Here is a 72,089-nt window from a genome sequence, read left to right as displayed (position 1 = left end):
CAAAAAATAAATATTTATCCATTTCACACTAACATATGGTGCTAACCGTAAGCTCTGTTTTTTTTACTGTATATATTTTCTGTTTCTCTTTAAAGATATAAACCAGCGAATAGTGCCTCTCCACAAGCTGTTAGATGCCCATTTAAGCGCTAACCGACGAGTATTTCTAGCCATGGTCTTCGAATGACACAACTGATCGTAAGTGTCTACTCCTCCTTTTGTAGAGTTATAAAATAATACAATTTTGGGCTTGCCAGTATCTTCATCATGTACACCATAAGTATAAAATGTTGACAGCCACAGAACACCTTTTTACGGTTTTGGAAAAACTGGTACTAACATCTTATTATTACCAACTTTTTTTGTAAAAGCTTTTTTGCAAGACCTTAGGACGAAAAAGAATTACCTATGGTAACATTTTTATTGGTGCCATAGAGATTTATGCATAGGCGAAGAACATATTGGGTGGGCAAAGATTCTGATGCATCTCTTCTTCCTTTTCCCACATATGGTATTACAGAACGCATATATAAAAACAACAATTCTTCACATAATGGGTCGCACAACAAAACGATTTTTATTTCATATTTGTTCGGTTTATTTGGAAAACAAACTGTAAAAGGACATCTGCGCTGGAAACTGAGTAACTGTTCATCAATTGTCACATTTGCACTAGGAGTGTAATTAACTTCACAGTTTTCAATACATTCATTCCAAAGAAATCTTATAGGTGCAAATTTAATTTATCATTACGTTTCCTTTCGTCTCCAATTGTTTTGTCATTAAAACGAAGACAATTAATCAAAAACTCAAAACATTTTTGAGACATTGTTGCTTTAAAAATGATCATTCAAAATTGTTTTGACCATAAATCCGAGATACCCAGGTAGCTAATTTTTAGAACACTATTCATATATAAAAGACCGAATCATGACAAAATCTCTTCTCTGCTTGTAGCAGTTGTAAAACTTGGAGTTCGACTAAATTTACTAGATTGTTTATAGATTTCTTGGTTTGTATATTGAATAATGTAGTCTATCATTGAGTTACTGAAAAAGAGTTTTCAAGCCAAAATCTCTTCTGATCTATTTGAAGCGTGAATCTTTGAACGTAGTAGACGAAGCAATATGTTTTTTTGAACTGTGTGAGTATTCTTTGAGAAAAACCGAGTTTTATACCACTTATAATAGCTTTTTTTCATATATTCCTTTTCTTTGATCTCTATCTTTCTGCGAATCTTCACTCTCTTCTTCACTAACCTTTGGTTCTGCTAAATAGTATCAAAATGTTCACTGTCACTAAGCTTTTTGTCTTCATCCTCACTCCAACACTTAGATTCTGTCACTCAAATACTCAAGCATTCAAACACTTCTTAAAAGACATCATGATGACTCTTACCAGCCTCATAAGCAGTCACAATTTCTTCTAACCCAGCCTCAGTCAACGTTTTGCTTGTTAAAGTGTAGTAATTTCAATAAAAATTTTACTCCTAATTTAAATTTAAAAATTTTAACATACTTTTTATATTAATTACATATTTATATCTAGGTCGTGTAGATCATTTTATAAGAACCAATTTTTTAACATGTGTTTGGGAAAGTATGTGGTATTTATTTTCATATTTTACATTCAATATTTTTCTTTTATTGTACTATAATATGATCTAATTCAATGGCATATTCTTACTTATTTGCTTTAAAACATATTGTTTCCTTCTTCTTCTTTAAGTACCGTCTCCCGATCGGAGGTTGGATATCATCATCACTATCTTTACTCTATCTAATGCTGCTATGAACAGTTGTATAGAACTGCATTTAAACCAGTCCCTTAAATTCTTCAACCACGACACTCTTCTTCTTCCTATACTCCTTCCTCCTCATATCTTTCCCTGTATTATCAGCTTTAGCAGTTCATATCGCTGTCCCCTCATTACATGTCCCAGATAGTGTAACTTTATTATTATTATTGTGTTTATTATTTCGCCTCCTTTGCCCATTTCTCGCAATACTTCCGTGTTAGTTTTCTTCTGTGTCCATGCTATTCTTAGTATCCTTGTGTAACACCACATTTCAAAGGACTGTAACTTATTTATGTGTTCTTGCTTTAATGTCCAGCTTTCAAGTCCATATTGCAGTATCGAAAACACGTAGCATCTCAGTGCTCTTACTCTCAGTTCTAATCTAAGGTCTTTGTTGCAGAGAATTGTTTTCATTTTTACAAACGCATTTCTTGCTATTTCTATCCTTGCTCTTATTTCGGTTGTTTGATCATTATTATCTGAAATCCAGGTTCTTAGGTATTTGTATTTATCAACCCTTTCTATCGGTACATTTCCCAAATGTATGTTTGTTGGTATATTTGTTTTCTTTGTTATTATCATGTATTGGGTCTTTTTTATATTCATCTTTAGTCCATATTTTTCACAAAAACTGTTTGTTTTCTTTAACAGTAATTAAAGTTGTTCAGCAGAGCTTTCCATAATCACGGTGTCATCTGCATATCTTATGTTGTTAATAGATCTTCCGTTAATTATTATTCCTTCATTTTGAGATAGTAATGCTTCTTCAAAAATGGCTTCACTATATACATTAAATAGTAATGGGGACATAATACATCCCTGCCTAACTCCTCTCCTGATTTCAATTTCTGGACTGGGTTCGTTATCTATTACGATTTGTGCTCTTTGATTCCATTAAGGCGGGGTCCCACCAGTCACGCTGCGCTGCGCCGCGCTGTTTGTTTTGGTTCATTTGTGCGCGGAGCGAGCTTAAGCGACTAGTGGGAACGACAAGTAGCGCTGCGCCGTGCAAGTTCAAACAAGAACGAACATTATCCATTGGTTGTCGGTAAAGTAGTGTAGATCAAAGAAAAGTGCTCGTTTAGTTGGAACGGTGTTTGTGATTGAAGACCATTTTTACAGATTATTGTGTTTCTTTACTATCTTCGCGATGAGTTTTGAGCGGAATCATGAAGAAGTTGAAAAACTTATTTAGGCATACAGATACAAACCGGAATTGTGGAATCCGAAAAGCAATAATTATCATATAAAAAGTAAGAAATATGATGCATAGGTATTTATTGCAGACAATATCGGTTGTTCCGTCGCTGAAGCTAAAACAAAGATGACGTCTTTGTTGTCTTCATATAGAAGCGAAAAGGTGAAAATGAAAAAGTCAATGGGCACAGGCAAAGCTAATTTTACATTTTAATTTCAGTAGACATTGATAAATGCTTTGTTTCATCTCTTTCTTAGTACTGGTTCAATCATTGTTAACAGGTACTCGAAATCGTGTAACGACATACGACAAAAATTTTGAAACTGTCCTGCAACTAAATCACTTAAAAGATTATTTCCATTATAAACTTGTCTACTTTTAAATACTGGTGTAACCCAATAACGACGTTTCCTCCGGGTCTTTCGTTTTTCTTGTAAAAAATGGTTAATTAAAATGGTTAGTTAGCAGCACTAGCTATTGCTAATTTTGTTTTCATCGTGCGCGCGTAAATAAAAACTGGAACTTATTTGCTCCTCTAGAATCACATGCGCAAAGTTGCGCCGCTCTGTGTAGTTCTGCTCCGCGCTGCTTGAATCCCCGCCTTTAGAGGTTTGTTATTATTCGTAAGTCCCTATGGTCTATGTTTTTTGTCTTTAGAATTTGGACTAATTTATATTTTAATATTGTTTCCGGTTATTTCATAAAATCTCGTAAAATTGTTAAACTGGCTATCTCATTTATTATGGTTTAAGTACGGAGAATTTGACTTCTTTTGTTATTTTTGTGTCGATAATACACACAAAACGTGTAAAGTATCGTGTTACACTGTGACCATTGAATTGGATTGTCGCTATTCAGAAGCGTCGTATAATAGTGTTGATTTATGAGATGCACTTGTCCATAAACCACCCAACGGTTAGAGGTTCTTTCTGGCCGTCTCAAGTCTCAACACTTACACTTCACCGAGACAGCGAACAGTAAGCACCAGTCCTTCCTTCTATGCCTCGAATGGCGTCGTGACGAGCCGCGACCAATTCTTCTGCCTGCTATGAATACATCAATATTTCAAAAGGTGAGTCTACATTCTTTGTACAGACAACAGTATGAGTTCATCATCATCATCATCATCATGCAACCTCTTCTGTCCACTGCTGGACATAGGTCTCTTCCATTTTTCGCCACTCTTCACTGTGCTTCTTGTTGCCATTTCTTGGATATTCGTCTAATATCGTCCATCCGGGACGTATGCAGCCGGGACATAAATATAAACTTAAGAACGAGAATGTTAAGGTGCTATGTTTTCTCCGTTCTGCTGTACGGCATGGAAGCCTGGACACTGAAAAAGATACACATCAAAAACATTGAGGCATTCGAGATGTGGTGTTACACGTGAATGTGGAAATTACCATGGACAGAAAGAGTAACAAATCAAGATGTTCTGCTGAAGATGGGGAAGGAATGCGAAGTCATAAAAACCATACAAACGAAAAAACTGGAATATCTGGGCCACATAATGAGAGGAGAAAAGTACTCTCTGCTTAGACTCATAATCCAAGGAAAAATCTCGGGAAAGAGAAATGTGGGACGTATGAGGATTTCCTGGTTGCGAAATTTAAGGGAGTGGTATGGGTGCAGTTCAATACAGTTGTTCAGAGCTGCAGCCAACAAACTAAAGATTGCTGTGATGGTAGCCAACCTCCGATAGGAGACGGTACTGCAAGAAGAAGATCGTCCATCCAGCGTATTGGTGGTCGTCCTCTGCTGCGTTTGTCTTCTCGTGGGCGCCAGTCAATTAGTTTTCTGGTCCATCTTGTGTCTTTCAGTCGCGCTATGTGACCTGCCCAATTCCATTTTAGCTTGGCTATACGTTCGACGACATCACTGATACCTGTTCTTTTCCTTAAGTCTTGATTCCTTATTTTGTCTTTTTTTGTCACGCTGAGAATTGATCTTTCCATGCGCCTTTATGCCACTCGCATTTTTAGTGCTGTTGTTTTTGTGAGCGTGAGAGTTTCTGCTCCGTATGTCATAATAGGAAGAACGCATTGGTCAAATGTCTTCCGTTTCATAGCTATCGGAAGGTTGCTCTTAAAGATGTCACAAGCCAGTGTTATTCGTCGTTGAAATTCGCAGGTCTGGTTGTCCTTGCCTATTTGCAGTAAGAGTTAAGACCAGTTAATTTCGTAATTTATTTACAATTATTGATAGTTGCTATTTTTCGCTATTTTATTTACAGTCAAAATATTGCATTTTTCTTCATTATTATATCCTAAATTCATTTAAACAGCGACATCTAAGTTTTGTACAAAACAACATGTAATACAAGTTTTATCTTTTTTTCTTCTAATCTTCTTGAAATACACTGTAGCCTCATTTAACTATCTAATAAAATTAAAGCAATTAATTAATAAAACATATATAAACTAGTACTGTATTTATTATATCTCTTATATTTATTATGTCACGTATGATAAATGTTTTGAATGTTGTTTGTTGTTTTGTATTTAGTCAATGCACTATAAAAGTTTTATGTAGGTAGTATATGAGATAATTAAATATATGTCTATTTGATGTATATTAATAATTTTGAAATAAACGTTAAATAAATATAGTAGTCATATAAATCAAACATTTTAAAGATACTAAAAAGGATACTTAATTTGATGGAAACGAAGTTTCAACACGCTAAGTGCCAGGTGTGACCAAAGTGGTATCACTTTTTTGTTTGTTTACATGACAGGGTAAAACCACATTAGTCTTACCACAAATATAATAAAATCTTGCTGGTATACTGCCTTTACATCATTTATGTAAACAAAAATAATATGAAATAATATATGGTTAAGTGCTCGAATATATGAATTTTAGAAATAAAAGGCAGATATCGAGCACAGTTTTTATTAAATTATACCCCACGTGCAAAGATATGGCAATAATTTAATTTTTACATGAAAGCCTGTACCTTAATTTACTTTTCTACATAATTTCCGTGAATATTAAGGCACTTGTTATAACGTGGCGCCAATTTTTGAATACCCTCCTGATAAAATTCTGCTGCCTGACTTGTTAACCACTGCATCACAAATGTTTTGACTTCGTTATCGTCTTGAAGATGCTGACCGCCCAGGTGTTTCTTCAAGAGCTGGAACAAATGGTAGTCGCTGGGCGCCAGATCAGGGCTGTATGGAGGATGATCTAGAGTTTCCCATTTAAATGATTTAATGAGATCTTTGGTCTGATTAGCCACATGTGGACGGGCATTGTCATGCAGCAAAACGATACCCTTACTCAACTTGCCACGTCTTTTGTTCTGGATTGCACGACGCAGATTTTTCAATGTCTCACAATAAGACGCTGCATTGATTGTCTCATTACGAGGCAGAAACTCCACTAGCAATAGTCCTTTTCTGTCCCAAAAAACTGTGCACATGATTTTCCGGGCAGAAATTGTTTGCTTAAACTTCACTCTTTTGGGTGATGATGAATGTCGCCATTCCATGGATTGTTGTTTCGATTCTGGTATGACGTAGGCCACCCACGTTTCGTCACCAGTAACAATTTGGTCTAAAAAATCTTCACCTTCACTGTGGTACCGCTCAAAGAAAGTCAATGCACTGCCTAAACTTTGGGTTTTGTGCAAATCCGTCAACATTTTTGGAACCCAACGTGAACACAATTTCCGGTAATTCAAGTTCTCGGTAACAATGCGATACAAAACACTACGAGAATACTGAGGAAAGCAGTCGGACAATGATGAAATTGTAAAGCGTCTGTTTTCTCTCACCTTTTCGTCCACTTTCTGCACCAAATTTTCATTAACGACCGAAGGACGCCCACTCCTTTCTCCATCATGCACATTTGTGCGGCCATCTTTAAATGCTCTCACCCATTTCCTTACCATTCCATCACTCATAATGTTTTGTCCGTAAACTTCAAAGATCTCACGATGAATATCGATCGGTTTTACGCCTTTAGCACTAAGAAATCGTATAACAGCCCGTACTTCACAATCAGCGTGACTCACGATTGTTGGAGGCATCTTAAACACTGGAGTAAACAAGTATATAATGAAGAATCAGACTGTAATGGCGTCAGTGTGTAGACAAGAGATGTAGGTAACCAGCGCTCATGCGCGGAACGCTGACCGTAGCGCTGCGGCGGCGGAATCGCAAAACGGTACTTACTTAAAAAACATGCCTCGTAAATATGGTTACTAGGTGGTGCGAAAGGGAAATACTCTCTGTCAATCGTAGTAAAACACACGATACACACACAAGTAAGTATGTAAGTGTAAGTGTGTAAGTGTATTGTGGTAAAACAGTAGTAGTCAATTTCACAAGGAGATGGAACTCTTGAGCACTTGAGAAAGGCACTCTGCTGAAACAGCTGTAGTGATAAAATATTATAATAAATTTTGTGGAATTTCAGTGTTTTATTGTTAGATAAAATGAATTTCCATCAAGTAACGGTCGAATCCATCACTTATACGACAAATAGTTTAAAAATTGAAAATGCATGGGTTCAGTGGCGTATCTTTAACCCATTAGTGCCCAGGTTATCTTTTCGCAGTTTTTAATGTGATGCTACATTTTTTTTGGGAGCAGTTTAATTAAAAAACATAAAAATAAATTAATTTACTCATTCGGATTTATAAATCACTCAGTATTTGATGTTACAAATATGTAACGCTAGGAGCTAACTGGTGCAAAAATTACAAAATATATCTGTAAACAGTTCTATTTCTTTAAAAACTGAAAATAATAAAAAAGGAATTTAAACATTTTGGTTTGTGTGATAGGTAACGAAATAATTAATACAGAGACCTAAGTTACATTTTTACACATCGTGCGTGTTAAACTTTTGCAAAATCTTCCAGAACAACGTCTTCTTTTGTCGTTTGTAATTTTATCCACTAGGTGTTCCCTCCTATCATATCTAATTTCTTCGGCTACTCTTTGCGCATTAGAAGATGGAGATGGAGTCCTGCCAGTGCCTTTAGAGGGCTTTCAGACGAGGATACTGTATGCGAGATACTGTATCCGAGATACAGAATTTGCGATGGCTGCTATATCGTATTCACAGGCATGCTCGTCAGAATGAAAACAGTAGCAGTGCAGTGCCGTTATAGATTTAAATTATGGATGTAGAGGAGTGTATTATGCTGTGGTATATATTAAATAAAAAGAAAAAGAAACTGAAAAGACGACGTAATTTGTGGGTTCATCCTATTGTAGAATTAAGAGAAACCAAGGGAACGTATAATTTGCTGCATCAAGATTTATTGCAAGATCCATCGAAGTTTTTTAATTATTGTTGAATGTCTGTGGAGTCGTTTGAAGAACTACATAAAATTTTTGAAATTCAATTGAGTAAAAAAGACACAACTATGCGTAAAAGTATTTCATCAAAAGAACGGATTTCTATGACTTTAAGTTAAAGTTAAAGTCTATGACTTAAATTTAAAATAAATCTGTTACTTATCTCCAATTTGTAAATTGTTTACCTCCCCCTAAATAAAAAATGACCATATTCCTTTCACAATAATGTAGTTTTATATTCGATAAATAATCAAAATTCCAATTAGCAAACTTCTAAAACTAAACTGTATACGTATGAAACAAAATACCTATGTATTTATAATAAAAACATGTTTATTTCTTACCGTATTCATTTTGCTTTACTGCAGTCATGGCCTTAAAATTGTCGCACATTTGCTTAGAAATTTCGACCCAGCACTGCTGCTTTTTATTTCTATTGCAGTAATCTGGCGATGCTGTATCCCATAGACAGGGATTTGATTGTACCAAACAAATAAATTTGTCATTATCAAATACAGCACGCTCCATTATTTAACTATATTCAGAAAACACCTTCTTTCTTTCGTTGCTCATTCACAATTATTCGACAGAAAATCGCGCGTCTATGGAATGTGGTGCAAAAGTATTCGTGTCTGAAAGCGTTCATTTAACGTAATGTTTCTTCTGTATCTGGCATACGCATTCAGTCGTCGGCGACAGGAATAGGAGTTACAGATTTTCCTTGATATATCTCGAAATCAATGAAATAGCCCATTATACTGTATTTAGACTGTATTAATCATATGGGTTTGGCTCTTGTAGTCTTTGACCATACTTTCGTCGAAAGCCAGATCTTTTTCAGGAACAAAATACTTTCTGAATCTGTCCTTGACTTTATTTTTAAATGGCCGTATTTTCCACAGCACATCACCCTTATCAATATTTGCGTTAAAATTCAAGCGAATAAGCCTCAAAATTTACTCAAATCTGTTGCATCTCATACCATTATATACAAGTTCATTTCTAGTGTCAAAACTTTGCTCCTAATACATACGCTTGCTGGGAAGATTATTATAATCACTAATAATCAATATAGCAATGAAACATTTTATTTCCTCTGATGAGACTCCTGGGTCGGGTAGGTTCTTGAAAGTAATATATTGTTTTGTTTCCTATACCAGGAATAAAATGATTTCTTCATCTATGAACATTTCTAATATATCAACAACTAATTTGTTTTCAAACAGTGAATAATCTGACTCAGGAAATTGTTTCTCGTTATATGTGAAATCTCCCGAAAACCAATTCCGGCATTCAGAAACGTTTGGATATACCATATGAGCAGGTTTATTATCAGTAGTAATATCCCTAGGACATTGATAACAGACGAGATAATTTCATGACAATCGAAAGCTCGTTCCTTGGTAACAGCACGAAGCCGAAGGCTGAGTGCTGTTACCAAGCAACGAGCTTGAGAAATTTGTCATGAAATTATGAGGCATTCATCAATGTCCGAGGGATATTCGGCGGATAATTTTTCGAAAAAAAAATCATAACTCAACATAACGAAACATTTATTTATTAAAAGTACAGTTAGTGAAAGTAAAATTATTGTTAACATTTATACTTTGAACATTCTCATTGCCGAAACGTGACATTTTGAAATTTATTTTTATGAAGTTGTCAAACTGGATCGTGTTGTCATAGGGATTGAAAATTGCACTGAATGCAATTATCAGTCTAATGTTGACATAATTGGGTGAAATTGTTTCACATGACACAAAATGACGAAATTTGAATGGTTGTTAGAACAGTCGAAAAATTATCGATATTATTTGTCAAAGAAATGTTACCTTCTGTCGATTCTGACTGTTGAATAGGAATTTCTTTTCCTAGTATAAGTCCATCAGCAGTTCCAACTTCTGCATCGGCTAGTAGTTGACGTTTGCTCTAATTGTCAAAATCTCTGCTCACGTCCTCATCTCCGGAATCCTCATCCGTCAGAGTAGCCGGATTAGGTGGCTCTATATAAATTGCCTCTATAGAGTCATCTATCTCGTCGTATTCTCCAAAAACTATATCAATAGCTTCTTGAACAGTCAGATTTACCATACCATACAATGGAAACAAAACATATCATATATTGGTACGAAATAACTGGAGAATATGCTTACATTACAACCTAGCGTTACAAATATGTACCAGTTAATTTCCTAACCGAACAACTGTTTTATTTGAAAAAATATCAAAGCTTTTTACACAAAAAATATGTATTTATATTTTTTTATACTATTTGTTTTCTAATATTAACTTTATTATACAAAATAAGTTACTTACTCTTTCTTTATCAACGAAGTCCATTATTTGAAGCTTTATTTCTTTCGTTAAAATTCGTGTACATCGCACATTTACAACGATGTAAACACTACACTTTGTCTCAAAGTGACTAGTCTGTACAGGATAAGATATGCAATTCTAACCTTATGGGAATTTCACCAAGACGTTGCCAGTTTTATGCAGTGAGCGATGGCGTTCTCTATTGCCTATCTTTCAAAATAAACGGAATAAACCAGGAGTTCTCAACGTATAATTTTATGTAATTTACAAATATCATTTGCTAATAATTTTACATACTACTATACATTATTTGTTTCTAGTAGTAAATTATCAACTTTTATCTATTAGTAGCAGTACTATAATAAAATGTGCATTAAATAAACATTTGTTTCAAAGTTTAAAATAATTCCGATAATTTCTACTAACTGCCAAATTTAAAATGTTATTTATGTCCCTGCTGTGCTAATTACTGCCATAATGTGTATGGAATTTGTAATTTTGGTTGATATCAACTGCAAATACTTTCTTCTAAGTAAGTTACTCAGTAATTAAGAAGCAATTAGAGTAATTCTTGTACATGTTTAAAAGCTTGATACATCCAGGGCCTTAATTAGTCTTTATTTGTTCTTCGAAGCGCGTAAACATATTCGAGTTACGATTATTTGTACCATCTTGGATGTACTGTTACTGTTTTGTTATTGTTATTATTTGTTGGTGGCTGTTGTTGTAATTTGCTGTTGGCAATTATTGTTATTTTCTGTTGTTGACTATTGTTATATTTGACGCCGAATTTTTACAGCAAAATGGAGGAAATTTTTCAATGGAAAAGCTCTGAAACTTTCAGACAAGCAGGCACTAATGAATATTATTAATTATTATCTTAATCAGGATAACAACGATTCTGTGTCAAGTGTAATTAGAAAAGTGTCAGAAATGAATGGTGTTTGCGAAAAGACTCTGTTTCACATACGACAGGAATATTCATCACCTGCTGGATTACAATATCCAAAGAGCAGGCCCAAGAAGCGAAAGGTTGGTAATTCTCGTGACAACAAGTACGATGAAGGTGTCAGGGGCCAAATTCGTAGAACGGTTCATCAATTTTTTCGTGGCAACATACCACCAACAAGAAACACCATATTATCTGTTGTAAATGTCGAAAAAACTTTACCCAACTTTTCACGGGCCACGCTACATCGCTTGCTGAGTGATATGGATTTTGTGTTTATAAAACGTGGCAGAAATTCAATTTTGATTGAAAAACAGAAATCATCTCGTGGCGTCATCGTTATTTACGCGCAATTCGTAAATATCGTTCAAAAGGATACAACATAGTGTATTTGGATGAATCATGGGCAAATATCGGGCACAGTGTGAAAAAAGAATGGGTTGATAAAACAATTACATCTCATCGCGATGGTTTTGTTTGTGGTCAGACAACAGGATTAAATGTTCCAACAGCTCGTGGTGCACGGTTCGTTTTATTGCACGCAGGATCTATCAGTGGATTTGTTGATGGAGCAGAGCTCACGTCTTTGGCAAAGAAAAATACTCAGGACTACCACGATGAAATGGATGGACCGACTTTCGAAGATTGGTTCGAAAATAACTTCTGCCAGAAAAAACTGTTGTGGTAATGGACAATGCCTCCTATTACAGCAGAAGGTCAGAACAAATTCCCAACAGTTCAACACTAAAAAAAGATATTTAAGAATGGCTTTTGTCAAAGGACCTATTTTTTGAAGAAGACTACCTAAAATGCTAGTTACTTGATGTAGTCAAGGCCTTCAAAGCAAAATATGACAGGTACATAATAGAAGATATTCGAACCATCGAAATGGTTTGGGGTGAAGTGAAACCGTATATAGCTGGACGCAACGCGAATTTTAAAGAAGCTGAAATGCGAAATTTAATTACAGCAGCGTACCAGATCATTACGCCAGAGAAATGGAAAAACTACGTAAACCACGTAATAGCAACAGAAAAAAAATGTGGGAAATTGACAATTTGTTGGATGCTATCGAACCAATTATTATAAATATAAATAACGGACATAGTGATGACGGTGACGATAATAATGATGATGATGATGATAGTGAAGCAGAAACTAAATTTGACAGCGATTGACAGAAAAAGGAACTAAAAATAATAGTGTACAATTACGATTACTTACACACGAAATTAAATACAATGACTTCTTTTATTTTCAACTTATTTATTAGTTTTATTTTCGGATATTTCTAAGTTTTGTTACTGCCAACATATACAGTGCGGTTTTTAAAAGTCCTTCCTCCTTTAACTTTTGAACGGAACAATACATAAATAAAATTTTTCTTTATATTTTAGTTTTATTTTATTCGATTTTATTTAAATCTATAAACAAATGGTTTGTATCGCTAGCACATACTGTAGAATTAAAAACAAACTGCTTGTGTGACATAAATAAAAGGCACTTCTTAATTTCTATTTTATTTTAATTTAACCCAAGTATGTTGTAGCAAATATTATTTATGTTTGAGAACCACTGACAAAAGGAAGCCAGGCAAGGTCGTTAGTGGGCATTAATACCAAAGAATATAGACGCTTAAGCGTCTATATTCTTTGTTAGTACTTAAGCCACCCTCAACACAAAAGATGGATTAGGCTAAGTAGTAAGAAGTGACGTTTATTTTAATACAAGTTTGCAAAGAAGTATGGCATCGATGTTATGCATTTACCCTGTACAGACTAGTCACTTTGAGACAATCTATAGCACCTTCTAACCTGTATTCAACTGAAAATTTGCGACGTAGGCGATAAAGGATCTATTTAGATGGCACCACTCTGCCGTTACATAATCGTAACGCTAGGAACTAATGTGTTAATATATTAGAGGTATTATTATAAAAAAAAATCGGTTGCCTGTAAAGTCGGTTTTACGGGCGAAGATTTTACGTGACAACGTCTTTTTCTCGGTAGAATATTTATTGATATGAATATTATTAAATTGCACAATAGTTGTTTGCAGTTGAAACGCGCTGTTTCTTCTCAATCGACTGAATTACGATTGATTGCAGAGTGATTTAAACTAATAATTTACTTAACACTATCAACATTTGTCAATAGTATGACATAACCTATAAACTCAGTTTCTCAACTTTTGTGTCAATCTAACAATTAATCAATCAATCATAGTTTACGATAATGAAATATTAGTGTACAATTATTTACCTTTATTGTTGTAGTTGTTGTAAATGACGAATCTAAGCACTCCACATTTTCACTACAGACACAGCTGACGATACTTTAACCACACGTGTGAACTTGTATTATGACGCTTTCTCGGTTTTCCAACGCCAAGAACGCTCGAGAAAGACAGAGACACAAGCACGCACCGATTCAACGCGCCTAATTCTCTAGTGCTGCGCGCGCAGCGGACCGATCATGTTTGAGTGAGAGAGAGACGCAAGGCATTCGCCGGTCCGGCGGGTCTCTCTCTCGTTCGGTGACTCATCGTAACAGACGTGAGCGGGCGTTACACTTTTTCATGAGTGACTCCGAGCCACAACCTAATTTAAGACGTTGTCACGTTAAAAACTAAAAGAAAGAATTACAATTTAATTGTTACATATGCATAATATAGCCATATCATTCAGCGAAACATGAAAATGAATAAAACTTATTCTTATTCTATAGCGGTAGAAAATAATCTTCATACGTAAATGTACACTAAAAACAAAGAAATCCCCAACTATTGTATTGTATATTGTATTGAATGTATACTAATTAATTTAGGTAATGTGATGGTAATTGTATTTATCGATTAAAACAATAAATATTGTTGTGTCCACCTGTTCAATCATTAAAAGCTAAACTTCTATCAGGTATTTAGTTACTGTCTTCAAAGAAATAATGTTTAAATTTCCAAAAATAAGTGATGTTAAATTGTTAAAAGCAGTACATAAAATTGGAGGTTATTGTGCAGTTTGTCCATTAGAAACACACACTTGGACTTCAAAATGTTACTCAGTGGCAGTTATCGTGCTTTTACTGTTGGGAATCAAGTATATGATCTTTCTAACTGATTCACAAAAAGACGCTCTTAACATTCAAACGACAGATTTGGTAATGACTTTTGGGTTACTTCTATCATTTTACTTATCAGTGCTGGTGTTTACTTATAGCATTCTGAAGGATGGAAAGAAATGGCAATTATTTTTTAAATTAATTGATAAATTGAATAAAAAAATATCTCGAATAGAAGAAAGATATTTTTTGTTTAAAATAATATTTTTTTGTATACTGAATTTATTTGTTCTGATTTTCAATATTTTGACTAATGGCGACTTTGATAGGGATATGGCCTCTTGGATAATTTCCATTATATTTTCTTTTTTGCCGATGACTCAAATTTTGGGAACTGTTATTTTAATTTTGACAACTACAAGAGTAGTATCGACGAGATATAGTTTGCTAGACAAATTTCTAAAAGACCAGCTATTCAGAACACTTAATCAGAAGCAAACTCTCCGAGACTTTAAAAAGCATCTTAGAGATCTGCATATGACCGTAGATACTTTTAATAAAATTACAGGGAAGAGTGTGTTAGCGTTATTTATCTTAGCCTTTATGGGTGTGATAACGGTTTTAGATTATGCTATATTATATTTTACTTCACCTTCACTAGATACGATAAGATTGGGTCAATTTGCAGGAGGTATGGGACAGATCATTATAGTAGTCGTAAGTGCCTAAATTTATGCAAATTTTTGTAAGCCGTATTGTATGTTACTGTTTTTTCAAAACTGTATATATTATAGTTTACCTGTAGTATACAGTATGATGCAAATGTGTGGAATAAATTAATTATTTCAGACACAGACGACTTTTCGACTTTAAAAAAAAATCTTAAAACACGTCAATTTTAATTTTTGAATGGCCATCAACTGCTATATATGTGTTGGACAGTACGTCATCAGTGTCGGCGTAATGACGTAATCGACGATTTTTTTAAATACAAACCGAGGTCACGCGACAGCTCATTTGAAAGGTCTCTTTATCGCCTTTGCAACGATATAATAATTTGAATATTTATTTCTACAGAGTTAACCAAAACTGTTGGTTTATTAATACAATTAACTTACAATAAATGTTTACTTAAATACAATTAAATTACAGCAAATGTTTACATTGAAGACCTTCAGCAATAATATAATGTAAAAGATGGGCAATCAATTCTTTCCTAACGTTTTCGATGATTTCAGGTGCTATTTGTGCAATTTCCGTTCTGATGCGCTCCTTCAACCCTTCTACATTATTCGGTCGATTTTGATACACTCTGCTTAAATATCTTCACAAAAAAAGTCTAACGGAGTCAAATCTGGAGACCTTGGTGGCCATTCGATGGGCCCCCTTCTACCTATCCACCTGCCTGGGAAAACGTTATTAAAGTAATTTCGTACCTCAACGCCGTAGTGTGGGGGTGCCCCATCATGTTGGTACCACAAATCATTTCTATTTGGTAATAGCTGATTCAGCTGTGGCAACAATAATCCTGAAGAAATTCGAGATAACGAGAAGCAGTTTTTTCTCAAACAAATATGGCCCTACAATTTGATTGTTTATAATGCCGGCCCAAAACATTTACCTTCTCTGGAATATTGTGTCCTATACTCTTTCATCCAATGTGGATTTTCACTTGCCTAGTATCGATATGTCTGGCGATTTACGTGACTGTCCAGCATAAAAGACGTTTCGTCAGAAAAAAGTACCTTTTGTATGAAACTCTGATCTCTGTTACATTTTTCTATAACGGTTTCGCAGAATTCGATTTTTCTATATAAGTCATCTTTTAATAGCTCCTAAACCAGATGTACTTTGTATAAATGCCACTTCTCCTTTTTAAGCACATTTAGTTGATTGGTAGACATTATTATCTAGTGCGACCTGCCTGGACACCATACCCAGAACTGGTATGGTGATTTTCTTGAAACGCCAGTACAACGTCCAGTTGATTGGATTCGGATTTTGATTTTCTACCACTTCTGGGAAGATCTTTAACATGGCCCGTTTTGCTAATTTTTTTTTAAATTTAACTTACTTTAAATAAATTACGAACTTCTGCTCGAGTCCTCGCTCTATCTCCATAACCAATCATGAAAATATCGAGTCGTTCTGATTCTATTAGTTTCGTTTTTGTAAATGCTGGTATTAATGTCGACAAAAAACTCGAAGAGTAAAAATTCGACGCCTATTATTTGACTGACTCACAGATCATTGACAAACAAAGACGAGTCAATGACAATATTAATTTAAATATTTTTAAAAAATTACTTGGAATATCACCATAATTAATTTCAGATTATAATGTAGCATTGTTTATTATCAATGTATTGTTTTTTCGGAACCTGCAAAAAACATTATTTTGTTTTATTCCCAGTGGCGTTCCTTAGTGTATTTTAGTTCAGTAAATGAATATTTTATTGTAATATATATATATATATATATATATATATATATATATATATATATATATATATATATATATATATATAAAATAAAGTTTTATTTTGAGGTTGCAGTCATTAATAGGGCAGGAAAGTAAAACTCTTTGTTCTTTAATCAAGCTTTCGCAAAATTTATTTGCTTCTTCAGGATATGCTAAAATATGGTATCAGTAAATACAACGAAATTAGAACTAAATAGCATTGTATAAAACTAGTAAAAAAACTTACAACATGAGGTTAATCCATTAAATTTTCAAATTTGCAAAACATTAAAACTTAACTTATTTTAAAAATTATACAGTTATGTAAGTACAATATTCCAATTTAATTCAATTTTGTAAATTGAATTAAATTGGAAATTAAAAATTCAATATTGTACTTACATTACATAACTGTATAATTTTTAAAATAAGTTAAGTTTTAATGTTTTGCAAATTTGAAAATTTATTGACTTAACCTCATGTTGTAAGTTTTTTTACTAGTTTTATACAATGCTATTTAGTTCTAATTTCGTTGTATTTACTGATACCATATTTTAGCATATCCTGAAGAAGCAGAGTTTTACTTTCCTGCTCTATTAATGACTGCAACCTCAAAATAAAACACTTTATTTTACATAACGTGTCAGTCAATAATACCTAACTACTTTATATATATATATATATATATATATATATATATATATATATATATATATATATATATATATAATCAAAATCAATATTATAAAAGAGTTTGGTTGAGATTACATCACAGTATAATATGTTCCTTTTCAGTAGTCTGATTTCTAGCTCTCAATAGCAATGTCACGTGCCACTGGATCAGATTAGTTTGGGAATCAAATTTTCTTACAGCATACTCGAACCCGAAGTTATTATCAGTAATGCATTCTGCTTAACACATTAGTTCATATTCTCTGGATTAGTGTTGCCCAAAATCGGTCTTGGTCTTGCAGTCTTGGTCTTGTTCTTGCGTTTTCGCAAGACCAAGACCAAGACCAAGACCGCCTAATTTTAGCAAGACCAAGACCAAGACTGACCGTGCAAGACTTACGCAAGAACAAGACTAAGCCTGCGAGACTCTTGCGTCTTGCAGTTAGGACGAAGTGTCGTTTTAGCGAGTATTGTAGTTCGGGTATATGCTTAAAGACTCTATGAGACGCAAAAAAATATGTAATAAAAATTTGAAAAACTGGACTTATGCGCATTACGAACAATACCATAAACATACATCAAAATCATCAATCAAAATATTCATTAAAAACAACACATTTGACACGTGCTCAGAGGTCATAATTACAATGTAAAAATAAAATATTTGATACATTCTTTTCCAGCATACGACTTCTTCGCTCTGAAATTAATTGTCCAGATTTTGAGAATAGCCGCCCTCTAATCATAAAATAATCTTGCATTGCTACACCGAGAGTATAATCGTAAATTTGAAGAGTTTTTGCAATAGTCTAATGGGTAACTGCAAGACTTGCAAGACTCTTGCTGCAAGACCAAGACCAAGACCAAGACCGGCAGTGCAATACCAAGACCAAGACCAAGACCAGGTGTATTGCCGCAAGACCAAGACCAAGACTGTCTAAGTCTCGTCTTGTTCTTGCATTTGGGCAACACTACTCTGGATATTTTAAGAGGTAGAAATATGTAAATGTTAGTAAGTAATCTTTTTGTAACACTAGCATCAGCGCAAAGAACGAATATGGCACATCTGAAAAAGTATTTATTCGCCGTTTTCCCTGTTAAGCTAGATAATTGAAAACAAGCGATTCCTTCGAAGATTTTGAATGCCTTAACCTAATCAGATGCCAAAGCAGCTCCTTCTGCGATTTGTTCCAAACATTTATTTGACACCCAATATCTTTTGATTATCCAATTGATAAAAGTGTGCCTCTTGTTCAAGATACTTTTCGGCTTCTTGGTTATTATAGTCCTTTTGCAATCATTCTGACGTTGCTTCACAATTTTTAGGCCTTCTTTTTACACCTTTATAGCCATTCCAGTTTCACAATTTTTATAACAATTTGCCGCTTCGATGTATTCCAGAGCAGCTTCAGTAAATTTTTTAGCTTTGTAACGAAGATTAGCAGTATCCATAAATGCCGAACCACATTGTTTTCATTTTTTAACCATTTTGTATAAACGTAAACTCATCACCGATTAGGATAAATACCCTCTTACATAATACAAACTCATCACCGCCATAAAAGTAGGGATTTTAAAATAGACCCCGAGAGATTGGTAAACTCATCACTGGCCTACCTGCACCCCGTGGCAGGTATAGACCATAAACCCCTTGCAAACCGCTAAGATTTGGTAATTTGACAGAATAAATGTAAAGCTATTTTCTTGTGGCATGTTAGAGTAATTACTATTTAAATGGGAATAAGCCACAATTAAGGGTTCAAATACGATTATTGACGTTTTATTTTCCACTTCAGAAATCGTTCTCAAAATACAAACATTAGTAAATTGTAAACAAAAATTAGTAAACATAAACAATTTAATAATGTTTGTATTTTGAGAACGATTTCCGAAGTGAAAATTAAAACGTCAATAAACGTACTTGAACCTTTAATTGTGGCTTATTCCCATTTAAAAAGTAATTGGAATAAATCTAAAATAGATGTATTAAATGCAAATGCAATTCATTGGTTTTTATTTGGGAATTCCACAAAACTATTGATAGCTATCTAAAACTATACGAAAATAAAAATTTCTCTTTATTTGCCCTTGTTTCTTTAACATGGATAAAGTTCATTCGTTCAGCAAATTCCCATCTGACAACAAACGCACGTGTTGATATTCGCTGTCTCATTCGTCAAGAGGCTATTAAATATAATTTATTGCCTTAAGCCAGACAGATTCTCATGTTACAGATCCAAACTTGCCAGCATGTTTAAATTCAAATTGTATCGTGTTGATTTTTAAGTTAATATATTGTGTTATATTTATGTTATAGTTATTGTTAAGTCATTTACTGGTCGTGTTATTTTTTAGAGTTTAATTTAATTTAATTTAATTGTGATTTAATGATTAAATTTCAAGAAATTCTTACACTAATAGTTTCAAAAGTAAATATTTTTAAAAATCATAGAATACACATCAGTACGACCCTATTTGGCTTTCACGTGCTTCTGTTGGCAATTGGGAATATGTAAAATGAATGTAGTTTAGTGAACTGCCCATTGATTATGTTTTGAACCACAATTTCTACGTTTCGTGAACGATGGTAGAGTGAAATTCCTTGTATATTTAGAAGTTTATATCTAAACACAAATGTATATCAATATTGTTCTTTAAAGTTTGTTAAGAAAAATTTATTTCTCTTGCTAGATATTTGGATGAAAATTGATTAAAAATTGAAAAATTTGATAAAAAAAAGTACCAGGATTTGAAAATAATTATATATGTAAAACCATTGAATTTATTGGCAATATCAGGTAAATAGGTAAGGTCTCATTTAGTACAAATAAATTAATGAACATTGCACTCTTTTAATAAGTTTTGCAATACCAGCTGAAGATCCAAATATTTTTTTGACTTAACCATAAATGAATCATTTTTATAATTCAATAAAGTAATTTTTAACATAAAACGTAAAAATATGCAAAGAACTTTTGAGAAATTTTAAAACTAAGAAGACTTTGTTTTATGGAATAAAGTCCAGTTGTCTGAAAATGACCAGTATGTGTTTGTATTTCTAATTATTTTAGTTGCGGAAAATATTTTGCACTTCAACTTGAGACACAATCACGTAAGCGACTTTCGAAAACTAAGCCATCAAGTCATCAGCATTTCCTGCAAGATGAAAACTCAAGATAACTTATCGAAGAAGCCATAAAAATCATTCACCAAAAGATTGTAACTTCTTCTTTCAAAGAACACTTGACAATAAAGGACATCTTTTGTATTCGGAGGAATATGAGCAACGATCGTTTGCCTTTTAATGCCACGTGTACCAGAGACAATGGGGACGCGCATCAATCAGTCCGACAGATGAAACTAAAGACGGACCGTGATAAATGTTTTGTGTTGCATAACGACTCGCAACAAAATATTATTATTTTTGACATTTTTGAAGATTTACATTACTTGGCGAAAGCAGAGGCATATTACATGAATACATTTCAATATGCTCCAAAATTTTTCTTGCAATTATTTACCATCCATAGCTTATTACGGATAGACACCTACGTCACCATCTTTACTTAATTAATTCGTTGCTCCGAAGAAGTGTGTGTGTCGTTTCAAATCCATAAAGACTTGTGGCTGATTTTGAAATTTCGATTCACAAATCACAAGGCCGTAATTGCCGTTCGGCCAACTGCTAAGCGAATTGGCTGTTTATTTCACTTGTCTCGTGAATATGATTGTTATTTGGCTTGCATAAGCATTTGGATTCATTCTCTCATAAGAAATAGATTTCTAATTAGTTAGTAAGTTAGGGAATATTTTCGATATAAGCGGAAACGGCACATGCTCATAGATATTTTCATTATAAAGCTCACCATCGACAACCTATGCAATTTTCAGGTCTCGAAACCGTTTAGATTGGCAGGACATCTAATAGGCCACACCGTAAGAAACCCGATATTAATATCTATTTTAAAGCAATTTGGTTAAAATAAGTTCTGAATTTAATAAATTACCACATAAACGAGAAGTGTAACAGATAACAGACAATCTTCCGCATTAGAAACCAGCGCCTTGGGTCAAAAATGCTGGTGATGAGTTCACCTATCTCCAAAGGATGCCGGTGATCAGTTTACTATATCTCGGAGGGTCTAAAAATTTCATGAGGGACTATATAGTGATCAGTTCGTACACGTCTACTATTTTAAACAGATTCTCGGCTCTTTTGTAATATTCCATTGACTCTTCCGTTCTATTTGTAGACCGCGAAAACAAATTTTGTAAGAAATCTGCTGATTTTACCCTTCTCTGAGCTTCTTCTCGAAGTTGTAATGCTTTGAATTCGATGTCTATCATTTTTATCACACAAATTTATTTTAATAAAAAAGTATATTAAAATTAGTCCTACATTTCCTTTTCATCCAACTAGAGAAGACTTTCGACTATCATCATTTTGCCTATTATAAAAAACATCGTTCAACCATTTGACAATATTTTTTTACTACAGTCTTTAAAGTCTTTACTAGTTATTTACAGAAAGATTTCAGTGATCATTTCTTGAATAGATATTACTTTTCTGCAAAAAAATTTTAAAAGAATATCAAGTCATTTACATTGTCAGGAGTGACAAATGTAATGGTACAGTTGCAATGAGTTCGTCTACAATCCATAACGTTTCTTGTTGTTTTGTGCATTTGCAATGGTCATGAATTTCGTCTTTTTGATATTTAAAGTAAGTGCGGCTTCTTAGCTACTACCTATAATCTTATTTATCAAGATCTGCAATTATTCAAACGACTATGAGATTACTAACGTATCATCGGCATATCTGATGTTATTTATATGTTCTCCGTTGACTTTAATTAATTCCACTTGATGTTTACTTTAGTGATATCTGAACTATTTCTTCTAAATATAGGTTAGAGAACAGTGGAGAAGGTATGCATATCTGTCTTACCTCTCGTTGTATTTTCATTCCTTCAGATAGTTCGTTGCCAACCTTTACGGATACTTCTTGATTAAAGTAAAAGTTTGATATATATTTCTAATATCTTCCATATCCAGATTTTTATCTGGAAGTAGCTGTAAGATGATGAAAATTAACGGAGATGATGATGAAAATTAACGGAGAAGAAACAGATCACATAAAAATACTACGTGGAGTTAGACAGGGATGTATCCTATCACCATTGATATTTAATATGTACTCAGAGGCTCTTTACGGAATAGACGAAGGCATCCTTCTAAATGGTGAAAGAGTAAACAGTGTTAGATATGCCGACGACACCATGGTGATAGCAGATAGTTTAGAGGGACTTCAGAGGCTAATGGACAGAATAAACGAGTACAGTTAACAGTACGGACTAAACATTAATACCCACAAAACGAAACAAATGATTATCAGCAAGTAGAATATAAATAGGGCTCATCTATACATTAATGGGACGCAGATAGAGCGAGTAAAACAGTATTGCTACCTGGGAACTATTATAAACGAACAGTGGAGCAATGTACAGGAAATAAAGTGCCGCATAGGAAAGGCAAGAACGGTCTTTAACAAAATGAGTGCCATCTTCAAAAGTCACAACATATCCCTAGATACAAAAATGAGACATTTGAGATGCTATGTTTTCTCTGTGTTGTTGTACGGGGCGGAGGCATGAACGCTCACAGACACCACTATTAAAAAACTTGAAGCATTTGAGATGTGGCTTTATAGAAGAATGCTGAGAATATCATGGACAGCAAGGATCACGAACAAGGAAGTTCTGGAAAAAATGAAGAAGGAACCAGAGATTGTGTTTACGATCAAACGCATAAAATTGCAATATCTGGGACACGTTATGAGAAATCAGCACCGTTACTCCCTGCTGCAGTCTATATTGCAAGGTAAAGTCAAAGGTAAGCGCGGACCCGGTAGAAGGAGAATATCATGGCTGCGGAATTTAAGAACATGGTTTAAGAAAACCTCAACGGAGCTGTTTCGAGCCACAGCGAGCAAGGTCATGATTGCCAATATGATTTCCAACATCCGAAACGGATAGGAACCAGAAGAAGAAGAAGCTGTAAGAGGTTATCACGTAATACTTTGTCAAATACCTTACATTTTTGAGCCAATACAATGCAATAAATTTATGAATGTCGACTTAAGCCATTCTTTTGGAATGACGTCTGTATCGTATATTATGATGTATGAATCTTTTGATACATCTATTTGATTTCTGCGAATAATTTAATAATATCTACTGGAATTTTGTTAGGACCTGTAGCTTTATTATATTTTATAATTTTAATTCATGCAAGGCTTCTTCTTTTATTATACAGTTTCTCTACTGTTACATAGTTCTATGTTTTCTGTTTGCCTTCCATCTTTAAATACTTTCTGTATGTATTGTTGTGAATTTATTAAAAGGTTCAATATTTATAACACTTACGAATTTAATTTATTTTTTTATTTATATTAATTTATCTTACAATAATTTATATATCCGAATGTAACAATTAAAATCGCAAGAGCGTCTTCAAAATCAACTGACTCTTCCATGAAAGCTCCGTTATTATATATCAAAACACAGCCGGTCGAGAATTCAGCTGATTATACTAGAAGGCCAATCCGGGTCATCGTTTCGACCGTTTTCTTTCAGGTAAATTTCTGCCAGCTGCTAGAAGGATCTAGTACAATCTACAACATATTAGTGAATAAAAACATGTTTACAGGTTTTTAATATGACTCATATTTTTACGTAACAGTATTGTTTCCATCCTTCTAATTTCTTGATGTTCTCTAGGATAATTTTAGATTTTTCATTTAATAGGATACTACTTTGGTTTGTTTTTCGTATGCCAGCCAGTTCTTTTACCTTCCTATGTAGGAAAGTCTCCATCAAGTAATATACTCTTAACAATTTTTCAAATTATTCAAATTATTCAAGAGAGACGAGCGGAAAGCAAAAAAATAACCAATTGTTCTTCTTTGTTTTTTTTTGGTCTGTTTTAAACAAATAAGCAAAATTCAAACAAATAATCTTAGGAAGTGTCAACATCCGTTCCAACACGTCTCCCCTTCCAAATAGATACCAAACAGTTTCGTGACCGTTTTAAAACTGCACAAAAATGGCGCCATGGGACAAACCTATTGTCTGCTTGGTAAAATACATGCTTCATGCTTCGCATGTCTGACGTACCGATCCGATTCACTTTTGCGACATTTTGGCTGACCAGGGTATTCTTAGCACCCTTTTCCCACTTAACGGGTGCCCGGGACTGAAGGTTATTTTGGGTTTTCAGCCATTGTGGTGTCCTGGGCACATCCTTACGGATCTTTATCGTGGTATTCATCCCGTGGCTTTTCAAAATTTAATGCTGGTAACTAATTTATCTCTTCCGTCTTCGGAGTCAATTTCTCAGCTCCAGGGCAATGAAGTGCCCTATCACTTGTCGGTTCTTCCATCTGTAGCTGTTAACCAACAAGTAGGGATTACTTATACCGGTAATAGTTGGGTTAATCAAATATAATATTGAAAATATCAAGCCATATAGCCATGACATTCAGTGAAATATGAATTATTTAATCCGTGGCTTGGTAATCACCATACTAATTATTCTACTCCCTAGAATATTTAAAATTAAAACAAAATTCAAGATAACATAATGATAATAAAGAAAAGTTATTTACATATTATAGCAGTAGAAATGGCCGCCATAATATGTAAATGTATCCTAAAAACAAAGAAATGTCTTATTTGTGTAGTGAATGTGTATTAATTCATTTCTTTAATCTACTGTAATGGCATTTATCGATTAAAAGAATACATAGCGGTATATCCATCTTTTCAATCAGTAAAAGCTAAACTTCTATTCCGTATTTAGGTATTATCTACAAAAATATAATGTTCGAAGTTCCAAAATCAAATGATGTCAAATTTTTAAGAGCAGTACATAAAATCGGAGGTTATTGTGCAGTTTGCCCATTAGAAACACACAATTGGATATCAAAATGTTACTCATTATTAATTATCCTAGGTTTGCTGTTGGGAATCAAAACTGTGATATTTAGAACAAATTCACAAAGAAACGTTCTTAACATGCAAATGACAGATTTTGTAATGGCTGCTGGCATACTTCTGTCATTTAGTTTAACAATGTTGTTGTTTGCATACAGCATTCTGAACGATCGAAAGAACTGGCAATTATTTTTCAAATTAATTGATAAAATAGATAAAAGTTTTTCTGGGAAACTAGAAATATATTTTTTGGTTAAAATAATTTCTTTTTGTGTACTGAATTTGTTTATTTTGATTTGTCCTATTTTGACTGATAGGGAAATTTTTACAGATTTTACCGCTTGGATACATTCCTTTATATTTGGTTTGTTGTCAATTACTCAAAATTTGGGAATTGTTATTTTAATTTTGACAACTACAAATATTCTATCGACGAGATATAGTTTGCTAAATAAATTTCTGAAAGGACAAATATTCGGAAAACTTAATCAGAATCAAGCTCTCCGCGACTTTGAAAAGCATCTTAGAGATCTGCACATGGCCGTAGCTACTTTAAATAATATTACAGGGAAGAGTGTATTAGTGTTAATGATCTTAGCATTTGTAGGTGTGCTAGCCCTTTTAGATTTTTCTATATTATATTCCAGTGCACCTTCACTAGATTTGGAAAAGATAGGTCAAGTTACAGCAGGTATAGGGGAGCTCATTATGATAGTCGTAAGTGCCTGAATTTATGCAAATTTGTCTTAGTTATATAAAATATCACTATTTTTACAACGGACTACTGTTATTTTTACGCGAAGTTCTTTATGAATTCAATTAATCTATTATGACAGCTCTTAACCCTTTAGTAGTGACGTAAAACACACATTACTGGTGACCTCGGTCTGTTGGACCGATAGAAGCATATCGCTTTTTATATCCTTTTAAACACAAATTTTTCAAATAATTCTACTTAATAAAGGACTTAGATGTAATAGTTTATAATAATGCTTATATAAAAAACTCAAAACAGTAGTAGAACTATTACTGTTTCTTCTTCTACTTCTATAGTAGAATTAATTAAAATTACAAAAGTCCTAGTTTAGTCTCCCCTCAAAGTATAGACTATAAACAGAGGTAAAATAACATGCTCGAGACATAGAAATTTACAACAAATGTTGCAGCTATATTTTGTTTTCCTATTTTGGTTAGAGGTACAATTTTGACATCGCCCAATTTGTGGTCTTTGCTGTCTCTGATGCATTTCTGTGGAAAGCTTCCATGTTTGTTGTATTTTTTCTCAGATGGGACGTGGTATGTGTTGATCTGCTTTTCTTCTTATTGCTTATGTTTTTTATGAGACCGCTGGATAGTTCTGTCAAACAACTTCTTCTGCTATAGGCTCTATCTTCTTTTTGATTACATTTGTAAATTATAAATGCGTGAATTCCTGTCACATTGAGTAGCGCGTATAACACCGCCTTCGGCCATCTTCTAGTATTGCGAGCTACATTGTACTTTGATGATAACTGATCTACCATGTCAACTCCTACCTTCGTTTGGTTAGAGTCAATAATCACCATAGGTTTTGGTGTAGTTCCATCAATCTCGTCATGGCTATGCATGGAAGATACCAAAAGAATATTTTTCTTCGATTTTAAAACGTGATGTTAAATGTAAACTAATTGATGGACTTAATCTACTTGATCTTTAATAAACTGGGTAGCTAGCTATTTCTTATTTTTTTCAAAATTTAATGCCGGTAACTAATTTATCTCTTCCGTCTTCGGAGTCAATTTCTCAGCTCCAGGGCAATGAAGTGCCCTATCACTTGTCGGTTCTTCCATCTGTAACTGTTAACCAACAAGTAGAATTTACTTATAGCGGTAATAGTTGGGTTAATCAAATATAATATTGAAAATATCAAGCCATATAGCCATGACATTCAGTGAAATATGAATTATTTAATCCGTGGTAATCACCATACTAATTATTCTACTCCCTAGAATATTTAAAATTAAAACCAAATTCAAGATAACATAATGATAATAAAGAAAAATTATTTGAATATTATAGCAGTAGAAATGGCCGCCATAATATGTAAATGTAGGTATCCTAAAAACAAAGAAATGTCTTATTTGTGTAGTGAATGTGTATTAATTCATTTCTTTAATCTACTGTAATGGCATTTATTGATTAAAAGAATATATAGCGGTATATACATCTTTTCAATCAGTAAAAGCTAAACTTCTATTCCGTATTTAGGTATTATCTACAAAAATATAATGTTCGAAGTTCCAAAATCAAATGATGTCAAATTTTTAAGAGCAGTACATAAAATTGGAGGTTATTGTGCAGTTTGCCCATTAGAAACACACAATTGGATCTCAAAATGTTACTCATTATTAATTATCCTAGGTTTGCTGTTGGGAATCAAAACTGTGATATTTAGAACAAATTCACAAAAAAACGTTCTTAACATGCAAATGACAGATTTGGTAATGGCTGCTGGCATACTTCTGTCATTTAGTTTAACAATGTTGTTGTTTGCATACAGCATTCTGAACGATCGAAAGAACTGGCAATTATTTTTCAAATTAATTGATAAAATAGATAAAAGTTTTTCTGGGAAACTAGAAATATATTTTTTGGTTAAAATAATTTCTTTTTGTGTACTGAATTTGTTTATTTTGATTTGTCCTATTTTGACTGATAGGGAAATTTTTACAGATTTGACCGCTTGGATACATTCCTTTATATTTCGTTTGTTGTCAATTACTCAAAATTTGGGAATTGTTATTTTAATTTTGACAACTACAAATATTCTATCGACGAGATATAGTTTGCTAAATAAATTTCTGAAAGAACAAATATTCGGAAAACTTAATCAGAATCAAGCTCTCCGCGACTTTGAAAAGAATCTTAGAGATCTGCACATGGCCGTAGCTACTTTAAATAATATTACAGGGAAGAGTGTCTTAGTGTTAATGATCTTAACATTTGTAGGTGTGCTAGCCCTTTTAGATTTTTCTATATTATATTCCAGTGCACCTTCACTAGATTTGGAAAAGATAGGTCAAGTTACAGCAGGTATCGGGGCGATCATTACAATAGTCGTAAGTGCCTGAATTTATGCAAATTTGTCTTAGTTATATAAAATATTACTATTTTTACAAAGGACTACTGTTATTTTTACGCGAAGTTCTTTATGAATTCAATTAATCGATTATGACAGCTCTTAACCCTTTAGTAGTGACGTAAAACACACATTACTGGTGACCTCGGTCTGTTGGACCGATAGAAGCATATAGCTTTTTATATCCTTTTCAACACAAATTTTTCAAATAATTATACTTAATAAAGGACGGTCTTACCTCCGAATTTTTTTACTGTGAATTTTGTATGAAATTTTGGAATTAGGCTCATCTTACCCTTAACTTCAAAAGTGAAAATGATCTGAACTGCGCCTATTATTTTTAAGGAGTGTGAACAACCCCTTAATGGAAAAATTGACATTGAGCCATTTTATCGCTAAAAAACATGTCTAATAGTAAGTGGTGAAATTGTAAAGTGTTTTCTAACACAATTACCTCATATTAAAATCATTTTCAACCACTTGAAAATCTTGCAACCCTTGCAAACAACCCCTAAATTGAAAAAATCACAAAAAAATACTTTGGTATGACATAAAAAGATGTAAGTATAGAATAATTAATATTTTATATTCTCTATATTAATTATCAAATTTTTAACCCCCTTTCAACCCTTGAAAACTACCCCTTGATAAAAAATGATAAAAAATGTTTTTTTTGATAAAATAAAAAGGATTTAAATATTATTTCACACTCTCGAAAATGATTATCATATTCTTAAGCTTTTCTACTCTTAAAACTGCCCCTAAATTAAAACAGTAAATATATATGATTACATATTTAAAAATAATTTAATTTAGAGTAAAAAATTGCCATTTATTGAATAAAATATTTACAAATTATATAAAATTGTACTATTATTATTAAAATATAATATTATTATTCATGACTCAATGTCGTAGTCGCTGTAACATTTAATATCTTCTGGCTGAATTGGAGGCCTATTTTGGCAGTTATCTCCACTGCACGTTCCACAGGTACTATTACAAAACAAACCAACTCTTCTGCATCCGCAAGACGCTCGACATCCTTTTTTGCAGTTGCAAAAAATCATTTTCAGGAGTTCTTGTGGTGCGGGTGGATCTACAGACTTAAGTGGATTTAATAAACCGTCATTCATGACTCACCCCCAATCCGTTGGATGTTTCCGTTTTTGTTGTCAAGCCAAATCTGGGTTTGAAGATAAACCCTCTTAGTATGTTCATTTATGGCACCAACGGTTGCAACTAAGGATGATAATGTTACGGCAGTTGTTTTCATAGCAGCTAAATATATGAGCCATATTATGTATATATATACACATTACAATAATTTTGGGTCTCTATTATACTGCGTACTTTTACATTGCTCCAAATATTCACACTCCGAAATTTTCAGTTACTAAGTAGAAAAAAATATGATAAGTTTTTGAACCATAACTCCTTCAATTTTCATGCTATCACAATTTATAAAAAACCATTGTAAAGGTAATTAAGAGAGCTACAACATCCTTTATTGCAATATATAGTAAAAAACCTTTTTCTAAAACGGTGAATGGTTAAAGGGCTTAAGAGAGGCTGTGATTGCGCTGCCACGCGCTCTTTAAACAATCATATCTCCGTCAATTTTTATTTGACAGAAAAAACAGAAAAACCAAATTATTTGTCAGAAAAATACCTAAATTTTTTATCCCTGCACTTTTATACTTATCTGTCGTCATTTTTGGGAATTCATGAAAAAAAGGGCGTTTTTTTTAAAAATTTGAAATTTGTTTTTTTTTAATCGTGACTTTTTTGAAAAATATGTGTTTTAAAGCAGCCAAACTAATACAGTCTATCAATCTCTTCATAAAAGACTTTTAATAAAGCTCATTTTAAAGCTTATTTCAAGCACTACAAAACCCTTTTTTATTAGAATGCCTAAAATGCATCTGCTCACCGCTAGATGGCATTGGCCACATCGATTAAATTTCAGACAAAATAAAAAACAGGTTTGATCTTTAATATCTAGCTTATTCTTGTACTTAGAATACTTTATAAAAAAAGAAATTGTTCCTTTTTTTAGCTGCTACAATTTTGTTTTTTATAAAATTTTCATCGATGAAGAACGTGAAAAAATTGCGAATTTTCAATTGCCAATAACTTGAAAAGTATTGGATTTTTCGAAAAACTTTATGGACGATTTTTTGCTTAAAATTAAGCCTTCTATCGATATCCGAGGTTATTTTGAAAAAAAAAATTCACCCCCAAGAAAGGGTGGCAACCACCCCCAGGGTGGTTATGGAGTTCAAATCATTTTCACTTTTAAAGTTAAGGGTAAGATGAACCTAATTTCAAAATTGTATGTAATTCGGTTCACAGTAAAAAAATTGTAGTTGGATTCTTGATAATAATTTGAAACTTTTGAAACGGTTACACTATTTATAATCAAACTTGATGTTTGTGTTTTGTGGAGATGGATCAAAAATTATGTATTTTTCTAAATCTGCAATTTACAAAAAAAGACACAATATTATTTTAACTAACAAATATTATACGCTTTCAAAATTTTACTTATCAATTACATCATTATCTATTTTTGAAATTATTCAAAAAAAGAAAAAATCAAAAAATCAGGAACGTGTTTACTATCTCTGGTTAATATTGAAAAAAAGACAAGTGCAAATAACCAATTGTTTTCATTGTTTTTTTTTTTGGCCTGTTTAAACAAATGGCCAGAATTCAAACAAATAACCAGTCCTTAGGTAGTGTCAAAAATCCGTTCCAACATGTCTCCTCGAAACATGCGCATAAAATTGATGCCAAACAGTTCCGTGACCGTTTTGAAACTGTACAAAAATGGCGTGTTGGACTTGGAACCTTGGAACTGTCCTCCGGAGGCGTGTCAGCCGGGAGCTGACAGCCGTGCCGGACGCATCAAGGAATTTGGATAGCGTTCAAAATACTTGGGAATTCCAAGTTTGGCCAAACCCAAATTTCTAATTGACTCGATGCAGGGAAATTCCACTTTTGTTACGTAAAACAAAGGATTTGTTTTACATAAAAGCAGGTAGATTTTCTCTCATCAATCAGTCGAGCTTGCCTCTTCTACTGTAGACCTAGTCGGTGCTATTATTGTTCCAACTAAGTTATTGTGTTATTTCTGATTTCCTATATACCATTTTTATTTTAGCATTATTGTATATTCAGACCTTTTCAGGTTAGAATATTACATTGATCTATATTTGTTCATGTACTGATTGTTTGATATTTTATTTGATTATTTTGATTGTTTATTTTTCTTGTATTTTGTGTCTAAGTTGTTCTTCCGTAAGTTAAGAACACTTAGAAATATTTATCTTGCTTGTTCTATTTTATATTTTGATTTGTACTTTGTCTAAGTAGTTCTTTTCGGTAAGTCAAAGAACTCTTAGAAATATTTCTCTGAATATTTGACTTGTTATTTTAATTGTTTGTCTAAGCCGTTCTTTTCCGGTAATTCAAAAGAACACTTAGAAATATTTTCATAATCATTGTTACATTATTATTTCCGATATTTTATCTAAGATATTTTCTTCCTTAAGTTAAGAAAATACTTAATACATTTGTCTCTTTCACTTTCTATTTTATGCTAAGTTGTTTCTTCCGTAAGTCAAGAAACACTTAGCAATATTTCCACATCTTTTCTATATTTGATTTTTCTTATTTTCTATTATAAGTCGTTCTTCCGTAAGTCAAGAAACACTTATTTGTGCATTTATTTTACTATATTTGATTCTCTTGTTTATTTTCTGTTCTAAGTTGTTTCTTCCGTAAGTCAAGAAACACTTAGACATATTTCTATAATCTGTTTCATTTTTGCATTTCTCGTTTTATATTTTGAGTATTTTATTTTTCCACTCTAAGTCGTTTCTTCCGTAAGTCAAGAAACACTTAGAAATATTTCCATATTTTACTATCACATTTACATATTTCACTTATCTATATTTCTGTCCTAAGTTGTTTCTTCCGTAAGTCAAGAAACACTTAGAAACATTTTTTCTTTGCATTATATTTTTATACCATTTAATTTACTTGTTTACTAAGTTATTCCTTCCGTAAGTCAAGGAATACTTAGATCATTTTTACCTATCTGTTTTCCATTTTTGCTCTGTTACTTTGTAACTGTTCCTTGGAACCGTTACCTATAACAGATATTTGTCACTGGAACTGTTATTTATAACAGCGGTGGTATTTAACCTTTCTACCAGCGACAAACCAAAGATGGTGAATACCCGATCCAATTCCGGGGATAGGAAGAAGCCCGAAGAGCCGGCGATGGGTCCTACAGGCCCAAATGCCCCCTCTAGGCAACAGAACAAACCTATTATATTTGCTGCCTTGTCAGCTTAGTATATGCTTCACGACTCACGGATCTTTTCACTTTTGGGACAATATTAGATGACCGAGGTATTTTTAGCACCCTCTCCCCACTTAATGGGTGCCCGGGACTGAAGGATCTTTTGGGTTTGCAGTCATTGTGGTGTACTGAGGATATCCTTACAGATCTTTATTGTGGCATTCATCCCGTGGCTTTTCAAAATTCAATGCTGTTTACTAATTTATCTCATCCGTCTTCGGAGTCAATTTCTCAGCTCCAGGGCAATGAAGTGCCCTATCACGTGTCGGTTCTTCCATCTGTAGCTGTTAACCAACAATAGGGATTACTTATACCGGTAATAGTTGGGTTAATCAAATTTTACATTGAAAATACCAAGACATATAGCCACGAGATTCAGTGAAACATGGCAATTATTTAATCTATGGCTTGGTATTCACCATACTAATTATTAAACTCCCAAGAATATTTAAAATTAAAACAAAATTTAACATAACATAATGATAATAAAGAAAAATTATTTGCATATTAGAGTAGTAGAAATTGCCGTCATATGTAAATGTATACTAAAAACAAAGAAACGTCTTATTTGTAGTAGTGAATGTGTATTAATTCATTTCTTTAATGTACTGTAATGGCATTTATCGATTAAAAGAATATATAGTGGTATATCCATCTTTTCAATCAGTAAAAGCTAAACTTCTATCCGGTAGTTAGGTATTATCTACAAAAATATAATGTTCGAAATTCCAAAATTAAATGATGTCAAATTTTTAAAAGCAGTACATAAAATTGGAGGTTATTGTGCAGTTTGTCCATTAGAAACACACAATTGGATATCAAAATGTTACTCATTATTAATTTTCCTAGTTTTGCTGTTGGAAATCAAAACTGTGATATTTAGAACAAATTCACAAAGAAACGTTCTTAACATGCAAATGACAGATTTGGTAATGGCTGCTGGCATACTTCTGTCATTTAGTTTAACAATGTTGTTGTTTGCATACAGCATTCTGAAGGATCGAAAGAACTGGCAATTATTTTTCAAATTAATCGATAAAATAGATAAAAGTTTTTCTGGGAAACTAGAAATATATTTTTTGGTTAAAATAATTTCTTTTTGTGTACTGAATTTGTTTATTTTGATTTGTCCTATTTTGACTGATAGGGAAATTTTTACAGATTTGACCGCTTGGATACGTTCCTTTATATTTGGTTTGTTGTCAATTACTCAAATTTTGGGAATTGTTATTTTAATTTTGACAACTACAAATATACTATCGACGAGATATAGTTTGCTAAATAAATTTCTGAAAAAACAAGTATTCGGAAAACTTAATCAGAATCAAGCTCTCCGCGACTTTGAAAAGCATCTTAGAGATCTGCACATGGCCGTAGCTACTTTAAATAATATTACAGGGAAGAGTGTGTTAGTGTTAATGATCTTAACATTTGTAGGTGTGCTATCCCTTTTAGATTTTTCTATATTATATTCCAGTGCACCTTCACTAGATTTGGAACAGATAGGTCAAGTTACAGCAGGTATAGGGGAGCTCATTATGATAGTCGTAAGTGCCTGAATTTATGCAAATTTGTCTTACTTATATAAAATATTACTATTTTTACAATGGACTATTGTTATTTTTACGCGAAGTTCTTTATGAATTCAATTAATCTATTATGACAGCTCTTAACCCTTTAGTAGTGACGTAAAACACAGATTACTGGTGACCTCGGTCTGTTGGACCGATAGAAGCATTATCGCTTTTTATATTCTTTTAAACACAAATTTTTCAAATAATTCTACTTAATAAAGGACTTAGATGTAATAGTTTATAATAATGTTTATATAAAAAACTCAAAACAGTAGTAGAACTAGTAATTGCTTAATCGTTAATAATAATAAAACTTACATTTCTTACGAAAATACAAAAAAAAAAAATTAATTAAAATTACAAAAGTTCTAGTTTAGTCTCCCCTCAAAGTATTTACTATAAATAGAGGTAAAATAAGATGCTCGAGACATAGGAATTTACAACAAATTTTGCATCTATATTTTGTTTTCCTATTTTGGTTAGAGGTACAATTTTGACAACGCCCAATTTGTGGTCTTTACTGTCTCTGATGCATTTATGGTGACGTATTATGTGTTGATCTGCTTTTCTTCTTATTGCTTATGTTTTTTATGAGACCGCTGGATAGTTCTGTCAAACAACTTCTTCTGCTATAGGCTCTATCTTCTTTTTGATTACATTTGTAAATTATAAATGCGTGAATTCCTGTCACATTGAGTAGCGCGTATAACACTGCCTTCGGCCATCTTCTAGTATTGCGATCTACATTGTATTTTGATGATAACTGATCTACCATGTCAACTCCTACCTTCGTTTGGTTAGAGTCAATAATCACCATAGGTTTTTGTGTAGTTCCATCTATCTCGTCATGGCTATGCATGGAAGATACCAGAAGAATATTTTTCTTCAATTTTGAAACGTGATGTTAAATGTAAACTAATTGATGGACTTAATCTACTTGATCTTTAATAAACTGGGTAGCTAGTTATTTCTTATTTTTTCATATTGTACCCAAAAATGTTAATTTATGCTCATTGGATAGTATTTCGCATAGTTTAATACTGGTGAACCAGTTATCAGTGGTTATATTTCGATTAGATCTACTAATTGGCTGAACGAGACTACTAACCACATCAATGGCGGAGTTACTAGGTTCAAATTAGGAACCATTTGGTTTTTTACGAACATGTACCTGCATAATAGTGGTATAAAACATTTTAGCATCTGCTAAGGAGAATATCTTAATCCCGTACGTAGCAGGCTTGAAGGTTATATACTGTCGAAATGGACATTTTTCACAAAACGCTACTAACGTCTCATCTATGGTCATGTATTGAGATCGATTAAAATTATTAATGCAGTTTTCATTCACTTGGCAAAACACATCTCGAATTGAAGCTAGTATCTACAGGTTTTTTAGTTTCTCGTGTATTACAGTCATCAACTCTTAGATGTCGGAGGAGAAAAATTGAACGCTGTTGTGACATGGTCAAACGATATAACTCTGGTGAATCACCGGTAGTACCAAAAATTTCATCACAATTCAATCTGTTAATTTTTTTTAACTCCAGCTAAGTACAATAATAATAATAATAAAGGTCTTTATTTTTCCTTCAAATTCATACAATACACAAAATATATAATTTATATATGCATAAAATACAATAAGAAAGAAAAAATGCCGAAGATCAGTTGGTGCTGATTTCAAGAAATTAGTACCTCTGCTTTTCATCTTAAGCAAGAGAGAAAAAAAATATAATATATTTTTTTGCATGTTATGTAACAATCAATTAAAAACCATATCCAATAGAAACATTTAACATTTAAATATTGTCCAACAACTATCACACAGTTTATACATACTTCATAACAGGTCATCAAATAGTTGCACATGTGTTACTCACTCAGCAATTTAGATTTAAGAGATTTCTTAAAAGATATAATCGATTTTAATTTTAATTCTTTAGCTAATCCATTATATACTTTTGATATTTGATATGTAAATGAATTTTTGAATTGTTCTGTACGATGTGGCGGAGCTGTAATTGTATTTTTATATCTTGTATTAACATTATGTATGTCAGTTCTGTATATAATTTTTTTAAAAAGATATGCTGGTAGAGAGTTTTTGACAATTTTGTGGAAAAGACAAGCAGCATGTAGAAATCTTCTCTTTTCCATGTTCAACCATTTTACATGTTTTAATTTGTGAGAAATAGGCTGGTGTCTTCTTACACCACAGATCAGACGAAGACATGAATTTTGAACCACCTGAATTCTTCTGTCATCTGAACTAATACAAGGCCCATACACAACATCTCCATAGTTAAATTTTGATAGTACCAGACTTGCACAATATTCTTTTTACTTTGTATGACAGATAGCGGCGATTATGGTAAATTATTGTTCTTAGGTTTTATTGCTTTACTCACATAGGTGTTAATATGTTTTGTAAATTTGAGGTGATTATCTAAAGTTAAACCTAGATTTTTTGCACTAGTTACAGGTTTGATGATTTCATTATTAACAACTATTTCAATTATGTTACTCATTTCCAAACACACCCTGTTTGGATCAAAAACCACCAGATTAGTTTTTTTAGAGTTTATATTTAATGCATGATTTCTTGCACAAGCAATCAATGATTTAATATCTTGATTAACAATCTCAATAGCACTTGCTCTGTCAACCGGGTAAAATGAGTGGTAAATTTGTGTATCATCTGGATAGAGATGAAATTTACAGGTATTCAAGGAGGTACCAATATTGGTGGTGTATAAAGTATATAAGATTGGACCTAAGATTGAGCCCTGAGATACACCTGATAAAATGTTTAGAAAATCAGAGCTTCTTTCGTCTACTTTGACGCGCTGTTTCCTGTGATGCAAGTATGAATTAACCATATTCAATGCATCTATGGAAAAGCCGATTGACTTCAAAATTGCACAGAGTAGTGAATGATTGAGAGTGTCGAATGCCTTAGAGAAATCGATCAAAACTAAAATGGTAACCTTACCCACATCTCTTTCTCTCAAAATGTCATCAGTTATTTTAAGGAGTGCTGTTTCACAGTTGTGAAATGGCCTAAACCCGGACTGAAAATCAGTTAAGATATTATTGTTAGAAATATAATCACCAAGCTGCATTTGCATAATGCGTTCTAACACTTTTGATAAAGTAGGCAGAATACTAATAGGTCTAAGATCCTTATATTCGGTTGGATTGTTACATTTAGGTATGGGTCTAATTAATGCTTTTTTCCATTCATCTGGAAAATAGTTACTCGAGAGGCAACAATTCATTATATGCGTTATATAAGGAATGATTAATGGGCAACATTGAAACAACATTTTTAAGTTTAAACCGTCTGAACCTAGAGCATTAGATTTAATAGTATATAACAATTTTTGCACTAGATCACAAGATACTGGAGTAAAGGTAAATTGTTCGCGATTAGGTACAGTATTTAAATAAATTGTCAATTGTATTTTGATTGATTGTTAGATGTGGGATGCATGATGTGTAGTACTGATTAATCTCATAGGGTTCTTTTAATGTTTCTGGAATTGTGTGTTCTGTCTTACCAATATTAATGAGTTGCAAATTTTTCCAAGTATTTTTTATCCCACCCACATGAAGTTTGTGTTGAAAGAAAGCTTTTTTTCATTCTCACATGCTAATGTTGTATAATTTCTAATCATTTAGGGATTATAATTTTTAGTGACTTTAATCTTTTTAAAAGGAGCATGTTTGTCGAAGAGAGCCACAATGGAGCTGCTTAAGAATTTTACTTTATCATTGATGTTTTCAATGTAATAGATGTTGGCAAACAAAGTACAGTTTAAATCAAGTAAAAAAATATTTACATCAAAGTGTTTGAAATTTCTAACAGTCTTAAAAATTGGGGCTGGTTTTTCTGGGAAGATATTGACGTCACAATAAATAAGCTCATGGTCTGTTATCTGGTCAAGAGAACACACACCAAAGGAGTTTATTCTATTTTTGTTTGAGACAATTATATAATCAATCAGAGTCTGCGATCTAGGGCTTATATAAGTTGGCCCATCAATAATCTGTACCAAATTAAAACTGTCAAGTAAGTCATTAATAAACCAACCAATGCTTCCACTTCTAAGACATCCGTAGGCCTCGTATAAGTTCCTCTAGCATATTGTCCTTGAGCAAATTTCTCAAGATGCTGACCGGTATCGCTAATAATGGTATTGAAAATATAATCGTCAAAAAACTTTTTCCAAATTTCTACATGGTCGGCTAAATTGAGGGTAACCCGTTTTGGTCCCGGTAATTGCGTAACAATATTGTTTGGTCTTGCCCTATAGTTTCGTAAATTGAGTAGTGGTCAGTGTTTCTTCCATAACTTCACTTTATCTTTACCAGGATAACATCTTCTTCTTGAGGTGCCTTCTCCATTACTGAAGGTTGGCTATAACTTCAGCAAATTGCTCTCTATCTTGAGCTGTTCTTAGTATCGAATGTGTGTCCATGCCTGTCCAGTCTCTTACATTCTTCAACCAGGAGCATTTTCTTCTTCCTGGACCTCTTCTTCCTTCCACTTTCCCTTCCATTATAAGTCGTAGGAAATTGTATTTTCTCCTCTGTAAATATGTCATAGATAACTCGTTTTTCTGTTTTTTACAATATTTAGGAGTTCTCTCTCATACCCATTCTTCTTAGCACCTCGTTGTTGGTCACGTGCTCTGTCCAAGAGATCTTCAGCATACTTCCAAAAACCCACATCTCAAAGGCTTCTATACGCTTCATACTTGTAATTCCGAGAGTCATACGTTTTTACAAATTGGTATCGGATATCCAACGATAACGTAGTGTTTATTAGGAATTTGTTCATTCGTTGAAACGCGGACGTAGCATATTCTATACGAGCACGTATTTCGACCTCGTGGTCAAGATCGTTTGTTATCCAGCAACCAAAATACTGGAATCTTTGTACTGGTTCTATATGTTTGTTATAAATACAAATATTAATGTCGACATTTGGTGCTCGTGTAACAGCCATTACTTTTGTTTTATTTGTGTTTATATTTAGTCCCAAGCTATCTCCCTCTCTGGTTATGACATTCAAAAGTCGTTGTAAACCCTCAGCACTGTCCGCAATAATGACGGTGTCGTCTGCGTATCTTAAGTTGTTTACGTATTCTCCGTTGATTTTTATTCCTTCTTTAATATTTTCGAGGGCATTTTGAAAGATCTTTTCGGAATATATTAAATAACAGTGGAGAAAGTACACAGCCCTGACGAACTCCTCTTTTTATTGGCAATTCTGCTGTCAGACGATTGTCTATTTTGATCGACGCCATTTGATCCCAATATAGTTTTTTAATAAGTGCTTCAGTGTTATGGTCTATACCATGTTGTGTTAGGGTTTCTATGAGTTCTGTGTGTTTTACTCGATCAAACGCTTTTTCGTAGTCGATAGAGAAACACGTATTTTCGCTGATAACATGGACTGCCAATATTTTTCTTTGATTAAGTGGAAATTACATTTCTCGCTTTCGATTTCTTCGCAATTTCTTGTCCCTCAGATATAACCTTGTTAATTTCTGGAACATTTTCGTCAAACTCTTGTTCGTTTTATGAGTCCTCGCGTCTTTCTTCCAAACAGTCTTTCTTATTGTCTTCACGTTGTCATCATATTCCAAGTCAAGTGCGTCAGCTGACAAAGCTTCTTCCATGAGTTGTTGTAACCAGGTTTCTTTAGTAACTCTTTTTCTGTAATAGAAACGATTATTGTAGGAATTTATCTTATGATATCATACATCAAATAAGAAATTTGTAAAAATATCACGTATCTAACTTGGGAAATTTTTTACATTTATTATTTCTGTTTCTTCTCTTCCGGTGTCTATTATTGCTTGGGAATTTCGCATTGTCATTTCTATCATTCTTATAATTTTATTTGGTATATTACCCTCTTGTAAGTCTTGAATCATTTTTCTTCTGTGTAGTTTGTCAAACACCTGTTTAAAATCTAGGAGACGTATATGTGTTTCTCTGTCGTACTCGTATGTTTTCTCTATTACTTGTTTCAGAGTATGTATAGCGTCTATCGTTGATCTTATTTTTCTAAAACCGTACTGGTAATTCACTATACTTTGTTCTGTATAGTATATTGTTAGTCTGTCTCTTATAATTATGCCTGTCATTTCTTTATATGTAACATTTAGTAAATTAAATGAAAGCAATGTAGAGACTAGCTGGAGAAAACTTAAGAAAAATATTCTGGATGCTGCCCGAGAAGCCCTTGGAACGAAAATAATAAACAAAAAGTGGTCAACGAAAACACCATGGTTTACACTAGAGGTTAAACAAAAATGTCATCAAAAAAAGAAAGCTTTCCTAAAATATAAGTCAGACAAAACGAATGAATCATATGAAGAATATAAAAGAATAAGAACTAAAACTCATCAATTAGTAAGAAAAACAAAAACAAATTGCTGGGAAAGATTAACAAAAGGACTAGAGATGGATTTCTATGGACAACAGAAACAAGTATCGCGCTTCATAAGACAACAAAGAAGCGAAATGAAAGAACTAGTTGAAATAGAACACATACAAGATGGCCTTCCTGACAGAAATGTTTAAAAAACAAAACGAAGAACCTTTACCAGAAACGCCAAATATAATAACTGAGGAAATGACCGAAATCTCCCAAAACGATGTGAAAGAAGGAATAAACAAATTAAAAAACAGAAAGTCACCAGGAGAAGATCAAATACCAAATGAACTCTTAAAATATGGAGGTGATCACCTTGTACAACAACTGCAACTTCTTATTAATAAAATAAGCACCACGAACAGAATACCAGATGAACGGAGGAGAGCGATCATGGCGATCAAGAATAATAGCGACAAAACTAAACAAACGAATATCTCTGCAAGAGGAACAGCAAGAGTTTCGGACAATAAGATCATGCACGGATGCAGTTTTTGTAATAAGACAAATAAAAGACAAGTCGCTGGACTACAACAAACCAGCATATATGTGTCTAATAGATTTGAAGAAAGCGTTTGATATTGTTCTGAAGCTATTTTCTTGTGGCATTTTAAATTAATTACTATTTAACTGGGAATAAGCCACAATTAAAGGTTAAAATACGTTTATTGACGTTTCAATTTCCACTTCGGAAATCGTTCTCAAAATACAAACGTTTGTATTTTGAGAACGATTTCCGAAGTGGAAATTGAAACGTCAATAAACGTATTTTAACCTTTAATTGTGGCTTATTCCCAGTTAAATAGTAATTAAAGCGTTTGATAGAGTGAGAATTCAGGACGCGATACATTTATTATATGAAAAGGGAATATCACTGGATTTAGTAAAAACCATTGAGAATATATATAAAGATAACATAGCTATGGTAAGATGTAAAGGAAAACTATCGCAACCTATCAAATATGAAACTGGCATTAGACAAGGAGATTCGCTGAGCCCATTATATATTTATATTATATAATTCGAAGATACGGCGCTCATATACAACATGGAGATCTCAACAGAGAAAACTAAAACGATAGTGATGTCAGCGGAACCGAGACGATGTAAACTAGTCGTAAATAACAAAATAATAGAACAAGTGATGGAAACTGAACACCTGGGAATAAAACTGTCAAGCTACGGAAAAGTGGAAGAAGAAGTACAAAAACAAGTGAACATGGCAAACAGAGCAGCAGGATGTCTCAACAACACAATCTGGAGAAACAAATACCTCACAATGGAAACGAAAACCAGGATATTTAATTCAACAATAAGACCGATAATGACGTACACAGCGGAAACAAGAGCAAATACGACGAAAACACAAAGACTACTGGAAACAACAGAAATGAAAGTCTTAAGAAAAATAACAAACCAATCTCTAAGAGACAGAGCAAGAAGTGAGGAAATACAAGCGAGATGTGGTATAGAGGAAATAAACGCGTGGACCAAAAGAAGAAAAGTGGAATGGAATCAACACATCGAAAGAATGACAGAAAATAGAATAGTACGAATAGCAAGAGACAAATCGCCAAATGGAAGAAGATCATTGGGACGACCGAGGGAAAGATGGTCAGACAACGTCAATTGAGGCTAAAAACCGAAGTAAAACAGGCAAGCCTATTTATAAAGTAGGAAGAAGAAGAAGATTTAGTAAATTAATTGCTCGGTAGTTTTTGCATATTCTATGGTGTCCTTGTTTTGGGATTGTTAGTATAATTCCCTTATTCCATTCTTCGGGCATTATTTCTTCGCTCCATATATTCTGTATTAGTTCATAAATCTCTCTGTACAGTGGCTCCCCAGACATTTGAGGAGGCAAATTAGGCATATATCCAATTTTATTAACTATATAAATGGTTTTTTGTAAATTTGTTTCGGTTAATGCAGTAGTAAATGTTGGAAAAAAAAACGACAGTTAGTCACACGCCGTCACTGTCCACCGATATGCCCTAAAAAACAAAGAAATTTTATATTTCTGGCAGTAAACGTACATATCTCAATTAGATTAATGAGATATAATCGTATTTTTCGATTATCGTTTAAGTAGCAATCTGCTCATCCTTTTAATCAGTAGAAATAAACATTTTACCCAGTATTCATTCTTTTATATTCAAAAAGACAATATGTTTAAAGGTCCAAATATAAGTGATGTAAAATTTTTGAGAGTAGTATATAAAATTGGAAGTTATTGTGGACTTTGTCCATCAGAAACACATATTTGGCTATCCAACTTTTATTTTGTAGCAATTATCGTGATTTTGCTATTGGGATTTAAAAGTTTCCTACTTCAGATAAAATTACAAGAAGACGATTTTAACATGCAAACGACAGATTGGGTAATAGCGTTTGGAATGATTCTGTCATTTAGCATATCTCTGCTGGTATTTGCGTACAGCATTATCAAGGATCGAAAGAACTTTGAATTATTTTTCAAACTAATAGAAAAATTAGATAGACAATTTCCACAAAAAGAAGGTGAAGGATGTTTTTCGTTTAAAATGATTTTACTGTGGATAATATATTTAATTTTTGAGTTTTCTTGTATTTTGGAAAATATACAAATTGATATGGATATGGCTCCGCGAATATTTATCTTTATGTTTTGGTTTTTGGCCATGAGTCAAATTTTGTTTATTGTTATTTTAATATGTAAAACTACATGTATGGTATCTATAAAATATAATTTACTAGCAGAATTTATCAAAGAGCAAGTATTCGGAAAAATTAATCAGACGAAGTCTCTACAAGAATTTGGAAATCGTCTTAGATATTTGCACATGACAATAGTAACTTTTAACAAAATTACTGGCAAGATTATATTGATATTACTGGTTTTAGCATTTATGGGTGCTATAACAATTTTGGATTTGTCAATATCAATTTTTAACTTAACTTTACTAGAGTCGTCAATGGTTAATGAACTTGCAGGAAGTATAGGGCAGATCAGTGTACTAATCGTAAGTACCTCAATTTAAAGAAAAAGTTATGTTATTATAGAGGGTGCTACTATTTTTTACAATTCTCTGTCATTATTAAAACAAATCGCTTAATATTGCAATGCACTTTGCTTTTAACACGGGACTACACGCATATCGGTTGTAAGGACCGAGCCATGATAAAATTTTAAATGAATCCTTTTGTATAGTGGTCGTGGTACTAATCTTCCTGGAATGCTCCAAGCGGTTTTCCCCATACCGACTGGCGTTATACCATTTCCGGTTTTATTTGGCCTGTGAGAGATATGGTTTAATATTTTTGTAGTCGGAGCTTTTGACCATGCCCGTGTGTATAAATATCAACGATATTTGTGTTACAGTTTCAGTTTTAGATATTGGCTTGCTTTTTACAGTTTATAATACGGTAAGTGAACCCTGTGAGTCATTTTGTTTATAATATTTTTTAAGTCCAATATTTTAGTGAAAAATACAGACACATGTATGGTGACTTGTACTAGTAGTTTTTTATTTGCAGTTTATGTGTTCTTACGAGAAAGAAATAAAGCGTATTTTAGCTATATGGGCTGAAATTGAGAGAGACGATGACATAGGTGGACGCCCGGAAGACCAAGATGACGTTTTGGAGAACAATGGTCATGACTCTATCAGAGCAATCAAAGGGAGAATAGTCTGTGTTTTGTGGAAAAGGACAAAAATACGTTATGAAATAAATTTCCCTTAGCTGTTTATAAAAAAAAAGACCCGGAGCAGAAACATAGTTACTCAATCTTCTCGAGTAAAAGATTTTTCTGCGGTACGGGACTGGTTCTTTGTCTCGCATGTCGCACAAAAACTGCACTTTCATTATTATCGGAAAGATTTGGTAATTATAGTTATACAAGTATCTGCGTTTTATTTATAAAAAATATTTATAAAAATTTAAAGGTTTTCTGTTAGATACATAGATAGATCTTTATTTAAATAGAAAAAACCTAATATTGACAATTGGTCTTTAAATCGAACTTTTTGTTTGCGATCTTGTAAATAATTTTCTAACCACGCAATTACTGTACCTCCTATACCATACTGTTTAAGTTTAGAAATCATTATTGTTCTGTCAATGGTTTCAAAAGCTCTTTTTAAATCAAGAAATACACCGACTACGTACTTATTTTTATCTAAATTACTCTTTATGTGACATAATGTAACTTGTAACGCTGATTGAAAAGAGAATTGTTTTCGAAAACCTGATTCATTATTAATTAAAATTTTATTTTTTGTTACATGTTCTAATAATTGTTCATCAACAGCAATTTCTAATATTTTCTCTATAGGAGGTAAAGTATTGATTGGTAGGAATTCTTCAGCCTTGATAGTGTTGGGTATTTTTTGAATAGGGGTGATGCTGCTTATTTTTAATACATCAGGAATTCTACCCGTAGTAAGAGATGAATTAATTTAGATCTAAATTGCCAACAATTTTTCGCAAATCTTGAAATATAGATTACTATTTACGTTACACCATGTTTCAGAATTATCAATACTTTGAACAATACTTTCAATGCTTTCAACAAAATACTCATAAAAACTGCTAGCTATTTCTACGCTGTTTGTTAACCGTTTTAGGCCAGTAGAAGTTTCAAAGATTACAGTGTTTGGCATTTCTCGACTATTATCATTGATTAATTTTTTTAAAGTTTTCCACATTTGTTTTGGATTGTTTCTATACCTGTCTATTTTGTTAAAATAGAACCGCTCTTTTGTTAGCTTTAACATATTTACTACCTTATTTCTATATCTCTTAAAAACCTGCCATTTTAATATAACCTGCCTGTTTTAATAGTTCGTATTGATGATACATAATATCTAATAGATATTGATAATACATAATATCTAATAGAATCATAGAACATTTTAAAATGTTTTTCTTTTTGATTTATTGCAATGCACACCTGGTATGCAAACTGTTTGGTTTCGGCCCTTCTAATAAATCGCCACCAGAGCCAGGGGCACAGCCACCAGGCAACACCACCGGATGATACTTTTAAATCTAACCGTGAACGTGATAAATAAAAAGAAATAATTCTTTTAATAAATAAAAATGTGTGTTTTTTTTATTTAATTTAACGTGCTTGTGACAGCTTCGGCCATTAGCACGAGGCACCGTGGATACAATTATATATAAGGTACAATTACATATTATAATATACTATAGTTATATATTATTTAGCAAGTTTTCTAGCTTCAGGAACTGGATAGCTGTGATGACTTGACTCTGGTTCGATAATATATCTGGGATTTTTCCCTTCATTCCCAGTTCTTGGCGTCGTTTATTATAATGAGGGCAGTCCACAAGGATGTGTAGAACGCTTAGTGGAGATTGGCAATAGTGACAGATTGGTTTAGGTGTAGAATTCATTGGGTGACCATGTGTAAATCTGGTGTGACCGATACGTAATCTTCTAGCAACAGCCATCTCATTTCTAGTTATACCAGGGATAACGAACCGCTCAATCGTCTGATCTATTTGGTGTAAAAATGTAGTGGATTGTTTCCATTGATTCTGCCAGTAATTTCGTATGAGTTTCTTTATACTAGTTTTTAGGTCACTGGCAATTTGTATATTATGTGGTGTACAATTGGATACAGCAGCTTCTTTGTCAAAGCGATCGGCGTTGTCGTTACCCATAATACCGATGTGGGAGAGAATCCATATGATAGTGATATGAACGTCGTGAATGATAAGATTTTGGTAAGTGTCATGGATTTTTTCTACAAGAGGGTGATTAGTAAATAGATTATTGATGGATTGGATAGAGGCAAGGGAGTCTGTACAGATGGCAATATGTTGATAGGGTGCTGTACAGAGTTTGAAGGCTTGGTAAATAGCATACAGTTCACCAGTGTGAACGCTGCATGTGGCAGGTATTTGACATGAACTAACGACTGTTTCCGAAGTGGTAAAAAGGTTTTTTAAACATTTCTATTTTAATTGTAATCTTAGAAAAATAACTATGTACCTTAGCTCTTATATGACTTATTTGGGTGGGATGAAATAATATTTATATAAAATTTCGTTCCTAGAAACAAGAAACAGAAACAAAACTTGGAGAATTATATAAAAAATAAAAAAAAGAGCCTACAAAGAACTTGAATTTCCTTCTAGGTCCTCTAGTGGGGAAAACGATCTCAAAATTGTGTCAGTGTACAATAAAAGGGTGCGTCTTGATAACAAACTGGGGCAATCTCCAACAGAAGAACGAGAACACAGAAACCAGAAAAGAAAAAAATTAAGATTTTTTAAATCTTAATTTAAGAACTTAAATGTATGATGTTATAAAAAATATTAACAATTCAGTATTAAGTAGACGTAAAATTTCATTAACCCACATAGTAAGAACGTGCTATAAAAAGTATTCACTTACCATGCGCCGTTTTTATTTTTTTAAAGATAATGAGTGACTGTAGAGGGCAATTGATTAAAATTCACGTCGCATGCGAAGTGCAAAATCGCTAGTTCTTTATAAAGTTCTGCATTTTCTAATGCAATCAGATAGATATTTTTTGCAGTCGTATATGCAGTTTGTCAAAAAATTTGAATTTTAGGAAGAGTGAAGCTGGTACCATTGTTTTTAACAATATTGACAATTGTTATTAAGAAAATTTGATTCTAATTAAAAACTACGTTTTATATCATCCATACAAACCGCAATTTGGACATACCTTAACCCATTATGACCGGAATTATTTTTTTTGTATCGATAACGTAACTATTTATGTTTTTGGATTAATTAGTGGTAGAACTATATGAAAAAAAATAGTACTTAACCTAAAAGAACCTTTTTTTACTACAAAAAAAAGTTACATATATGTAACGTTAGAATCTTATGTAGACCTTAATGAGAGTTTGTATGAAATATTATGTTACATTCCAAACAAATGCCAATATCACATTTGTTGCATATAGTTCTCGTACTGGAAGAACAATCTCCTTCAAAACAACGTCTTTGATTCGTGTCTGGAATGGTAGTTAGGAGATGGTTCATCCCATCATAGTGAAGTTCATCTGAAATTCTATTCAAAGAAATACTGGACCTTGAAATATTCGGCCTTTCACCTCCTTTAGTACATTTGTAGGTAAGCCTGTGCATTGTGCAATAGTCCTGCGAAACTCTGACTGAGATATGTTGTTTATCCAAGTTGTTTACAGCTGAAATTGTTAAAACGTATCCACACAAGAAATTTCACGACATTTTTCTTAATTTGGCGGTGGACAAGGCATGGTGTGATTATCAATAAAATCCCCATCTAAAGCATTTCTCATCTTTTATCTCTCATCTCATCTCATCTCAGCTCTCGTCATTATCATCTTTTATACTATCTTTGAGTTCTGTTTTATTTGGCAGTATAAATGGTAATGATTGCTCACGCTCAAAGAAGAGTGGGAATAAATTCTTCTTAAATTTAGGAATTTAATTTCGACCTGTGCTCTCCATTGTAGGCCTGATTAAATTAATTTATCCACTGTTTGTCCAGTATTCCCGTTTGCAGAAGCTTCGTCTGTCAAAACATGACTTTCCGGTGGTTCTATGAATATCTCCTCTGCATAATCAATGTATGCCATTTCTATCGTTTCCTGAAAGGCCTAATTTCTTCTGAAATTAAAACAAAAAGTAAGATCAAAATTGTCAATAAACAACTATAATTTTCTTTTTCATATTTGTATTAACCATGTATAACGACCAATAAAAATAAAATCATCAATCTATGCTATAAACAATTTTTGCCATCATAATAACCTAGCGTTACATATTTGTAAAATAAACAAAACATCGGTTTTACTTAAGTCTATTAACATACATTTTGGAAAATACCTAACCTAACATGTAAACAGAACTATTAGCTAAACAAATACATTATATGATGTTGCATAAGTGAAAAGGAAATGGAAATTGGTTTTATAAGACTTACTCAAATCGTTCTACGGATTTCATAGCCATGTGCACCAAAAATAAATCACATAAAACAAACAATATATCCAAAGTTATTATACACAGCTTAGTTCTAACGACAGAACTAGCTTTTGACAACTGACCTATAACACCATCTACCTGCTAATAGCCTAACTAAGGTCGCACAAGAGAATTTTATACGGGTCTACAAACGTTACATATAACGTAACGCTAGGTCTGTTATTTTATAAATTATTATAATTAGCGATTAGACGTTTGCTGTCAAAAAGTCAGTGCAACTTAGATTAAATATCAATATATATGAACCAGTCGAAACTTGTGCTTAGAACTAAAAATACGTCTAGTGCATTGTTATTCATTCGATTCATTCAAAAAAACAAAAGAACCAGGAAAAGCAACGCTTGAAAAAAAGGCGCCAGTTTTTAAACATTTGAATCTCAAAATAACAGAAATGGGATATTTACAAAACAAATAGAAAAAATGCAAATATAATTCAAATAAAAGATGATCAAATTTACTATATCAAATTATCAAAAAAAAAATTCAGATAAAGTAATCAAATAAAGTAATCAAATTGAGTAAGTAGATATAATATTAAATATCAGTAAAGTTGTATATTGTATACAACATGAAAACGCTCTTACTAAGGCCGTCCGCACATGAAGCTACTAAAAAGAAACTAAACTAGTTGGTAACTAGGATTACCAACTGTTTACTAACTGTGACTCGCACACTACGCTACTGAAAATTAATAGAAACGAGTCACTTCTTGCCTGTACGAGTAGCTTTGTTATAGGGTGTATACATGTGTATATTTATATTGTATTATTGAGTGTTATTATCCCGTTAAAAATGTCACTCACTCGAAAAAATTCGATACTAAAACATTCGATACTAAGAACGCTTAAGATAGAGAACAATTTGCTGTAGTTATAGCCACCCTCCGTAATGAAAAAGGAACCTTAAGAAGAAGTGTAAACAGCATTTTATTTAAATTAATTTATTCAACAAAACATTCAACAAAAAATATAATTTAAGAATAGTTATTTCTATAATTAGGCATATTAGTAAGTAAAATACTTTTTTACTCGGTGTTGACATTTTTCTCACGAACTAACTTCTCACGAAGTAACAGCCGGTAACGAGTGGTAAGTAAAAGTTCAGTGATTTAAAATACTATAAGAATAAGATAAGTAAATATTATATAATTTTATAAAATGTATTCTTTTCGCCTATCCGATTTAGCAAATTGCTCTTTAATTGTATCAACATCTAGAGAAATTTCAAGATGCACATTGATGAGTGCTAAACCAGTTAACCTTTCCTCCGAAGTTCTATTTCTAAGCCAGGTCTTTAGACGCTTAAGCTTAGAACGCTCTGCTGTTGCTGCACTGACTGGCAGTGTAATTAATATATTTGCAGAAATATTCTGATATTTGGATACATATGAATATCGCAGTTTTCTAATACTTCTAAAATACAATCAGGAGGTTTTCCAATATTTTGCTCTTTTCTACTTTTGAATCCACAGTGAAAACTCTTGTTCTACTGTGGAATATGCAGCAAGTAGTTGGTCCAATAATATCCTGGAAGGTGTCAACAATTTTTTTAATGCAAACTTTATCTTCTCGTGTGTTATCAGTTTTAGGTAAAACAACTCGAAGATTAGATAGATTCATAACTTTCGGTAAAAGGTGTTCTTCTACATCAGTTAAGATATTGTCTAAAATAAGTAAATAAATAGATCTTCGGAAATATTCTTCGCAAGAGTTAACAGATTGGTTTTGACGACAGGTTTGACGAGAAATTATACGAGGCATCTTCAATTCAATGTCTAGTTGTTCAGCTATTTTGTTTACTTCATAGTAAAGTTTGCTAAAAACAGATTCAGCATTTGATCTTTTATTTTGAAGAATGCATTTAGTGTCCTCTATGGCCTCAGTAGCCTTCTTCAAATCTAATTTTGGTGACTGAAGAAGACGACTAAGTGATACAGTTGTACCTAAAACATCACTAAGACAAACTACTGAAATGAGAAATTCTGGGCTCCTAACAGTTTGCATTAATGAAAATGCATCAGCTGACATTTTACTGTTCTTTCACGTAGAAATTATTTCAAGTGCGTTGTATATTTTGATGATTGATTTACCCTGGAACTGAAGATGACCTTCATGTTTTTCAACCCAACGAGTTTCACAAATACCTTGGACAGCAGCACCTAGTTCCTTTATTTGTATTCACTAACGTATCAAACAGAGCTAATGGCAACAACAATATTCACTTTGATATTTATTATAGATAAATTATAAAATGTAGCACACAGTCTCAAGAATTATTATTAATACATATTCAAATTACAAACAACCAATTCGTAGACAAAACTGAAGATAAGAAATACCTAATACAAAATAAAAATGTGCTGATTTCGTGCGAAAAGTCATGTCATGTAAATTGAATGAGCAATAATGGGTGGGGGGTAATTCTATCTCATCGATAATCGAACGATTCTCTGGCACTGAAATGACGAATTGACAAAATTTGAAATTTGCGTAACTCTGGATTCGTGGAAGTCTTAGTCGAGGTATTATTGTATTTAGAATTGTTGATTTTTTTAAAGAGCAATTTAAAAAGGCCTCCGTATAATTCTACACTTACCCCTAGAATAAATGAGTTGAATCATTTCAACTCTTGACTTCCTGCTTATAGGGTTGATGGGTTTTAAATTATTTTTTTACGATTATTTGATATTTAATTTTGTTTTGGGGGTGGTCATGGCCCCCATGACCCCCCTTGGATCCGCCACTGTACAATATTGTCTCCTCGATCGCTTGGAGACGTCCAAGTATATAGTCTACGTTTTGGTAGACAAAACCATGTATTCATAATTACAAATTTTTCCTCTTGGCAGAACTGCACCAACCGTTCTCCTCTTTCATTGCGTTGTCCTAGACCGAACTTTCCAGTAATATTGAGAGTACTTTCTGATCCCACATTTGCATTGAAGCCCCCCATGATAAGAGTAAGTTCATGTTTTTTTTGTCATAGCTAAGGCTTCCGATATAAGTTGGTAAAATGTTTCAATCACGGCATCTTCTTTGTCCGCAGTAGGTGCGTATACTTGTATTATATTTATATCCACTGGGAATGCAGCTAATTGAATTAGCATTACTCGGTCTGATAATGGGAAAAATTTTCTTACAGACTTTGCAAGTGATTTCTTTAGTATGACCGCTACGCCGTTTTGATGTGACTCATCGTTTGTCCCAGAGTAATAAATCCGATAGTCTTGAGAATTGTAGTGCCCGTTGTTTGGCCATCTTGTTTCGCAGACTCCTAATACCGAAATATCGAGTCTGCCCATTTCAAGTAAGAGGTTTCTAAGTTTTCCTGCTTCATATAACGTTTTAACATTCCACGTGCATATTTTAATTTTTGTTTATTTAACTTAAGAGAATATATTTGTGTTACTGACTGTATATTAATTCATTACGCTAATTTGGCCTAAATATTATTTATCTATTAACTAAGTCATTTTCATGTCGATAGCGATACATTTACATTTCGGCTAATCAATAAAAACTTCTAATAAAAACATTTCTACTGTTAGTGTCGGGTATACACGATGTTGACTTTATTGAAAGTAAGTGACGTCAAATTCTTAAAGGTAGTATTTAAAATTGCAAGCTATTGTGGAATTTGCCCACCAGAAACCCCTATCTGGTTTTCAAAATGTTATGCATTAACGATTATCGTGGTCTTGCTATTGGGAATGAAATCTATGTTTTTTCCAGAAGAATCACTAGAAAACACACTTGATATTGAAGCAACAGATGTGGTGACGACACTTGGACTGATTTTTGCATTTAGTTTATCAATGTTGGTGTTTGCTTACAGTATGCTAAACGATCGAAAAAATTGGCAACTATTTCTCCAAATAATCACTAAATTAGATGAAAAGTTTCCCAAAAAAGTTGCTATAGAAGGTTTTTTATTAAAAATATTTGTATTTTATTTAATGTGTTTTTTGGCTCAATGGTGTACTTTACATGATGACTTCGATATGGATACAGCTTCGTATGTGTATGATATAATATTTTGGATATTGTCATTAAATCAAATTGTGGGGATGGTTGTTTTAATTTTGGTAACCACAACTATCGTATCGACGAGATATAGCTTACTAAACAAATTTCTCAAAGAAGAGGTGTTTAAAAAAATAAATCAAATGCACTATATGAAGTCTCTACAACAATTTGAAGGATATCTTAAGGATTTACATGTGACTGTAGTAACCTTAAATAAAATCACAGGCAAAATTATGTTGGTGTTACTGATTTTAGCATTTGTGGCTGTGATAACTGTCGTTGACTCTGCTATAATAATTTTTAAAGCACCTGTAGTAAACGCTTCGGATGTTAATCAAGTTGCAGGCGGTTTGGCGGATAGCGTCATGCTAGTCGTAAGTACCTACTTGAAGATACTTAGTTTATCAAAAATATGTAAAAGTATACATACATATATATATATATATATATATATATATATATATATATATATATATATATATATATATATATATATATATATATATATAAATAAGTTCGAATTATCGGGTAAAGTGGTCTGTAATGAAAATCTTTCTTTTTTCTAAATTACTCAATATTTCGCCATTTATTTAAAAGCTTCCTCAGGAGTAAACTAAAAACAATTTGAACATTACAAAAAATGGCGTACAAATACATTTTAAAACACAGAATTTAAAAGATTTTGCAAATAAAAACTGACATTGAAGTATTTGAAATATTGAATGTCAAGATTAAATTGTCTTAAGCACGTTCCTTACAGCTATACGATAAAAAATTAAAATTATTTCAAATGTAAAAATAAAAATAACAATAAAAGAAACGTTAGAAGAATGATATTTCTTTGATGAATTATTTAGGTTAGTTGTTATTAAGATGAATGTTGCCTATTTTAAATATTTATAAATTTTGTTCAATATGTTACAATATACAATATATGTTACTTAACTGTCCAGTGTCCGTTTTATAATTTAAAGTGTTTTTATTTTTGTTAATGTAATACATCTCAAGAAATAATCTACTTTTGTAGTTATCAGTCTGTGCCAAAATGTGAGCTTTGTTATAATCTAGCATATGACCAGTATTTTTTCCCAAGCGGCAATCACTTTTATGTTGTGTGATGCGTTGTTTTAGCCATTGTGATGTTTGACCAATGTAGCTATTTTGACATCCTAAACACGGTATTTCATAAACGACATTACTTTTATATAAGGTTGGTACTGGGTCTTTGATTTTTGAAAATAGTTGTTTGCTGTTCATGGTATTATATTTAGCTATACTAATATTAGAAACATTTTTGAATATGGATATGACAGAATGAGTTAGACCATTAATAAAGGGAAGTTTTTTATATTTGATTGATTTGTTGTTAGAATCATGGACGGGACCGTCATAGAAATTAGTGCTGTAAATCAGTTTTTTTTTAAATTTGTTTAGGATATCCGTTGTTACGAAAAATGTTGTATATTATGTCCAGATTTTTTTGTAAAAAGTTGTCATCAACAATGGACATTATCCTGTTTTTCATACCTAGTACGATATTATATTTTTGACGGGTGGTATGGTTTGAATAGTAATTTATATACCTGCCTGATACTGTCGGCTGTTGGTACCAATCCAATGTCAAAATATTGTCATTTGTTCTTATTACTCTTGTGTCTAAAAATGGTATACTAAAATCTGTCTCAGTTTCAATTGTAAACTGAAGATGTTTATTAAATGAATTAAAAATGTTTAGTGTGGTATTGATGTGATAAGATGGAACTGCACATATGATGTCATTGACATATTTATATATAAACGGTAATTCAAAAGGTAATTGCGTAATCACATTATCTAAGAGATGATCAGTTACAATAGTTGCAAGGATTGGACTAATCGGGGAACCCATCGGTGTTCCAAAAATTTGAGAATTAAATTTACCATTGAAACTAAGTAAGTGTTGTTAAAAATGAACCTAAGAATTTGTAGAAAATTGTCTTTTGATAATGTCGTGTAGTCTTTTATAAGGTTCCAATTTGATTATATAATGTCCGTGACCATATTTAGTGGAATGTTTGTAAATAGCGACACCACATCTAAAGAAATTAAAACATAATTATTTGGTAACTGCATTCCCCTAACAGCATTGACAAAGGCAAATGTGTCCTTAGAATTATAATTATTGTGATATTCAAAGGCATCAGTTAATGTATCAGCAATAATAATAATAATAATATATATATATATATATATATATATATATATATATATATATATATATTGTTATGATGTGTTTTTTGTTTGAATGATGAGCAATGAGTATTTTTAATAATATAATATATAGGGTTTTTATCGCGGTTCTCAAAGAATTAGCTTGTAAGTACTTTTTTAAATTATCTTTATTATAACTATTATGAAACACACATATATATCTAACCTAGCCAATGTAAATTTAAAATAAACTATCTTTAAATTGATGTTCTTATAAAACTAATTAAATTCTATAGACAATGTTAAATTTAAACAAACTATCTTCAAAATTGAAATTGTTATAACACTAACTAAATTATATTAACAAAATTTTGTACCTTTCTTTCACTGAATGCCTAAATGAACTGTTTTCCACTATATATATTCTAATCACCACTGAAAGTCTTCGTACTTCGGTTATCCTTGTTTTTTGTGAAATTTCTTTTTCCAATTATCAGCTTCTACCAATTTAAGATATATTTTTCTTCACCAGCATTTATATACCACCAACCAAACCAGCAAACAGCATTTATATTTATTCTTCTTTTCAATATACCAATATCCAATTATTATAAGTTGATTTATACTAATCTCCAACCATAATATAATTTAATTTCTTCCAATATACTTTTTTTTTAATCTTCAATAATTATTTGTATATAATTATAAATGTGCATTAAATTATATGCATAATTTTTAATCTTCATTTAACTCACTATATTAAACAATTTGACTATTTGTACCTGATTCACTGACTCCAACTAACTTTCATATTTCTTACTAAACTTTTCTTACTGACTTCTTGAAAATTCTGAACAATTTACTTCACTAACTAACTTTCATAATAAACTGGCCTGACTTCTGACTAAAAACTTCCTGACTGCTTGACTTCAGACTAAAAACTTCCAAAAACTGCCAAAAACTGCCATCTTGAATCCAAATCACGGGTATTTATATGTTTTTGGATTTCTAGAACCATCTCGTAAGATATCATGTTCCAATTTGTTCTATCAAATACTTGTCTGAATTTTCTGGAACAAACCATTTCGCAAACATGGCCATCTCCGGAGATCCAGAGAATTCCATTCTTTTCTATTAATAATTTTGTTTACATTTAGGCTTTTCAGATCAGAATATATAATTAAATTAGTAACTAACACTCTAATTTAATAAAATACACATTTCAAACAATATATTATATAACCCCACTTTATATTCCCTTATGATTAATTTCTATCTGTCAAATTACTCCGAGAGTATTTTTGGTTGCCTATGCACATGGCTCACTTATATATATTTACAATATTAAAATACAACTTTTTACAATTATTATATGCTAATTTATTAAAAATGCCCTCACATAAATATATTTTTATAAAATTCTCTAGTATATAACCTATTTAAAATAATCAAATACTTTTTTATATCTAATATTATGTAGTATATAACTTATAAATTATTTTCTATAAACCCTAATCGTATCAATATATATATATATATATATATATATATATATATATATATATATATATATATATATATATATATATATATATATATATATATTATATCAATGGTATTCCGGGTTTGACTCCGCGTTAAATGTTGTTGGTTTTGATAAAAACCATTTTGACGACGTTTCGGCAAGATCTCACTTGCCATTTTCAAGTCTCTCTGGATGGTCTGCTTCTTGTCGATGTTCGAGTGGAAGTTCCAGTTCGAGTGGAAGTTCCACTTCCCCTCGAACATCGACAAGAAGCAGACCATCCAGAGAGACTTGAAAATGGCAAGTGAGATCTTGCCGAAACGTCGTCAAAATGGTTTTTATCAAAACCAACAACATTTAACGCGGAGTCAAACCCGGAATACCATTGATATAACATACAGCTCCCGCGGAAATATCAAAACTAACATATATATATATATATATATATATATATATATATATATATATATATATATATATATATATATATATATATATATATATATGTATCTAACAATAAACACTGAAAACTTTTGTTTTACACAAAATTTATTTTAAATTATTATCACTAAAGCTGTTTCGGCCAGAGTGCCTTTCTTAAGTGATCTATTTTTGACTTCATTGTAGCGTTGGTTTTTGAGGTTTGTGTGTATTTCTTGTGTCTTGGATGTATCAGCTGTCCTGTTTTAGGCTTGTGCCTCTTCAGGACGTGTTTCCTTTGTGATGGGTGTGGCACTGGGATTTTTGATGTGTCCACTGGTGTTGCGATGTTTATTGATGATTGTTGCTGCTCTAACTAGTCATGGACAATCGGGTTCGAAAGGGATACAAGTGAACGGTTCCTTTCAGAATTTATTTGGTCTAAAACAAAATTAGTAAATATATGAAAATTATATGTTTATTAATTAACAAAATCTATTGAATTATTGTATGAATGTCGCGACGCGTGAGGGCAGCTGTGGACTGGTACCTCAAAAAATCGACGGGGTATCATTGTGCAATGGAATCGGAAAACCACAGAAACCCCCCCCCCCCCCCCCGTCGGTGTCAGTTCGAAGTGAACATTGGTATGTGTATACACTTTATAGTCTTTAACTGAATAAGTTGAGGAGGGGAGAACTGTTTGTTTCAAGTTGGTCATTCAGAATTATGCCTGTATTTTTTAATTTGTTGATTTCCATAGATTCTAATAAAGATAGCCTATGGCCTTTATTTTGAATGTGAAGAATTTAAAATTCGTCATTAAAAATATGATTATGGTCTAGAACAGGGGTTTCCAATTTTTTTTGGTCTCGGAACCCTAATTGACGATATTTTTTTTGGCGGAACCCTATTTTGATAAATAAAGAAATTACCTTGTAGTTTGAATATTTTTCATGCAAGACTGTAAAGTCTGTTTTTTTTTTAGACTATAACATAAAATGATATAAGAAAATGGTATACTAATTTTTGTGATAATGTAAAACAGAAAACAAAATCTGTTAACAAAAAATGTTATACAAATTAGAAATTAAGAAACATGTCCTATTTTGATACCAATTATTATTACACACGCATGCGCAATTCGCAATTCTTCTAGACCACATATTTCGTTGGCGTTTTTTCTTGCTTGTCTGAATGTTGCAATGGAAGCAGCAGATAATAGGAGAATTTTCTTATCCATCATAAATATATATGTCTTTGTTAAAGCAAAGGTAAAACGTGGGTAAAACTAAGTATTTAAGTGGGTAAAAACTAGGTTAAATTTTGGACAAAAATGAGGTTACGTTACAATGACAAAAAGAAGAATAAGAACATTGAGGTTAACAATACATGTACATCAACATAGTAATTGATGGTAATTTAAAAAAAGGACTTTTTTAGCATGTAATGCGCAGAATCACATAACATATTTTGATACAAAAATGTGACAATGTAATACACAAAACTTCTTGTATTAATATTGTACACAATCATTTCGTGTAAGCTTTTGTTATACCATTTTCTTATATCATTTTATGTTATAGTCTAAAACAGAAGGAAGAAATTATGCATGAAAAATAATATAATAAGTAGACTTCGGCAAATATGCATATTGCATATTTTGCATATTGTGCATATTTTATGCAAATATTTCATATTTTGGCATATTTGTATAAAAGTTTGCATAAAGTGCATAAAAGTTCAGATTTTTATACTATATTTGAAAATTTTTAAACATACCAATTTATTTCAATTCTTGTATAAAATTTTGTAGTTATTTTAATCAAGAAATGATCTAAGTACGTAATCTCTACAGGTACAAAACATTTACAATTTCAAAGAAGATCAATTTAAGTAGCCCTCAACATTCTTAGAAAGTCTCGGTCACTGAGGCATTCAGTTATTGGATAATCGCTAAGGGTTCGCTCATTTGCATTTTATGATCTAATCCCCAAATCTATCTACAATTTATTGTATCGTAACAGCAGGTAAACGGCTAATAGTTTTGTTCCTAATTTAGGGATTTTCCAAAATCTCCCAGTTTATTGAATTAGGTACTTAAACATTTCTAATTTGATGCTCAGATTTTTAAATCATTTTTGTTTTGATATTCAAAGCGTAAACACTCGTTGTGTGTAACAAACAGGAATATTGTGATTTTATAATGCCTAAAACAACCAGTGCTTCAACTTGGATTAAACCTTATAAAGAGCTGTCTATGGATATGGGAAAAATCTACTGTTCAGTCTGTGGCAAAATTGTAAGTATCTAATATTTTCTATTAAATATCTAATATTTCATACATACAGGGTGTTTCCAAATGACACTTACAACGTTTGACTGTAGATACTTCTCGAAAAATTGAACAAAACGATATAGTTAATGAGGGGTCAAACTTATTTACTTTTCGAGATACAGGGTGTTAAAATTAAAAAAAATTAAATTCTTTTAGTTAATAACAACAATAACTTTAAAACCAATAAACGTATTTACTTGAAATTTAGTACTCGTAGGTTGTTTTTAAATGAAAAATAGCTTCCTTTAGTGAGAAAAAATTGTCCATGGTACAATACAATGGTGTATATTTAGAAAAAATTTTCACCTTTACTTTTTTTTATGAAGTCAGCTATTCTAAAACACAATTATTTTTATTGTAATTGAATTAACAAAAAAAAAAACTTTTGTTGAATTTTAAAATAAGTTATATGATGTACTAATGGTTAGTAACAAAAACTAATTTGTGGATTAATACTGCATTTAAAACACTTAGCGAGTGTTTTTTTTTTCCAAACCAGTTATTTGATTAACCAAAAACACCTTGTATATTTTTATATTTTAAAGGTTGGGTTAAAATAAAGGTTTTTATTTTTATTTATAGATAGTGTGAGAAGAAATTTCAGATAGACCAACATGTGAGAACTGCTTCACACATTGCAAAAAAAGGAAAAATAGGAGGAAAACGTCAAACTTCAATGGCTAAATGTTTCCAATCTACTTCAAAAAAATTAGATGAGCAAGAAACTTTTAATGAAGACTTGTGTCGCGCATTAGTGTCTGCAAACATACCGCTTTCAAAATTAGCAAATGTAAATTTTAGTTCGTTTCTAAAAAAATATTGCAAACTTAATGTTCCAAGTGATCGGTCTCTAAGAAGAAATAATGTGAACGGGCTATACTCGTCGGTGTTAATTAATATTAAGGAAGAAATTGCAGATAATTATTTTTACATATCTGTAGACGAAACCACTGATTCCTCAGGAAAGTATATTGCTCATTTATTGATTGGTGTTCTTAAAGAAGATACCTTACCAAAATCTCATCTTATTTCATGCCAGCAACTTGAGAAAACAAATGCTTTAACAATTTCGCGTTTTATACAAGAAACATTAGCAACTTTTTTTCTTCCGACAACTATTCCTTCTAATAAATTACTGCTTATTTTATCGGATGCTGCTCCTTATATGGTGAAAGCAGGACAAAATTTAAAAATATTTTTCCCAGATTTAATACATGTTACTTGTGTAGCGCATGGATTAAACAGAGATGCAGAGGAAATACGAAAAAAGTTTCCTCTTGTAAATACCATGATATCCAGTGTCAAAAAGTATTTCTTAAATCTCCTATAAGAATTCAACTTTATAAAGAAATGCTACCTAACATTCCTCTTCCACCACAACCTATTTTCACGCGATGGGGAACATGGTTAGAAGCAGCTAATTTTTATGCAGATCATTTTGTTAAAATAAAGAACATAATTGATACGTTAACAGATGAAAGTTCCCAATCTCTTTTGGATTCTAAACAAACTTTTCAGAGTAACTTGCTTCAACAAGAACTTTCATTTATAAAATCAAATTTTAGTTTTGTTCAAAAAACAATTACTCAGTTAGAATCACCAAAACTGTCATTGTTCGAAAGTACAGCATTAATAAAAGAATTTGCGTCATGTTGTCGGAACGTTAGAGGTAATATTGGAAAAGATATTTTAAAAACATTTGAAGCTACTATGGAAAAAAATAAAGGTTACCATATTCTTTCTGAAGTAGTCAGAGTTCTAGCTGAAAATATTTCGGAAACAATTAATTTAGAACTAAATGTTTTGGTTAGTTTGAAAAATGCTCCCGTTACATCAGTTGATGTTGAACGAAGTTTTTCCATATATAAATATATGTACTCAGACAGAAGCCACAAGTTTTTGTTAGAAAATTTTGAACACCACTTGGTCATTTATTGTTACCATAATTCTAAATAAGTTTATTCATACTTAAAAATGATGTAGTTACTTAAAATAAATGTAAATCTTAATGAATAGTAGGAAATATTTAGTTATGTACACTTTTTTTTTTAAATAAAATTGTTACTATTTTACGATTTTTTTATTTATTTGTATGCATATTTTGTAAAATATTTGCATATTTTCGGGTAAACACGTGCATATTTATGCGCATATTTTCTACATTTTTATTTGCATATTTGCCGAAGTCTACTAATCAGACATTAGAGTTAAGCATTATTATTGTTTAACTGTAGTTTTTGTTATTGTATATAAGTTAATGTCGATGTATAAATAAACTTTATTCGATTATATTCTTATAGTTTCATTATTTAATCATTTAAAATTTTCGCTCATGCTTTGGGAATGGGGTTCCTTTTTGAATACAATAAAGTAAAATAAAAACTATATATATTCACAAAAATATTATCTAAGTACCTAGGTAGCGTGGGGGAGTTCGTAGTCGCCCATCTGATGGTTCAATAAAGATAAATGAATATTATAGATACTTAATATACATTAATTCATTACGTTAATGTAGCGTAAATAATATTTACCCATTAAATGTAGCATGTACCTATTGATACGTTTATATTTAAATTAATAATAAACCGTAATTTACAGCTAATGTGTCTACTGTTAGCGACGAGTGTACAACATGTTAAAACTCTCGAAAATAAGTGACGTTAAATTTTTAAAAGTAATCTATCAGATTGAAAGTTATTGTGCAATTTGCTCACCACAGACATACACTTGGGTTTCAAAATGCTACGCAGTGACAATTATCGCGCTTTTGCTATTGGGTGTCAAATCTACACTATTGCACAAATATGCACTAGCAGAGAACCCTAATATTGAAACAACAGAATTTGCGGTGACGTTAATATTACTTCTAGGATTTAGTTTTTCAATGACGGTGTTTTCTTACAGTATCGTAAACGATCAAACATGTTGGCAACTATTTTTCGAATTAATCGACAGGCTGAATCAAAAGTTTCCTCAAAAAATCGATACAGCATGTTTTTTATTCAAAATAATTCTATTTCTTCTACAATATTTTTTGGTTCTTTGGTGTACAACTTGGGATTCTAATATAGATATAGCGACTATTATACATTTTTTAATGTTTTGGATATTGGCATGGAGCCAAATTTTGGGGATTACCATTTTAATTTGGGCAACTACAGGTGTAGTTTCGACGAGATATAATTTACTAAACACAGTTCTTAAAGAAGAGATATTCGGTAAAAATAAGCAACATGTCTATGCCATTGGCACAAAAATTTCTATGCGATTTGTACAACAATTTGAAGGTCATTTAAAAGATTTGCACCAGGCCGTAGCAACTTTTAATAAAATTACGGGCAAAATTATGCTGGTATTAATGATTTTAGCTTTTGTGGGCATAATATCATTTTTTGATTTGATTGTTGTAATTTTTAAGTCATGTTTAACAGATTCGTCAATTATTAATGATGCTGCAGGAGGTTTAGTGGCTAGCATTATCTTAGCCGTAAGTATTGAAAATATCTAAAATTTTATATAATTATTTATCTAAATAAAACAAAGTTAAATCAACGGTGCACATAGAAACGGCCAAATTGTAAATATAAATAAAACACAGACATCACTATTGTTTTTTATTTGTTATTTACGACACTAAAAACATTTCAAAGAAGCTTTTCTACATATCTAAAAGAACTTTAAAAAGTCCCTTCATTGATTACCGTACTACCCTGTATTATCCCTGTATTATACCCTGTATTATCTGCTTGAGTAGAAAATGAGGAGCTAGGTCCTGATCACGAAGAGGAATTTTCTCCTTAAACTTTGCAGAAAACTGAAGTACAACTCAGCGCTTATAAACTACTAGTGATTTTCCCGTCGCATGCGATGGGGCATTCGATCGATTGCTATCTATAGTCACTCATTAAATTTTTACAATAATCTTCTTGCACGTAAACCAAGTAAATATAAAGTATGATCTGGTGCACTTCTGACCTGACACCATGTTTTATTGATGGCACGTTTTATACGTGATTTGATTTGATGTATCATATGCTAGGATTCGTCTAGTTGTTTATTTTGTACTCAGTCAGAGGCCTTCTTCAGGACAATAAAGCAAATTTACCTTATAGTGTGTCTATTATCATCCATAGTGTGATGTGATATCTCGTACGTCGCTATACGTTCATTAATAACAAAGATGCTGTGTAGTGTCCTTTTGGGAGTCGCCTTGTTGGTTTTTTCTATCTTAATATATTCTTTTTATCCTTTACTTTCATTTACTATGTATCATGTTAGAATTCCATTATTTGTTTATTTTTTATTCAGCCAGAGGCCTTCTTTCACTCATTAAATCAAAATTTGTGTTATAGTAAATCTATTTTTATCCATAGTGAACTATGACAGGGGTCACCAAATGGCGGACCGCGGTCCGCATCCAGACCGTGAGTTTGTTTTTTGCGGACCGCCGTTAAATTCAAAATATAGTAATAAAATTCTAGTGTAAAATTATAATCAAATCTAAATATATAAATATCTTTGCATTATTAAAATGTACAGTACTAATACTATATAGAAATACTTGGAATCTAAACAACATGCTACGACTAAACGGTTTTCAAAAATTTTAGCATGTACCTACCTAAAAATAATCTTTTAGCAAACTACAATAGGGAAACTGTCTGAACACTAAAATTATTTTAATTTAAAATAATTTTAATTTGCATATTTATGACGTACAACCAGTCTATAATAAAACTAAAATGTTTTTGCAAACTTATAGGTAATAGAACCATAATTCTTCTTTATTTCAAATTTTGAAATTCTTTTGTATTTCATAATAACTTTATTTCAATTTGCATATTTCTTACATAGTAACCATTCTGTGGAATTTTATAATTGCCTGGTTTCAACTACGTAACCAGAATGATCTCCTGAGGGGGGCTTACAACTACTGAAGGATTTCTCGGTGACACCAACTACGGTTACTCCACTGCCTGGTTTAGTGCTGAGTGTCTGGACCGCGGAAGGGTAGTAGTTTTTCGAAACGGACCCTGAAGAAATATAATTTGTGACCCCTGCCCTATGATATCACCCATATACGTTCACTATAATGAAGATATTGTGTAGTGCCCTTTTGGTAGTCGCCTTGTTTGTTTTTCTATCTTAATATATTCGTTTTATCCTCCCCTTTTATTGGCTATGTCGCATGTTAGGATTCGATCATTTATTTATTTTGTTTTTACCAGAGGCCTTCTTTAACTTAATGAAACAAAATGTGTGTTATAGTAAATCTATTTTCGTTCATAGTGCCCTATGATATCACCTATGTCGCTATACGTTCACTAATAATAAAGATATTGTGTAGTGCTCTTTTGTTAGTCGCCTTGTTTGTTTTTCTATCTTAATGTATTCGTTTTATCCTCCCCTTTATTGGCTATGTCACATGTTAGGATTCGATCATTTATTTATTTTGTATTCAGCCAGAGGCCTTCTTTAACTTAATAAATCAACATTTGTCTTACCGTAAATCTATTTTTATTCATATTGCCTTATAATATCTCGTATGTCGCTATACGTTTAATAATAATGAAGATACTGTACAGTGTCTTTTTGGTAGTCGCCACCCCAAAATGCTCAAAAAATGAGCAGAATGGATCTCAGTGTTTTGTTATGGGATTTAACATTAGAAACGAGGCAGAACACTGTAGCCCCTTTAATTTTAACATAAAGCTTTACATTATTTTACTTAATAAATCTTAACTTACAATTAGAGTAACCTAATTTTTTAGCAACAAATTAATTACTGATGAAGTAGTACAATTTTCGAGTAAAGATATTTGAATCATAAATTTGTAAAATGAGTTATCGTTCCGGACAACAATCCTGACGTGTCATCTTAGCCTTTTATTAGATTAGATACCGTTGGCATTCAAATCGTAACTACCCTAGATGGAATCTACTCTTCAGATATCCCCAGTGCAAACTATTAAATCTCTCTCCCATAGTTCTGACCTTTATCGCCACCGAACCTCCTGAAGAGAGTACTTTGATTTTGTCGAAAATACTACTTAGAAGTACTGAATAGCTACATAACTCATAGAACAGGCAGACATTGGGTTTCTGTGATTTCTAATCTTATTGCTTAAAGATTTTTCTCTCGAGAAAGCTAAGTTCCTTGAGCTGCTAAAGAAGGTCCAGTAAATTTAACAAGGAGCGTTTCTTTTATGGTATACTGAGGAATGTCCCACAGACGGTTTTTTGATAATCAAGTTAAATTTAATTATTTAAATAAAAGTTTGGGCATATTGAACATATGGGCACAAGTTAGGAAAATGCATCCTGCAAATTGGATATCCGAGGAAGCAATAAATCCGAAATTTATGAATGAAAAGATCAGTTTCTAGACAATATTACACCAGCTAATGCTATGGATGACATATCACACATTTTCGTCAGACAAAGACAGATCATTACCAACCATAGGATTTTCAGTGAATCAATAGGCTTAATATAATTAAATTATGTTAAAATATTATTAATATCTAAATAATATATGGACCAATAGCGAAAGTGTAAAAGAATGGAAAGAAGCGACTGTAATACCCATACGTAAGCCAAACAAAAATCCACATCTATCTGACTCATACAGACCTATCGCACTTATGCCGTGTATACTTAAAACCTTTATAATAATAAATAAAAATCAAGTGGAATGGTAGTGAAATACTACTTGTGTACTTTCAGCTACACATTATGGTCTTAAAAAGGGATTTGCTATGGGAACCAGGGAGGCACTTTTTACGCTTAACATCCTATTACAAAAATGCCGTGACCAAGGAAAAGATGTATTTGTATGTTTGGTGGACTTCGAAAAGGCATTCGATACAGTTCAGCATGTAAAATGAATGCAAATACTGAAAAATATCGGAATAGATGACAAGGATATTCGTGTCATTAAAAATTTGTACTGGAATCAAACTGCTATGGTAAAAATTGGAGATAACTGCACCGATGAAATCTCCATACAACGAGGAGGAGTCAGACTAGGTTGCATTTTGTCGCCAACATTGTTCAATGTTTACTCGGACCAGTTATTTAAAAAGGCACTTGAGAGACAACCATATGGAATAAAAATAAACGGGGAACTACTTAATATGGTTAGAAATGCAGACGATACAGTAATTCTGTCAGATAATATTGAAGGTCTCTAAATTCTGCTTGATCGTATTCACGAGGTAGAAGAGGAAATGGGCATTAAAATAAACTCAAACAAAACCAAAATTTTAGTATTTAGTCGTGACCCACATCCCGATGCAAAGCTTCAATTAAACGTAATATTTGTAGGTATTGTTCTTCTTCACCTATATCTTGTTCATTTTCCCTCTCGGCATGGAACAGATGGATTATATATTGTTTCCATACTTCCTTTATTTTGCTCTCTTCAGTAAGTATTCCTCCATTATTACTTCGTGTTATGAGTGTTCTTCTTTATCTGGTGTTGCCTGTAAGTTCTTTCGTTTTTATATATCAATTTAATATCAATCTATATAAATATGTAAGTTTGAGGTGTCATGTTTGTTGCTCAGTTCTTTTAGTTCCTTTGCATTCTTTGTTCTTCCATTTCTCCTTAGCCTTTCTGATTTCATATTTAATTTTATTCTTGATGGTTTTATATTTATTTTTATCTTTATTTTTGTATTTTCTTTTTTCAGTTATTAGCTCAACTATTTCCGGTGTCATCCAGTCTTTTTTAGTGGTTTTCTCTTCTTCGCCTAGGACCTCTCTTCCCGCTTTTAGTATGGCTTTTTTCATATCTGGCCATTCCAGCCTTCCTTCAATTAATTTATTTATCTCTCCGTTTAGTTGCTGTTGGCAGTAGTCGTCTTTTAGGTTTTTGATGCTTATTTTGGTGGTTTTAACTTTTTTCTCCGGTTTTCTGAGTTAAATGGCAAGAGTACTGTTTTGCAAATCCAGCTCGATATACGAAAATAAAAACTAAATTGAGAAGAAATCCTTGATACAGAAAATATGATTAGGTACAACCGTAAAAGTATAACCACTATCAGTAGAATGAGGTTTGGGCACGCATGTTATCGAGCACATTTGCATAAAATCGAAATATTCTAGAGCGATAGAAACTTAATTTTTGACATGCGCAAAGCTCTAGAATTCATGGCGTCATTGTTGAAAAATTTTAAAATGCTAAAGTGCAGTTTTCTGGCTTTTAGAAACGGTCATAGGTCATTTTATAGTCTTTACCTGCCACAGGGTGCAGCTAGGCCAGTGATCAGTGTGCAGATCTCTCCAAATCTATTGTAAAATCCTAGTTTTAGTTTGTACTATCTAAGAGGGCATTTATGCTAATTAGTGATGGGTTTATGCAGACCCTTTATTCTACCGGAACACATTTATCAATCAAGAAGGATGAGATAATCAAAAAATATAAATAAATAGGCGTGGTACTTAATCTATATAAATTCATTACGTTAATGTCCTAAATAATATTTGCTCATTAAATAAGTATCTAGCATGTAAACATCAATACGTTTATAATTCAATTATTCAATACGCAATATTTTATTGGTAATGTCTCTATTGTTCAAGACGAGTATACAACATGTTCAAACTCCCACAAATAAGTGACGTTAAATTTTTAAAAGTAATATATAAAATTGAAAGTTGTCTTGCAGTTTGCCCGCCAGAAACACCCACTTGGTTTTTAAAATGTTATGCATTGACAATTATCGCGATTTTGCTATTGGGAATCAAATCTATGCTATCCCAAAAAGAATCATTAGGCCTTAACATTGATGTTGGAACATCAGATTTGGTGATGGCATTTGTATTAATTTTAGTCCTTTGTTTTTTAATGGTGGTGTTTGCATACAGTATCTTAAACGATCAAAAAAATTGGCAATTATTTTTCGAATTAATCGACAAACTGAATGGAAAGCTTCCTCAAAAAATCGATGCAGCCTGTTTTTTATTAAAAATACTACTCTTTTGTTTAATGAATTTTTTAGTTCAGTGGTTTACATTTGTGGATGATGAGAACTATAAAATGGATAAAGTGTCTTTTATATTTTACTTGGTCTTTTGGATTTTGGGGTGGAACCAAATTTTGGGGATTGTTATTTTAATTTGGACAACTACAGTTGTAGTATCGATGAGATACAATTTACTAAATAAAATTCTTAAAGAACAGGCATTTGGAAAAAGGAACCAGATGCTATCTAAGCAGTTTGTAAATCAATTTGAAGGTTATCTAAAAGTTTTGCACAAGTCCGTAGCAACTTTTAATAAAATTACAGGCAAACTTATGTTGGCATTACTGATTTTAGCATTTGCGGGTGTAATAACATTTTTTGATTTGGCTATATTAATTTTTAAGTCATCTTTGGCATATTCGACGATGATTAATGAAGTTTCAGGAGGTTTAGTTGAAAGCATTATCTTAGTCGTAAGTATTGAAAATATCTTGAATTTTCTATAATATATCTAAATTAATCAATTGACACCCAAATTTATTTTTTTTTTTAAATTTCAAAAATTTACTTATACGTAATTATCAGTACTAGTTAGTTTGCCCGTCATATGCGACGGAGATCCAATCAATTGCCATCTACAGTCACTCATTAAATTAAATTAAAATGGCGCGTGGCACTTGGGGAGTGCCGACACAAGTTAATACTTTTTATAGCGCCTTATTAATATGTGCTTAAATGAAATTTTACTTCTACTTATTATTGAATTGTTAATATTTTTCATAATAACACACCAGATTTAAAAAATTCTAATTATTTTCTTTAAAAATTTTGTTTAATAATTTTAAAAATTTTCACATGTTGTTAAATATAATACACATTTTATTCATCATTTACATTTTCAATATTATTTTATATTCATATTTAATAACTTCATTTTGTTTATTATTACATTTAATTTAATTTTATTTAATATTTTATTTTATTTTATTTTTATAATTTTATTTAATTTTATCGAAGTTTGTATGAAATCGATCTATCGACACCTCCTAGTAGGCCAGGGAAATAAGCAAAAAAGTACCCTGTTTTTGACACTCGTCCGGCCAGGCAAACGACAGTTGTTTTGAGTAGTATGGACCTCTATAACAAGAACCTATATGTTTCCTGCAGTCGATTTTTTGGACTTAATTAGTTATTAACAAATTAAGGTCAAAAAACAGAAAATTTTTGCTTTTTTCGTCTATCAGCAAAAAGTGAAGCATTTTAAACAAATTTTACAAGAGAAGAAACTTTTATGTCATATAAAAACCTTCAAAATGCCGTTTTCTAAATGTTTCTATCCTTATTTGTTGCTTAGGAAGTTGCAAAATAGGTAAAAAAATTTTGGATTTTTATAAATGTTAATAACTTTTTTTAAAATAAACTTATAACATTTATATTTCTTGCAATGCTGTGTCTTGTAGTGCTTAAAATATGGTTAAAATTTTAAAGTGATTGGTCAAATAGTTTAAAAGTTATTTTATTTGTTTATCCCAAATTAACTTTTTTGCAACAATATAAGTCAGAAAATTATATAGTTTTAATAATCGTAAGGGTAGCTTCTGGAAGAAGAAGACTTTTTCTATTATTAAGATTAAAAAAAATTAAAAAAATTAATTTTAAATATTGCAAAATAATTTTGCAAAAACATGTCGATTTTTTGCTTATAAACAATTAGAATAACTTTTTAACCATTGCGTATAAGAATATTATTTTTTATATTTAAAAAGCCTGAATTTTTTCACAAATTTAAAAGAAAAAAAATGGTCCTAAAATAATTTGGGACAAAGTTAGCCTCTTTTTTTATTTAATTCATAGTAGCTTTGTTTATAACAATTAAGAAATCCTATTAGCGTTATTTAAAAGCACCATTTTAAATTTGTGAAAAAATTCAGGCTTTTTAAATATAAAAAAATAATATACTTGCAGGCAATGGTTTAAAAAGTTATTCTAATTGTTTATAAGCAAAAAAGTGACATGTTTTTGGAAAATTATTTTGCAATATTTAAAATTAAGTTTCTTAATTTTTTTTTAATGTTATTAATAGAACAAGTCTTCTTCTTCCAGAAACTAGCCTTAAAATGACTAAATCTATATAATTTTCTGACTTATATTGTTGCACAAAAAATTGATTTGGGATAAACAAATAAAATAACTTTTAAACTAGTTGACCGATCACTTTAAAATTTTGACCATATTTTAGGCACTACGAGACACAGCATTCCATAAAATATAAATGTTATAAGTTTATTTTCAAAAAAGTTATTAACATTTATAAAAAACCGAAATTTTTGACTTATTTTGCAACTTCCCAAGTAACAAATAAGGATAGAAACATTTAGAAAACGCCATTTTAAAGGTTTTAATATGATTTATAAGTTTCTTTTCTTCTAAAATTTGTTTAAAATGCTTCACTTTTTGCAGATGGACGAAGAAAGCAAAAATTTTCCGTTTTTTGACCTTAATTTGTTAATAACTAATTAAGTCCAAAAAATCGACTGCAGGAAACATATAGGTTTTTGTTACAGAGGTCCATATTACTCAAAACAACTGTCGTTTGCCTGGCCGGACGAGTGTCATGAAAAAATGCTTATTTCCCTGGGCTATAGGTAAAGTATCGTAACCAACAAATTTCGGTTTTTTACTTTTTTACATTTTCATACTTCTTAACATGTAAACTAACGTCTGCAATAATTAAAATTTAAATATTTCTAATAGAAGGCCTCCAAAATTAGAATGTAAAATGTCGTATGTCTACTTTTGTCCAACTATACAGGGTATTTCAAAAAGGTATGTCATAAATTAAATCACGTATTCCGTGGACAAAAATAAATTGATTGAATCCAACTTACCTTAGTACAAAAGTGTACACAAAAAAAGTTACAGCCCTTTGAAGTTACAAAATAAAAATTGTTTTTTTGCATTATCTCCTAAGACCTAAACTACTTGACAATTTGTAATAAAAATGGATGATAATATTTGATGTCATTTTTCTGCATCATGCAATTCAATTCCTTCATATCGTATTACTACCTTCTCTTCCGACGTTAACATTTTGCTGTCTTCTCTTGGAACAACTCATTTGTTCTTCCATTATATTTTAATAGTCGCAGAATATAATTAAAAATTTACTATAAAATGACAAACTCCAATCTAGGATTATCAGCACAAACTTCAACCGGAAAAAATATAATCACAAAAGGCAACAGAAGCATTCCCGTCAGCACCGCCTATGTAAATGAACGTTTCTTGCTTCGGCAGGTGCGGTGGTATTACCGCTACGATGCTTTAC

The sequence above is a fragment of the Diabrotica undecimpunctata genome, chromosome 4 (genome assembly GCF_040954645.1).
Source record: "Diabrotica undecimpunctata isolate CICGRU chromosome 4, icDiaUnde3, whole genome shotgun sequence".
Lineage (NCBI taxonomy): Eukaryota > Metazoa > Arthropoda > Insecta > Coleoptera > Chrysomelidae > Diabrotica > Diabrotica undecimpunctata.
This window is presented reverse-complemented; position numbering follows the sequence as displayed.